At 24.3% G+C, this 72,089-nt stretch overlaps 1 protein-coding gene across 1 annotated transcript; it reads left to right on the plus strand.

Annotated features, from left to right (window-relative positions):
- Positions 1–23,446: 23,446 nt before the first annotated feature.
- LOC129608744 (ionotropic receptor 40a) lies at positions 23,447–27,606 on the plus strand. Its single transcript, XM_055520419.1, has 11 exons — positions 23,447–23,546; positions 24,461–24,805; positions 25,178–25,202; positions 25,340–25,508; positions 25,574–25,870; positions 25,939–26,368; positions 26,427–26,591; positions 26,672–26,736; positions 26,894–27,074; positions 27,135–27,231; positions 27,333–27,606. Exons 1-11 carry the CDS (start codon positions 23,447–23,449, stop codon positions 27,604–27,606), a joined length of 2,148 nt encoding a protein of 715 aa, XP_055376394.1.
- Positions 27,607–72,089: the final 44,483 nt, after the last annotated feature.

The following is a 72,089-nucleotide window of genomic DNA, read 5'->3' on the forward strand; positions in this document are numbered from 1 at the left end:
TTCGGCATAACATATTGCTGCGAATAATTATATTCTACAATCAAATTTATTAAGTCCAAGCACCGGTCGCAGCTAACAAATGAACATTTGACTGAGCTTATACGTACGGCATTCACAAATTATAAGCCAGATTTTCAGAAATTTGTAATACACACCAAGCCACATGCATCGACCAGTAAAGTATAAAAATATCATATTTTTTTCTTTAATTCTAACTCTTTTTTATTTGTAGGACTAAGACATTTTCAACCAGATATTACATAATTTATAATTTATATCATTGCGGCTCGCAAAAAATTCAAAATTTTGAGTTCTGGCTCTTACCATGACCAAGTCTGGCCATCCCTGATATATATTATGTGGGTGCGTAATATGTCAGTTGCATATTTATATGAACACCTATAGGTACATATACATACATACATATGTATGTTTTTACAAAATTTATAGTAAATTAGAATACAAAAATTGTCTTGTACAAAAATATTTTACGATTTACGATTTTTAAGGAATTAAAATTACTAAGATTTTGATTAATTTTTAATTTTAATTTTTTAATTTGAGATATTGGTACTACTAAAGGTAAGAATTGCAAGAAGAGAAGAAATTAAAAAGATTTAATTTTTTTTTTTAATATTTTTAGGTAATTTTGGTAAAATGATTTTGGAATTTTGTCTTGCAAAATTATTTTACCAAAATTTTACATAGCATCTGTCTTATATCGAAAAATTGAAAGAATTCGAAGCATAAAAGAGTCTGTTCAGCGGATTGATCCTCTCCGGTAATTGCTACTTTATGAAAATAGGATATTATATTACAGAAAATTCAAATAAGTTAAAAATGGAAGAGAATTTTAATATTTTTCATCGCATTACGATTTACGGTAGAAATGAAACGATAACTATATAGCATGTCTTAAGTTTATATATACTTTCTGATGATTTAATTTATTATTAGTTGTAGTTTATATGTTACTTTAGTGTTGCAACTCCATTGATTTGCTTTTATTTTTAATTGGTTGGGTGCATTTTTACTCAAAAATTTCATAACTCATCCCAAAGCTCATTAATTCCTTTTTGTTCCTCTTCAAAATGATGGCTGTTCTTGTGTAATGTTGCTTTGTTTGTTGGTTAATGCTTGGTCTAAGCATTATTAAATAATCTCGAATATTTTTAATAGACATATTTTGCTTATTATGTAAAAAATTATGTAGCTACAAACATTCCTGTACAGTGAGTATTACTAATTTGCCATGTTCTATTTTATCATGTTAGTAAATCAAAATTGCTCATCTTCTGTTTCTACTTTTTATGTAACATATGTACATAATTAATTTTTGATTTTGTATATCAGCAAAAAAAAATAGAAATTCGTTCACAAATTATCGTTTAAAAGCGTATAACATAAAAATAATTTTAAGTCCTTTAATTCTAAAAACTTAATAAAACACTAAATGTACACTTTTTTAAAGTTAAAGTAAGTAATAAAAAGAATCTTACAAAATCGAAAATAGTGCATTATGTATATAGTTAGAGGAAAGTGCCAGATAACAAACAAACAAATAAAGTCAAAAGTACATTTAGAATATTGAGAAGTTAAAGATGAAGATTTTTAACTCTTTTCCTTTTTATGATTTTTATATTTGGAACGTCATTGATGAAAATCTTAGTATAAAAATAAGAACACATAAGAAAACATAAAACCTCCAATCTTCTTTTAGCTTATCTAAAACAACTTTAGTAAAACCCTATTTTTATCTTGTTTAAATCCTGCAATTTAACAAATTTTTCTCTACAATTTCTCTCTTTTTTTTTTTTGTGATTTTCCATTTGCTCTGAAATAAATATTTTTTTTTTTTTTTTGCATTTTTCTTTTATATTTTCTGTAGTTTTTAAATGCCTCAAGATTTGGTTGGAATTGGTCATTTAAAGAAGATTTTTGATGTAAGATAAAACAATAAAACTTAAAAATAACAAGAAGTTAAGACAAAAAAAAAAATTAAATGTTGGAAAATAATGAAAATCAAAAAGTTGTTCGAAAGTGTATGATTGCCAATAAGGACTTAAAAAATATATGTAAAAAGAAAAATAATAAAATAAAAGGATAAAAAGAAAACACTAAGATAAGAATAAAATCTTCGGAAACTGAAAAAAGAAAATCAAAAAAAAAATAAACGAAAAATTAGAATTATCAAATGTAAAAGTCCGCACAAAATTGGTCTTTAATATCCATTCAAAGATATTATATAACTTAGTTTTTAGTGCTTATCATGTTTTTTTTTTATATTTATTCTTACATTTTTATTTTCATTTTATAAAATTCAAAGAAATAATTTTTTAGGTTCTATATATACATACATACATACATGCATTCTCATAAACTGTAGTGAATTACATGCATTTCTATAATAATATTATATGTGGTACATCGGATTCCTGCATGCTATATAAAATCAGTTGGAATTTTATGATCAAATAAAAGTGATACTCAATCTTTAAGAAAGCGCCATGGTATTATTTTTTTTCAAAAAATTTAAAAACTTTTATTATTGACCAAAAAACTATTTTGATCAAAAATTGGTTTAGTTCGATTATTAAAATTTTTCAATTTGCAATAGGTACTCCATACCGTAACTTTTTACGTATAAATATTAAGTATTTTTTAGTATAATTAAGTAATTAAATAAACATTTAATTAAGTAAATATTTAAGCAGTAAATTCTCGGAATAAGCCCCAATAAGTGTTGAAATTAAACTTGCAAATATTTCTAAAAGATTTTTAAGTAATTTTTAATAGCTATTAAGGCCAGTTATAGGTACTATTATAAAAGTTGAAAATATTTTATTAAATTATGTAGTTAATTATATAGAAATACACATGTATAACGATTTAATGAAATCATGTGTTATTAACCATGTGGCTTATGCTAACCAAATTTCTACTGAGAACTAAAATGAGGATATTCTCGAATTCTCATATTAAACGGGTCAATACCTATAATTAAATGCGATAAAGGTTTTTATTGATAATATGCAGAACAAAATATTGGTCTCTATAGTTATTTGAATACAAAGGAGTATTCAACTAGAAAAGGTGTTTGTTGAAAAATATTTAATTTAAAAGAAATAATAATACTGTGAAAGCAGTAAGCAAATATTATTATTTCTTTATGTAAATTAAAAATAAAACTAATATGTCTTGACCAAAATGCAGATCTAATGTCAATTTGACTTGTTAAGCAAAACGGTTGTAATTACTGAATAAGTCAATTTAACTTTAGATGTGCATAAGAGCAGACGGCCAATATTACACCCTACAGTAATTTGGAAAGTATAACATTTTCAAAATAAATTGAATTTATTGAAGTTTTTAATCGTTAATCTATTAAGTCATTTGCATTTTACTTCATTCATTGCAGTGCAAAGAGGATGGTGTCACAAAGAAATCTCAAATAAAATCTTCTGTAAGGAATGAATTTCGTGTTTTTAAAAAAAGTATCGTAGATGAATATTTCCTGTTATCATGAAAGTTGAATTAATATTGAGGACCACTGGGAATAACTAAGTATATTTAAAGAAAACAAATAATAACATCAATAAAAACAAGAAAAAAAACCCCGATAAGCTTTTGAAAGCACAAAGAAAAATAAAAATATAAAACGTTTTCTGGGTGTAAAAGCATCACTTATATACAAACTAACTATGCTAGATGCAATCTTGAAAAGTTGAACTAGATTTTATTTTTCTTTTATCCTTGAATAGAAAAATTAAAGAAAAAATTGAAATTGAAACTTTAAATTTTTATAAAGTTTTCATTACAATTAAATAAACTTTAAAAAGTTCTCGATAATTGCCAAATACTTCTAATATGAGCACACTTGTAAATGCAATGAGTCGTGCAAAATGAAATGTGATTTTTTTTCGGATTATTAGATTTGATTTTCATTTAATGTTACTTTACATTGTAATTATAATAAGCTTATGATTTTGAAGATCTTTTGATTATTATCAATTAAATAATCCAACTAATTGCTTATAAGGCGGAAGGCTATTTCATTCATAAGGACGTATCTTTTTCATATACCTGATTCACTCAGGTTAAGAAACAAATATAGGGTACTAGATCATAATGAAATATTTGATTTTACTAAAATATTGCAATTAATAAATTAAAACGAGCGATTAAAAAGAATAAAAAGAATTAAAAGAATAAAAAATCATAAGTAAATCATAAATAAGCTTTGAAGTATTTTAATAGCTTTGTGTAGAATTGTCTGCTCATAATGTAAAGCTAATACTAGATCTATGATAAAAACTCCCTTGCGAATTTTTTAGACTCTCAAGAGAAATATTGTATTTCTTTGAATTTATGAAGCAATAAAATTTTTGATATTTTTTATTTAAATTATGAAAAATAAATATATTTAACCTTAGAGTGTATTATAGGACTCTTGAAAGTAATATATTAGGAATATATAAGGGTTAAGAAAATAAGACTAAAATATAATTTTTGTTTTATTAGCGCTTTGTGTTCCTTATTTATATGTACCAACAAATAGGTGTATATGTTATACTATGTAAATGATTAAAGTCAAAATGTTATTGATAAAAAATTTGAAAACTTACATTTCATTACCGTTACAGCTACTTAAGAAATTGAAATTTTGCAGCTTAAAATTGTAAAATTGAGGCTTGTGAATGGAAACCGTATATTTCATATTTTTATATCGTATAATTTTTTAAATTAATTTCGAAAATTTTCTCATGTAAAGTTTTATTCATTAGACACGTTCATTGATAAGAATATATTGACACTATATGCAAATAAGTGGATCACAAAGTTAGCGAGGATACGTTATGCACTGATATAAAAATTATCAAATATACGAGATTAATGCATTGTATGAAGAATTAAAGTCGTGTGAAACATTTTAGAATTATTTGTTAGTATAATGCTTATTTTGTAGTGTATGAAATTTTAAATAAATGAACAAATAAAATAGACGATCTCACAATCATTTACGTAAATATTTTATACATTTAGTTTCAATTAACACACACATTTAAATTGTTATGGTATAAAAACGGGGAAAGTTTTCATTTGCAATATTCACTCTAACAATTTTATGTATTCATATATAATTTTAAATAAGTGCTACTAATATTTGAATTGAAATCGAACTTGAAAGAGCTTCAATATTCATTACAATTTTACAAGTATACCTTGTATTATTATTTATATCGTATATCTTTTATATAACATATTCAGCTAGATTAAAGTTGAATTGAATTAACGAGCATATTGAAAATCTTAAGATTATTTTACTTTTCCTTTTTCATATGTATAGCTTATGAGTTTATGGTTAATATTTATAGATTTTTTTAAAAAACTATTTGCAATTTACATTAATTCGTTGATATACAATAATTTCTTGGTAAATCTTAATATCAATACAAAAAAAAAAAAATATGATACAAAGGACAATTTTCTATTTTGTGTATAATACTTATGTACATAGTGCAGATAACCATATATACAAATATAATATAATAAAATTATATACATATATACAATCAGGATAATGGTGGGAAGTCTATTACTTACTTTTGTATACATTTTTTTTTATTAAATAATATTAAAAAAAAAAAACCAAACAAAAATTGTACAATCAATTGATTGGCAATAAATCAAAATCAATTGTAAAGCCTTATTAGTACCTTTATTGTTATATAAAATACATTTTGATTTTATTTATCTATATAATATGTATTTTGTGTACATAAAACTAAACACATAAATATTGCATATACATGCGATATAAAATGTTTATTTGATAAATCTTTTAGATTAAATTTATGTTATATAAATTGCAAATATATTGGGGAGGAAGAAGAAGCTTTATAATAAAAACATGGTACTTTTATTGTCAAAAGAAATAAAAAAAAAACAAAAACAAGAGTAATTTGAAGATTAGCTTTTATTGACATATTGAATCCCCTAATAACACTCTCTAGTATTATTGCACCATCATCATTACCATCCAACTATTAAAATCATGACTATTATAATCATCATCATCATAATCAATGTGTACAAAAATAATAATAAAGACAAGAAAGAAAGAAAAAAATATTTAAAAAAAAAAAAATCAAGAATTGAACGCAAAAATTTATATATTAAGTTCTCACCCAACATGTTAAACTTATTATATAGAGAAAAACAAAATTGTTGAGACAAATCTTTATACTATACTTATGAGTATATCGTCATCTTAAATCATAACTATTATATGTCCAATTTTCTGCAAAATATGATTTTTTGCTTAACAAAAATTGTAATACTCTCTTTATGGCTGCTGTGGAAAAAATTGATTCCTTTAACGTTTTTTTTTTTTGTGGAATCTTCTGCTCATCTATTCTCTAAGGGCTTAGAATAAAAATGATATAATATATAGATAAACATTTAATTTTTAAATAGTTTTTTTTCGCTTTCCCGCAAAATTCTTAAAATATGACTTAGAATACTTCTGATTCAAGATGACGATATAAGTATAACAAAAAAAATAATAATAATAATATTATACTACTTACATATTAATATTGTTTCTACATATATATATATATATAGTGTTAGAAGGACATCAACCAATCAACCCCACACTGATTTAACTACCCAATGGGACAATAAAGTATGATGTTATCTTAAATAGAAATCATTGTCCTTTCCCATATATACTCGTATATTCTTTCAATATATCTTTTTATTCTTATTTATACGAATTCTCATTTAAAATTATTTGTACGAATGTCATGTATATTTTATAAATCTTTATATGTGTGTTTCTGTATTGTATACCTTTACAATTACACTCATTTAAACTTATTTAGGAACACAATAACGCGTATACATATAGTGTATTTGATTGTTCATTTCTATTTTAAAAAGAGTAGAAAAAATATAAATAATATGTATTTCAGGGTTATTTGGTTAATGCTTGCGTTCTATTTGAAAGTAAATAGTAAATTTTATTGTAACTAATATAGTTGTCGTATTTTTATTCCGGTACATGGCATTTTATTTTAAACTTTCACGAAAAATTAATTTTCTCCATTTTAATTTTAAAAAATCTCACAGTTTATCTAACAAGAATAGAGTAATTTCTGTTATTTTCCGTCAGTTGCCAACCAAAGTCTGATGTTAAACAATGCCTTTACATACACAACTTTCTTTAGACTCAGATTGAATCTTAGATTTTATAGTATTTGTAAAAAGTACCTAAGGGTGACAGTCTCATTTACTAGGTCCTCATATTAAGACTATAATGCTTTCGTAATTATTCGTATTTATTCGTAAATTACATTTCTATAGTAACTTCTATTTCCGCTAAGTCATTGCAAACTGTTACCAAAAAATATGTACTTATATTGTTGTAAATGCTTGTGAACATTTCTTCATCAATATGAATACATGCACATATATATATGAATGGTGTAATAATGTATATATAAGTGTACGTCTCTACGCATATGGGTCTAATAATACACAAATTGAACATATCTATAGAGAGAGGATAGTTTTTTCTTTTTTTTGTTGATATTCTTCCTTATGTCTACTCAATATTCTTCTTTATATCTACTCAATATTTATCGTATAAAATGATTAGGTATATTACGTATGTATGCACGATATGTATATTATATTCTTATAATATAGGCATTTTATACCATATTTGATTTCCTATATATTGTACTCGTATAATAGACATTAATGTATGGGAAATTTTTACTTTTTGGGAGGCGGAAGGGATTCTAGATAAGTAAAATGTCCACACATGTTTATCTTATACAATATATTTTGTGAGTATATAATTTCGTATATCTGTAGTTTTGTATATCTTTTCTATTTAACTGCGTGCATTCTATAATACGCATAGTAAAACTCAGACGTTGGGTAGACCATATCTATAATATAATCATATATGATGAACATATGTATATGCATATATATTTTATGTATATACGCACATACATATATATATATATATATATATATACATATATACATACATTAGGTGACCAGGTTGTTTTTATTTTTTTTCTTTTGTAATTTTCTTCTTTTATTTAGTTTTTCTTTTTCAAATATTTTGTTTTTCTAATTTTTGTTTCTTATCCTAAGGATTTCAAATTATATTTTATATTGAAGGGTGCCAAAGAGGGGATCTAAAAATTTTATTTCTACTTTGTTTTGTTTTTCCTAATTTTTGATTTTTGCTATTTGTTGGATTGTTGGATTTAGATGAATTTGTTTACTTTAAGATACAATTGTATTATTATAGCTCGTGGTAAGTTAAGTCCATAAAAATAAAAAAAAAAAAAAATAAAATAAAATTATTTTGCTCGCATTATCTAAATATGAAGTTGATGAAAAGAGCAAATAAAAAGCAAAAAAAAAATTCATAATAATTTTTGGACTATTTGCAAAGGATATTATTTTGAAAAATTTCATTTTCTTTACATAGACAATATAAATATGTACATATATATATATATATAATATATGGCCATACAAATAGTGTAATACTCGCTTATGCACACTTATGTTTATATGTTCTACATATAAAAATTTCTATTATATAAATTGACTTTAGTTTATGGTATTGAATTAAAGGTCCTGTTTGTTTATATTTTTCTTTCCATTCTTTTCATTTTGATTGTTATAGTGTCCTTTATAGTTTGCTTTCTTTACTTTCAATATATTTGTTTTTTGAATATTTATTTAATTTACTTCTATATGTACATAATATATTATGTTTTATAAGTGTATTGTATAATTTAATATTTTTTATAAAAGAACGCGTTCAAATTTTATGATTTAATTTTTGACACGAAGGCATTATTTTTTTTTTATTTATTATTGTTATTTAAATAGTTTATTTAAGTCAAAATATAATATTTATTAAAGTATATTATGTATGTTTACATAATATACAAATATATTTTATTTATACATAATTATTGTTGAAGATGTTAATTGTATTAATATTATGATAGCATTATGTGTTTTACAGTGATGGGGTCAGTTGATTACGTAATAAAATGACATAAATGGATGGTATGTGTGATTTGATTTTAAATGAAATTTCTATATAATGAATTTTAATGAAAAATTAATGATTTAAAATAGAAAATTATCAGATTTTTACTGAAAGGGACGTGTTATTCCTTCAATTTACGATGAATCGATAGTTCTTTGAATGTTGCATATATTCTAAATTTTCATTATCACAATTATTAAAATTATGTTATTCTCTAAAGTAAATACACATTTTTTTGGTATCTTGATATTTTGTTACAACACTTAAAAATTCAATTAATATTTTAATGAATTCACTATAAAAAATAAGAAATTCAGCCTCATTCTATAATTGACGCGTCCCATATGAAAATTTGTGACTTGACAGATTTGCTATATCATACTAGATGCATGTCTCACTATTTGTCACAAAAACTGTTTATAATTTTTGAAAATTGTAACATTTTTTTGTCACATTTATGAAAATAAAAAGTAATATTTAATGAAAATGGAGAAAATGTAAGTATAATTAAATATTTTAATTACAATATTGAGTAATTTTATTAATTCCAGTGTAAATGTAACCAATCGGTAGCAATTTCAAAGTTTAATCGAGTTCATAAACAGAAAATTCATTTTCTTAATTTGTTTTTCATCACTTTTACCTTCATACTTTTGCTTTATTACTATTTTACTATTACTTTATTTACTATTTTTTATTTATACTTTCTTTTGTCACCAATTTATTTAAAAACAATTGGCAATTGCGACGTAGAACAAAAATGTGACCGTTATAAAAGTGATGCGTCTATTAGATAATAAGGTTAATTATTAATAAATGAGCAATATCTACGACAGATTTGTTTAAGTAAATTTTGTAGAGTATATTCCTTAGAGTTATTTAATTATGAATCTATATACATACATATTATGATGCTCCATTGAAATATATGCATATATACTGATATAAGTTTTAGATCTCGTTCAACACTTATTCATTTTGCAAGTTCTATTTTAAGTAATACAACTGTTTTTAATTAAATATTCTCTTTCTCTTTCATTGAACCTTCTTTTTCACCACTGAAAGGCTTTCTTACGTTATAGACTTTGCTTTATTCATGAATAAAATGAGACAAGATAAAAATTAATTATAAATTATTTCAATGGCTAATTAACAATTATATTTAGCTTTTAAATTAATTAAATTTTGTATTTTGTTTGTTTTTTGCAATTAAATATAATTTGGACACTCCCGTTTCTATGTCATCATATTCTTCCAAATATACGTATAGATAATATGTACGTACTCCCATAGAATGCATTTGTATATACAAAAAATTTTATTTTGTTCATTAAAATTTTTCAATTTTTCTTTTTCTATTTAATAATACCATTCCTAAAAATGAAAATATTTCTTTAAAACTAATTAATTTTAATTAATTACTTACTTTTTTTTTAATTACTAAAACAAGAAGGATAACAACAGAACAAAAACGATTTAAACAAAAATAAAAAAAAAAAGGAGAAAAATAAAATTTTAAATTCACCAACATGAAACATAACTTTTTTTAATTTTTATCCTCTTCTAAGAATTTGAATGAAAATATGCACTAAATACAAAAAAAAAAAACAAAAAATCAGATGAAAAACAAGAAAAGAGGAAAAACAAAAATGAGGAATTCAGAATTTGCTTTTACATGAATATTTAGTACCTTTTAACAAAATATCATTAGCTTACGAGAAAAAAAAAAAAACAATACAAACAAAATAACTTGTGGGTATATATAAAACCTTGTATCTGCATTTATACAGTCGAACATGCTTAAATGCAACACGCATATATAAAGACAATTTTTTTTATGTGCATAAAATATTTATGCTTACATGAAATTTCTCTAATTGTTAGTACTATTTGCAACTCATTTAACAGTAAAATACTTAATACTTAAAAATGACAATTTGCTCTTTATTTGTTACAAATGGTTTTACTTATAAACACCAATTATTGTATTACTTTTAAAGCACAAAGATTTTCGATGAAAAGCACAAAATTTTATTTGACATATTGTGAGTCATCTGGCGTAAGATGTAGAAAATATAAATTAATGTTTAATATTATAACACAAAAATTATATATATGAGGAAAAATTGTGAACAAAAGGCATATAAGCGCGTTCGACTGTGCACACAATTTTTAAATTTCATACAAAAACTATAAATAAAATTATATATAATTAAGTCCTATGGTTATGTATGTAAAGATAAAATAATGAAATATTTGTGCGAACATGTATAATAGTAAGTAAGTTTATAATATTATATTTTGTGTATATAAAAATATAATAACAGTTGAGTTGAAAATTATGCTTCTCAAGAGTACTTGAATTAATTAATTATCTCTCTGTTTTATTTATATGGAAACTTTTTTTTTTCTTTATTTTTTCTTTTTATACTATTTACTTTAAAACATATTCTATTTGTATGTGCATACATACATATATATAAAAACAAAGAAAATTAATTAGAGAGGCAATTAAAATTTTTAACTATATGCATACATACATATATGTATATATGTATAAGAATGTATATAAATATTTGTTAATATTTTCATTATATATTTTAAAATATTATAAATTAAATTATATGAATAGGATTGTATAATAAATAAATTGTATATATGTTAGAATGGATGCTAATATACATTAATTCATGTATCATAGTATGTTAACATTTATTACAAAAATTTATTCCAGTAGTGTACCTATATAAAATATATTATATTGAAATGTTGCAAAATTATCCAATTATTACACCATATTATAAATTTTTTATCTCCTAATTACAATGCACATTTATACACATTATATTTATGTCCAATAAAGAGGTTGACTGCTTCTCGATTATTTGTTAGTATCATAGTAATAAAATAAATTTAAATCAAACCATCAAAAAGAAATAAGGAACATTTTTCTTAAGAGTAATGGGGCCATAAATCACAATGAAATATCAATAGACCTTTCAAATAAACTGTTATATTTAATTAGTTTTTCTTAAATTTTTCAAAATAATTAAAATTTTGAAATAAAATAAATTTTCTTGTTGCAACTCAGAATATTTTCAAATTTTAAGAATGTTATGGGTACTATGTTGAATAATAATAATATTACGTTAGAACAAAATTTAGTTCTATTCCAAAATTATTGTATTCACCAAATTTTGCAAAACACTGTCAATTTTTTACTACTTATGTCTTCAACATTAAGCTTAAAAGCAAGAATGTAACACTAACTTCTAAAAATATATTTCTTCTGGCCTTAAATGAATTTTTAAACAATTTTATTAAATATTTTTTATTTAACGTCCTTTTAAATAAAGTTGGATCAAACCAATTGTCCGTAAAATAGAGCTTTTCTCTTGAGCATGTGAGCAAAACAGTTTTTAAAATCAAACAATAATTATTTAAATTGAATTTACATATATACCAAATAATTCATATACTAAATTCATATACCAAAATATATCAATTTATTGCATAGATTTAGGGCAAGCAAAAAAAATTGAGAGCGGTTTTAAGTATTATGGTCGAATTAAAGGGCTAATTACGCTAGTTAACAAAAAAAAATAATTATATATTTTGATGGCATGGCATTTACCACCAAGGTTTTTTTGAGGTGAAAACTTGGAAGTTGGAGGTGAAAAAAATTTTATATTGTTATAAGAAAATCATAATATACTAGTAGCATATAGTTTTTTTTAGCCAGACTTAAGGTTATGTAAATCATGCATTTGGAAATCATTATTACGGGACGCTCAAATCTAAAACTTTATTTTACTTTACAAAACATTAATTTGAAATGTCAAGGGCTTTAAAGTCTCGGTTGACCTTAAACAAATTTGTTGACAAAAGAAAATTTTCATCAAATGAATTTTTTAATATTTTATAATTTTATTAGAATATGTTCGAATTTTGAACTTTTAGAAGTATGTCATTTATTTTGTGGCCGCATAGAGGTGAATTTATTAAATAAAAATTCTGAGAGTGCAATGAGTGAGAGTGTAATCGCAACGATCAGCATTAATAGAATTAATGTCTTGTCCCTATAAAATTTTATTGTGTGTGTATAAACTCTTAATAGAATTCAAAAACAAAAAAATTTTAATTGAATTTTAAAAAACAAAAAAATTTTAATTGAAATTAGTGTTATTTTATTGAGATTGTCATCATGTGGTTTAAAAATTATTTTATCTTGTAAAAATTTTTAAAAATTAAACAAAAACAAAAATTAATTTAATATTAAAAAATAATTTAACGTTGCGTAAGATTTTTATTTTATTTTTTACAAATAGTACGCTTGACTAATTTCAATTCAAATTCTAATTTAAAAAAAAAATTTCTTTTACAATTATTTAATATTTTTTTTTTTGTGTTATACATTGCAATATATATGTAATGCATAAATGGAAAAAAGGACCAGAAAAAAAAATCTTTAAAATAAAAATTTATTTAAATATTTTAAAATAGAGAAAAAAAAAGTATGTAGGGAAAAAAATATTTGTAATATCCTTATTGAGATTTGCTTTGTACCTATACATTTTTTTTTTTGCAAATTTTTTATTGTTTTTGTTATATTTTAAAATGCTTGACAATTCCACATATGTATGTAAAATAATATCAAATTTTCACAAAATGTCCACAAAAGATTCAATTAAAATATCAATTAAAAAGAATCAAAAATGATTGAATTCTTGAATAAACTAATCTAGAAAGTACAATACAAAAATCAATTAATTTGCAACAAGAATTTTTTTTTTTTTGGTTTTATTTTATTGGTTCTTTTATATGTAAATGTATATCTATTATATTACGAGCATATACCCATATACATGTGTGATATATATGTGATATATTACAATTTCCGAATGTACACATATATGTTCATATAATAGCACTTTAGGCATCAAGTCCTTCAACACTCTATTATAGAATAATTTATCCATATATATCCATATGAGTGTATGTACGTGCGTATACCATTTTAACTTTAATAGAATATACACAAATTTTACAAGATATATGTACATATTTATTTATCTATATATATACGATAAATTCAATATATTTTGTACGTTGTTGTATAATAATATAAATGTAAAATTTTACAAAATTTCAATTTGAATATTTCAATAAATATTCAAATTTATATATCAATATATATATACACATATTATGTAAATACATAATATCCGTATTTGTAGTTTTACACGTGGTATATATAAATATATATGTGTATATATACATAATATCTATATATAATAATCATTTATGTACATATTATTCTATATATATATGTATGTATATGTATTTATGACCAATTTACCAACATCATTTACCTATGATGTGGTATGGTAACTCCATTACCATTATTTGCAAAAAGGAAAGAAGCAAAACAAAAAAAAAAAAAGAATTACAAAAAGAAACCAAAAAACCTAAGGTACTTACAATCATATATAAAAAATTTATAATAATGGTAGGTACCATATTAATTGTTTTATTTTAACAGGGTGTATAAATATTAGAACGCATAATGTTTTATAACGCATGTACAGTCCTTATAAATTATATTTAATAATTTGACCTGGTGATGAAAATGGTTTTCGTTAAATTTATTTTTAACATCTTTACTTTAAACAAATTTCTGAGCTTTAAATTTCATAATGTTATAATCCAAAACCATTAAATATTTTCTAAATTTGTCCAGAATAATAAGGCAATATTACTAAATTCGTTTGTGTAAAATTTCAGTATTATACAATGACCTTTAATCAAATAGAGTTTTCGGATTAACTATTATTAGAAAATTTCGAAAACTAAGTGAACTTACTACGATTAGTTTTTGAGTTATCACTGGTACGAGGTGGAGTGTTAAATTTAAAACACTATTCAAACTTAGACTGTCTATATATATTGGTATAAAAATGAAGTATAGCGTATCAAACAACTTAGATTTCCAGATGACGAGCTGTATTAGACGGCTTATAACTCCGCTAATTCAAGTTTATAAATGAGACATAAAAGGGGAAAATTTTCAGAAATAGGTCTGTTATAACAATTTACAAATTTCGAATTTGGGCTGAAATGAAATATTTTTACGGAAAATTTCAACACTTAACTTAAAAAACTTAAAATGGGTCTAATGTGGATTTAAAATTTTTTTAATCTGAAAGGTTATAATTATTTCTACTTTAAAAACTTTAGTAATTTCATTTAATTTAAGAAACAGGAAGCTTCTATATAGAGAATTTGTATTTTCAATAGTGTTGAATTAACTCATATAAGTTATTGTCATGATAGTGTTTCCACTTAAAATCACTGAAGCCGTTTTTATTATATAAGAAAAATAGTGAAAGTTTCAAAAAAAATTTTTCGAAATTGCATTTGATCGGAAAATTATTCGAAAAGCATCCTATCTCTTCGCATAAATTAATTGTGAATTTTTGTATCATTTCTAGGATAAAAAAAAAAGTTTTCTGATTTTCTTTTTTCATTTTTATAGTTTTGTTTTGTATGCACATTTAAGCATGTTTAAATTTATCACATATGACGATACAGAAATTTTTGTACCCAAAAATTTTTCTTTTGTCTTATTTTTTTTTTTTTAATAGTTTCCCGATACACTATTTCTGTACACACAATTCTCAAATATACATACATCAGTATGAATAACTGTTTAACTATTATAAAAATTGTATATAATTGTACATACATTCATACATAAATACATTTGCATAATATTGTATACATATATATGTACATGACTGGGTATAGAATTTTATAGGTATACGTATATTTGTGTTTATATATATTTTATCAAGGATAAGTAATTTGACGGCTTTGTAGCTCACTCCTGGCCAACATTTATTTTTAATTTAAAATCCAATTAACGAGAACAACTCTCTGGTCCCTCTATTATGTACCCTCCTTAAATGAAAAATAACATATTCGAAAGAAGAAAGAAAGCAAAACAAAACAAAACAAGATACACTCAGAAAAACTAAAAAAAAAAACGAATATAGTAAAAGAAGAAACAATTTAGACTGCAATAGCAGTTTCAATAATTGAAATAAAAAAAAAAATGAAAAAACAAAACAAAAAAGTATCCTTTTTTTTCATTTCTTGTTTCTTTCATTCAATCTATTTTTGTATATGTTTTTGCACATTTGCGAGGCAAAAAGTGCTCTAAAATAGGAAAATTGTTTTTACCTTAATTTGGGTCCCAAAAAAAATTTGTTCTCTTTTTTTTTTATATCAATTTTTTTTTTTTTGGGATTGTATACATATTTTATGTATTTACATATGTACATATTATAATGTCCATGGTTATTAATGTGTTTGTATATATACAAATGTATATACATGTGTATAAGAGGTATTATGGTGATATATTCATAAATATATGTTTAACTATTGTATCAAACAGGTAGGTGAGATAATTGCAATTTTGTAACAAGCTATAAACATAAAAAATATACTTGTAGTATACTCGTATATGAGTGTGTGTGTTATCACTTTAATGAATAGGTGCTTATGTGAATATAAATTCTTTATGCATATATGTATGTATATATATGTTATAAAAGTAACTTGGGGGAATTTAATAAAGAATTAATTTTTTATTTCAATTTTCACAGAATATAATGTTTTTGTTTTTTCTTTTTCGTATTTCTGTAATTATTTATGGGTTTTATTAATTTGAATATTTCATAAATTTTTCGGTTTTTTAAATGGTGCATATTGAGTTTTTGATAATGGAATTATTATATATTTTTTGCTTTATCTGTTTCTTATATACTCCGGAATAGATTAATGAAATTGATTATAATTGTATATACAAAATTCAGGGCACACATATACATATATGTCCAATGAATATGATAATCTGTTCCTTAAGGATATAAAATCAGGAAAATATGTAATTTAATTTTTTTTATTTTTTTTTTTGGTTTTTATAATGGAATAGAAAATTATTATTAGGTATGAAGTTTTGTTTTCTAATTGTTTTGTAATGTTGTTGATAACTTGTGTATGCAATTGTCAAATATATGAGGTGGTATGATATGAAGAAATTTTATATGTATATTTATATGCATGTGGTGAATTGTAGGAATACAGGAAGTAAATTCAGGTATCTTTGTATTTTTGGAATATGCAAGTATGTTTTGCATAAAATGTGTGAATTATTTGCATGAATAAAAAATAATTTTTCATAATTTATTTTATATACAGTAGGACCTCTATAATACGAGTTAGCATTTCGCAAAAAAATTAGTTGGTGTTAAAAAGAAATTAACGTTAATCGGTATGCAAAAATTTTATTAATTTTGTGTTATAGAGGCAATTGTCAACAAAATTTCGTTAGAATTATTCCTGTTATAGAGGTTTTATGTTAAGGGTTCACAAATCCAAAAAAAAAATACGTATTAGGAAACACAGTTTGTGTTAACTTTTTGAGTGCACATTTATTTTTTAGGGACATTGAGTGCACACATGTACAGTTTTGTCTCTTGTCCTTAAATTTGCCAAAAAAGAGCTTAAATTTTTTATTTTTTAATATCTCTGTGTAATAAAAAAACTTACAGCTTCTTATATTTTCAAATTTTTTCTATTCGCTTTTGAGAGTTGAACGTAAACTAATTAGATAATTTACAAACGGTCTCATTTTTAATATATTGCTAGACAAAAGTGTAGTATATGTGCGCTCAAATGGTTAAGAAGGATTTTATTTAACGAGAGGTCGTGCTATAGGTGATTGTAGTTTGATTTCATACGCACCTAGTTTATAATAGATTATTAATATCCTGTTTTTTTTTTTAACCTGCCAATAAAAGAAAGATTTAATTCCGGAAAAAATTGATTAAAATTTTATTCAATCATGACATAAAATTTGGTTGACACCTAGAATATCTTATCAGTCTATTCTTTTAGTGGAAATGGAAACCAATAAATGTTAATAATTTTGTGACAAAGCTATAGAATTTTCAAAATCTCAATTTTTTAGGATGACGTTTTGAGTGTGATTCTTCAATTTCTTTAAAACTTTTTGAAGCCATAAAAATTTGATAGTTTTTAATATATAATTAATTTCAAATGGAGCCAAAATTAGATTATTAGATTTTACAGAATAACCCCAGAAATATGTAGATCATTTTAAAACTTATAGGTAATTGGAATTACAATTACAAATATGCAAACTTTCACGCAATTGAAAAAAAAATGTTCTTAAATCATTTTTTTCATAAAAATACAAAAAAAATGCGGCATATTAAAATTTAAAAACAGTAAAAACTTTGTTATTACCTTTACAGATATGTCTATGTATATATTATTTAAACATTCATATATACATGTACATATATATAATAAGGCAATATAATTAAAAATATAAAAGTAAATCCTTGTTCCAATTAAACCTGTAGTGATAATTAATTATTAATTAAATATAAAATTAAAAGATATTTTTTTTTTTTACTATTTTATTACCGAGAGAGTAATTGAGCTTTCGTTTAATCTTATACATTCACCATATTACAATGTAATAATATACAGATACAATACCTATGTGTATGTATAACAGTATATTATATGAATATTATATATTGATAACAGTGGTTATGAATGTTATTATTATTGCTCTACATTGTAATAAAAATAATATTAAATATTTTATTACAAAATATTTAATACATATACATATATACATAAATATGTACATTTATATTCGTATACACAATAAAAGTCAAAGGAGTAAAAAGGGGAAGGATTAAAATGTAGAAAAAGGAACAAAACACAATATAACAATAATGAAAGAAATTTTTTAAAAGATAAAGTGAAAAAATTTAACTTATTACTTTATAAGTACAGTGTGAGTGCTTACATACGTATATCCGGAATATTATACGAACATATAAACATCTGTTGTATAAATATATATATATATATAAGATATGTGCATATAAATAAAGAGAATGTTAATATAAGTATTCATTTAATTATTTTTACCCTATTATATTCTGATTTATAGCAATTTGTATCATATTTTAAACGTGAATCTTTAATAAAAAAAAATAACAATAGCAGATTCGGAAAATAGAATGAAATTTATTTGATCGAAAACAATATTCTTCAATTGAAAAAATGTCCGTACATTGCTTTATTCGAACAATTAAATTAAATTATTTTAAGAATCTCTCAATCTTCAGGGGCAGAAAATTATTCCATTTCCATTTAGATTTAGACAAAAATTTCGAACAATGCCTAAAAGAACGCCCTTATAAGAAATTCAAAATACTGGGTGAAAATTACAAGTAAAATTTTTTTCTAAGTCATATTTAAATATAAATAAAACTCGGGTGCAGTTCGGGTGCAGGGGTAAATGTAAATTTTTTACTTCTTTCATCAGAGTTTCGGAACAATACCTGTCGAACAATCGATTCAAATGAACGCCATAAAAAATACATAATTTTTAAAATAGAATTTTTAATTTTTCATTACTTAGACATTATTTCGTTTTGAGATGGCCCACAAGTCAGTCGGTGTTACCTATACGATATTTCACAAGTGATTTTAGGCACCTTGTTTACAAGAATCTACAAGTTGTTTGTTGCATCTTACTTTCTTTTTTACTTATTCATCAAAGTAATTATTTTTTATAAAAAATAGATAATTTATTGTATTTAATATTTCAAGCTTATGTTGAATGGTTATGCAATAAATTTAAAAATAAATAATTGGCAATTTTTATAATTAACATTTTCTAATATAACAAAAATATTTTTCTAAAATTTTATTCATTTTCTCTTCAATTTTCTTCTCATTATTATTTTAATACGAACATACAATTTTTTTTTGCATCATCCACCCACAATATTAATTTCCTCTATTATACCTATATGTATAGAACAATTTGATGAATGGATGTATGTATACCTAAATAATAAACGAGTAAAAAAAGTATTTTATATTAAATTATATTGGATATTTATCAAATGAAAACATTGGGAGTATTTTTAATTAGTTTACTAAATAATTTTTGAAATACAGAAAGCTAATTAAATTTTAAATCGCAATAGGTTTAATAATAATTAACAGTGAGGACAAAAAACAATTTATTTTAATTCCAATGGTAATTTTTATGTACGTATACAATTGTATGTGTTTGTATATACATATGTATGATAAAATTTATTATTTCTAAAATATACATACGCACAAATTCGTATACATAAATAAATTACAATTGATATTAAAATTCGTTTGGTTTTTTTTTTCATATTTATATTTTAAGATTCTTGTTAATAAAATTTTTATAAATATTTTTCGAAATATTTACATTGTATTTTTGTATTATTAAATTGAATATCACCTGCTTTTTAATATTAGTTTAAGAATTTTCAACATTAATTTGTTTATTAAATTCGAAAATGATGATAAAATCATGATAAAATTGATTATGAATTCAAAATATGAAAATGTTGTTAAATTTTTTTTTGGTAAATATGAGGCATATGAATTCAATTTATTTTTGATATCTTGTGAACTTTATAATTATCTCAAAATTTATTGTATTTTTTTTTTAATTGTCTTTATAGATTCTGATTTTTATACCCGTACGAGGGTATGTTCGAAGGACATAATAAATTTGCCTTACCATTTGTAACGCTTAGAAATAAAGGTCTAAGATATAGACAGAAGTCTATGCTTTTGATCTGAGTCGAATTCTGAGTCGATTTAAACATCTTTGTCCATCTTCCCATCTGCCCATCCGTCACAACAATAACTCAAAAATTAATTGAGGTAAGTTCACTAAATTTTCACAAAGAATTTATTATAATAAATTACGAACTCTATTTATCAATTAGATATGATGGTAGCGGATATCTGTCCCCCAACCTTAAAAGCCATCTGGCTATATCTCAGAAGCTATTTAAACTAGAACATTAAATTTTCGGATAAACAAATATATTAATAGGGCTGTTATGTGCGATAGAAGTTATTGAAATTTTTTGACTCCTTGTGATAGCTACCATAAAAAAGCAAATATTTTATAAGGGCTCCTATGTATATTTGATAAGACTTGTTGGTAACTGCTATAAAACTTTGAAAGTCATTTGATCGTATATTATGGAAACTATTGAAATTGCAACTGCTGTAATTTTGCATAAACAAATAATAAACCATGGGTACCTATGGGATAGTGTGGCAATTGACACACAGCACTTTAAATCATTCACTCATACGGGTTTCACAGAGTTGTTATGAACCACAAAATAACTCATAAAAACCTCAGAGTCTGTTTCACTTTGAATCAACTGTTCTCTATAAAATTTGCTGGAGAGAAAGTTAGAAGTAAATATACTCAAATTAAAATGATTACAGAAGAGAAGAAACGAAAAAACATACTGCTTAGTAGAATTTATATTACATTATGCTTATATTGTACCCTTTTATATTGTTGTTGTTAAAACTATACCAAAATTAATTTTCAAAGTTATAAATTTCTTTATTTCAACATACAATCTAATCTCTGAGAACATTTAAGAAAAAAAAACTATTTTTTAATAATTCAACTATAATTTTCTTTGCGAGATCTTTAATTACCTTCATACAAAACCAAAATTTTGTTATATGTATAAGAATCCTCAATGCAATAAAGAAAAATAAAATCAAAACCAAAAATCTTAAAAATTCTACCAAGGTAAAAATTTAAATGTTACCTTAAAAAACAAAAATAATAATTCTAATATACTTTCTTTTTATTTCTAATGGTAATTAAACTCAATTATAACCGTAAATAAATACGTGCAAAAGTATTATGAAAATTAACTTTTAATTAATCCTTTTAAAAACGCAAACACTCAAAAATTATTATGTATACACCCCGTAGACTCATATAAACTATATAAGAATCGCGCGAAGAATAAAAACACGAAAAGAAAAACAAAAATCTTAAGAAAATTATTTAGGAAAAAAGTCCTTAAATTTTTGTTTGTGTATATAACATACACAACACATGTACGAGTATGCATTTGTGTATGCATTTACATATATGAAGAAATTTCAAGCAAAATATGTAGTAAATAATGAGTTGTACTTAGAAAATGTTATTTAGAAAATTATAAAGGAAAATACAACAAAAAAGTTTTTTTTTTTAATAAGCAGAATTGCTCTGAAGAACAAACAAAACAAAAAATAAAAATATGAAAATTTGCATTCTTAAATTTCACTAAAAAAAAAAAGTTAAAATAGAAATAAGAAGGTGTAATGAAAAATTCCCCACACAATGTACAAATATTGTGTGTATGTGAAAGAAAATAAAAAATACCATAAGAAAATAAATAATGGTATTTAAGAAAATATATAAGCAATTAAATAAAATAATGAATGCAGAAAATTAAAGAGACGTCTTGTATATAATTAAAATCAACAATATTAGAAATTAGTTGTTAAAGAAGTTTTTTAGTTTTCGGTTTTTGATTTTAAAATTTTTTTATTTCAATTCAAATAATTTTTCATTTCCTTTGTTCTTTTAGAAAGTAGCAATTTCTGTAAATATTATGTAAACGTATATAAGTGTGTGTAGAAATTTTCCCGTATAAGTGTGTATAGAAATTTTCTTTTTAAATGTGAATTGTTTTCTTTTTTATTAACTCAAATTTAATATTCAGAAAAATAAGCATTTAATTTATACAAAGGGAATTTTTAAAATTCCATTAAAAATTAAAAGCTAAAATATATTTTATGATACTCTTATCAAATTAATATACACACAATCATCTCTGGATAAATGTGCCGCTTGATTTTTTAAAAAAAACTTTAATGCAATTAAACGGGAAATACATTTATGAAAACCTCGCTTAAGTGAATAGAATAGAATTTTATTAGGACAACTTTTTTAGTTCATCAAATAACCGGGAAAATTTGCATGCATTTTTAGTTGAGAGTACTAAAATTTTGGACGCAATAAAGTGAAAGTTTCAAATGGGACGCATTTAAATGCAAAGTCTTTAGTATATTTTCTAAAAATAAATTTGCATTTTGTTGCGAATACAATTGAGGAGGATTGTAATCAGAGTTGCCATTTAATTAGCCAAATTTTTAAATAAAGGGCCAAATTTAAGCAATACTAGATGTAAAATACATATTCGTAGTACAATCTCAAATTTACTTCAAATTTTAGCTTTTTATTTAAAATTTAACATTATAGATTACGGAGTTGGTGTACTGTATAAAATTTGGAAAATTTTCACGATATGAGCCAAATACGACTAATTATGTCGTGGAGTCAAAATGATTTTAGGCAAAAAAAAAACAATAATGGACTGTAGGGCTAAAATTATTTTGAACAAAAAAAATGAGCCATGCTTGAACCATTTGGGTCAAAGTGGCAACACTGAGTGCAATTATTTAGAACAACGTATATTTCTTTTCCATCAATATATAGGAAAATAATTTTATAATTTTAAGATTTCATCTAACGAGTGTTCGCGATCTAATAATATTTTCGAAACAGAACAACAGAATGAATAGAAAATTTTCGAAAAACTACACTCGGAATGTTAAATTAAAACAAGCTCGCTATAAAAACATATGATTACCCTATTTCTTCTGCCCCATTTTGCAAAACAAAATTAAAAATTTTGTTTTTATTAAAAACCGTGTTATTTCAACAATATTGTGTTATTTCAATAATCTGAGATTATTTAAGTGTATTCAGCTGATTTATGCACTGATCAGGCTCAGTTAACAAATTTTGATTAATAATTTAATTCCTTAAATAAAATTTTCAACTTACAATATAATTTATATGAGGCATAGTATTTAAAAAATTTAATTGGAATCCAATTATTACTAATTCACATTTATTTTTCAAGAACCAAATTGTAATTCAATTAAAATCAAAAATACTTTTAAAAATAATTGAATTTTAATTGCTACACTTTCTAAGGTTATTGGCATATAAATTGCTGACAAGTTATTCATGCTGTCATAGACCTCAATTTTTATAATAATTTTGAATTTTTAATACAAAGAGTGCGTGCTTTCATTATAATATTTTTTGATTCCTAAACAATTTTTTTGATACTATATTCGATTAGTCCTTTTTACGATTTCATAAGGAAAGGATTTTAACAAATTTATTGAAAAAAAATGATTTTAATTTTAAAATTCTCTTTCATATTTATATTTTGCCATTGCATAATTGCAATTCAAAAGTTTACTTTGCAAAACGAAGTTTCTGTTGTAGCTCTTGGTACCTATACATTATAAAATACTGATATTTTTTTAATTTATTAATTAAAAATAAAACTACTTTGTAACTATTTTAAGGACTTTCCGAAATAATAAATGGTTTGAATCCAAAATATTTAGTAATATTTTGTCAAAATTATTCACAAAATGAAGATGTTAATGATTTAATTTATGAGATACATAAAATGAATTATCAATCATGTATTTTTTATAATATTACAAAATATTTTCAATTTATTGGTACAACAATTAAATCATCAGTTGAAAGTACAAGTATAATATTTTTAAATCCTGATGGTTTTGTTGAGCTACTACATGAAAATAATTTAGCACATCGTCTTAGTTTATTTGTATTTTATTGGGGTGCTAAAAGTCCACCAAGTGCAAAATATGCAAGATTTGAAGAGCCATTAAGAGTTGTAAGTAAGTAGAAATCAATCAAAAAATTGAAATTATTACCATATTGGTGAAATAAGTAAAATTGTTCAAATTGTTCTGTGGTTACAAGAAACAACTACCTAAATAAGAAGCTATGTGCATAAACCAAAAATTAAACATAATTTACAAAGCCGTAATCGGCTGTTTTTCAAAAATATTTTTTGTTTGTATTTTCTATGAAAATTTCAAAATCCTGAACTTAATCGTAACTTAAGTAAAACTTCAAAAATAGAAAATTAATCAGGATTGAAGCGTGTATATTTGTTTTTCTTTTCTAATTCTAAATATGCACGCTACATATTCCTTATTCTACCGTAAATCTGTTTTTGATTGCTTTTCCAATTTGTTCTATTTCAGTTATAACAAGGCCACGTGAGAAAGCGTAAGTATTTTTAAGTTTAAAATTCGCCAAATAATTTTTAAATTCTTGGCGTTAATAATCAAATTTAATTTTTATTTTTAATTTTATTCACTTAATTCAATACTCGTAATGTACCGAAATATTTTAAATTTTTACAGTTTTCGAGTATTTTACAATCAAGCAGTACCAAGTGGTGTAAGTAGCTTACGTTTAGTTAATTGGTATGATGGTGAAAGTTTAGGTTTAATTAAAACACCACTTTTACCAAGCACATCTTCGGTTTATTCCAAATTTGATGGACGAATATTTAAAATACCAGTAATTCATGTAAATTTCAAAAATATTTTCGATCTTACATACCAAATTATGTTCTTATATCGAATGTATTATAGGCTCCACCATGGTTTTTCATTGATTATAAAACAAATTCTAGTCAAATACCACATTTTACATATCCATCAGAAGATAATAAATTTTGTGCTAATAAAGAACCAGAAATTGTTGAACAAAGTAATATATGTGTTATAGGTGGACGTGATCATAATTTACTTTTGAATTTAGCAAGGAAAATGGATTTTAAAATTCAATATATTGATCCACCTGAAAGAACTCAAGGATCTCCAATTTCACCAGATGAAACAGATATAAGTTTTAATTTTTCAGGTGGCATTGGAATGTTACAGAATAGAGTAGAGTTTTAAAAAAAAATCTGTAAAGAAAAATATGAAATTATTTAAAAAAAAAAAAATATTTTCAGTCTGGCGATATCTTTTTGGGTGATATAAGTCTTAATTGGGAAAGAGGAAAAGCAGTAGAATTTTCATTTTTTACTTTAGCAGATTCAGTAGCTTTTGCTACTCATGCACCAAGACGATTAAATGAAGCACTTGCTATATTAAGACCATTCAAACTTGATGTATGGCCATATTTAATTTTAACAATTATTTTTTCAGGACCAATTTTTTATTGTATTATAAAAATACCGTACTTATGGCAATTCAATAAGAAACCGAAAATATTTAATAAAAAATCTTTTATTCCAATCTACCCGGATTATATTAATGAGATTTCTTATGGAAGAAGGAAAATGAAACGATCAACAATTAAAGAAAAGAAAAGAAATTTACCAAATACCAATTTATTTGGTCATTGTATTTGGTTTACTTTACAACTTTTCTTAAAACAATGTAATTTAGTTTAATAATAATTTAATATTTAAAATTTTTGTTTAATAATTTTATTTAGCATGTTCTGAGCCTCATAATTGCCGTCGCGTGAAATTCTTAACAATTGTTTATTGGATTGCAGCAACATATGTTTTAGCTGATGTTTATTCAGCTCAATTAACATCTCAATTTGCAAGACCTGCACGTGAACCTCCAATTAATACATTAGAGAAATTGGAATATGGTAATTATATTATAATGTTGATTATAGTTTTTATTAGTAAACGATTCCGAATTCTTTTATTGTATTGGTATATCAAACAGCTATGAAATTCGGAGGTTATCAATTGTTTGTTGAAAAAGAAAGTTCAGCGTTGCAATTACTTGAGGTTAGTACAATATTATATTTATGTTTATATAGTAAAAACTATGTAGTCCAGATATAGATGGAAAATTTCTTTTAATTAAGTTAATCGTTTCAATAGAGAAACAATTTGTAATTTTGTAATTCCATTTTTCGATATGAATCACTTCTTTTTATTATAGAATGGAACAGAATTATTTCAAAGGCTTTATAAGTTAATGAAGGGACAACAGGATTCGAGAGGTGATCGAACAGAATTTTTAGTAGATTCGGTTGAAAAAGGAATAGAAAAAATTGTTGATGGTTCACAAAAAGTTATTTTAGGTGGTCGTGAAACATTGTATTTTAATATGAAAAGATATGGTAAAGTTGCATCAAACTTTAATGTTTTTAATTCAAAAAAATATTTTACATTCTTAAAAGGATCAAAAAAATTTCAATTAAGTCAGAAATTATTTACTCGTTATTCGGCAGTTGCTGTACAAAATGGTTGTCCTTATTTAGATAGCATTAATGAAGTGTAAGTGATACTCTGCTTTAGTTAAAATTCATAAAATATAAAATTTTCTTGCAAATTCATTAAAATTAACAAAAAAAAAAAAATCAATTTTTTATTTTTAGATTAATTCATCTTTTTGAAGGTGGTGTTCTCGATAAATTGACTGACATTGAATATGAGGCAATGTCAAAATTATTATCAAAGAATCAAAGTTCTGATCAGATCATAAATGATGAGAACAAAAATGAAAAAAATGATGAATCTTCAATATCATCTGAAGGTGAAAAATCATTTAATATGTTAGATGAAGATGATGTTATTCAACCAATAAATTTAAGAATGTTACAGGGTGCTTTTATTGTTCTAATAATTGGTCATATTTCTGCAGGTAATTAAAAGAAGTTGCAAGTTCTTATTCACTTTAATAGCATTTTTAATATTTTGATATTTTTCAGGTTTTTTATTTATTTTGGAAATTTTAAGTAATACTAATCGTTTCAAATACAATAAGCGGAAATGGAAAAAGAAAATTCGAATATTAATTAAAAGTTTTTTAAAAATTTATTATTCTTTTATAAGAATAATGAGAAAAAAATTACTTAAGATAATGGAAGAATTTTTGTAATTATATGAAAAGAATTTGAAAAGTCATTTTGTTTTTAGAAAACTTAAATTATAATGTAGAATATTTTCGCGGGCAGTGAACAATTACCTGTTAAATTCTAGTTATTTTGTGAAAGGCAGAGAGCTGATTATAAAAGCGATATTTTATTGAATAATCGGCGGAAATTTATTTTTTATACGGGTATTGAATAGTTTAAGTCGATCATATTGACCTCATACAGGAAATAATTAAGTGAATGTTCAAATTCTTCTTTAAATAAGTTGATGTACCGTTTCTCAGCTGAAACTGCACTTTCTCCGGTTTAATATACTCGTATCATCTATATTTTAAGATAAGCAATTATTATTAATTGCGAATTAATTTCGATTAACGTAACGATGCAGCCTCATGTTTTTGAAGGAGCACGATTAGTAGTAATACTGTAATAAGTTTCTGAATTATAAGAATCAGCGGCTAATTTTCATATTGATATAATGTGATTTTCCAAAGTTTATCGATTTCAAATGTCAAGTTAACATAGTAATAGTTGAACTATTTTTGAATTATACCTCTATAAGCTAAAAAAAATCACCCTATATATATTTTCATTTTATCAGCTCCTTATTGTATATAGTGTTATTAAGAGCTGTCTTATTTTATTTTAAACATAAATTGCTTTAATTCGAAATCAAAAATAATGTTGTGCATGTATGGGAATTTTAAAATAAATTATTTATACTCTTGACGTTTGTACATATAAGTATATATGTATATATATATATATATATATATATATATATATATCATGTATGTTAACATTCACTAATTGAAATTGAAATTTTATTTTGAAATACTTTTTTAATTTAAAATAATTTCTATATTTAATTAATTATATTCTAATTTATTTATTTCAAAACTTTTAATTATAAATCACAATTCGTATGTATATACATTTTGTATTTGTATATATATATTTTAAAATATGTACATACATTTTAGTAAATTAAAATAATTTTCAAAAAATAATAAAAAAACAAAAAAAAATTCCATTATAGAATTTAAACTCTTGGAACACTGAATAGCGTTAACAGAGGCAAATACTTATATAACGTGATTCTATGTATACACTATTGTTGTTAAGTATATACATACATATGTATATAATAATATGAATGACAGGTGATAAATATAAAACTATGTTAGTTCGTTTTTTTGTTAACTGTGTCTCTAATTAAAATTCCAAATAAAAAAAAAAAAATTATAAAAATAAAAGGAAAAACTCTTGTTTTTGAGTAATGAAAACCTAATTAGAAAATTTCTTTCAATCCCTCTTCAACATAACGTTTTTGACTGTTTACACGTGCAGAAACTCATACACGTATACGTTATACAATGCATAAATATACGACTTTATTTTTATATAAGACAATATTTCATTTTGGGAATTTTTTTTATTATACAGATGGGTTTAGGAATAATTTCAATATTGTACCATATAAATCTTTATTTTTTGTACATATACGCTGGGGCAAATAGTAAAAATTTGTTTTACAACTATAGAAATTGTTGATTTTTAAAAAGCAAATGACTTAAATAAATATACACGAAAAAGATTATTACTCCGTGATTATGCAGAACTACTGGATTGTCGGATTCAAGCAGATTTAATATAAATTTTCCTGCTTCTGCCTAATAAGAATTGAGTTTTAAAGAAATTTAAGATTCTCTATATACCCCATACTGATATATACTATCAAATATATTATATGTATGCCTAATCATTTCTATAGTTCAGTTTAAAAGAAAGAAATAACAATCATTAAGCTACACGCTATAGAGCTTCGTGGTAGCTATGTCCACAATCATTGTAATATAATAATAAAAATATTGGTCCCTGTCAAAAAATGAAAGAAAAAAATGAATGAATGGGAGTAAGACAAAAACTATCTTTCACCAAAGAAAAAGTAAGGCAATGATAAACAGCTATATATCATGAATTTTTTTTTCATATAAAATTATAATGCACAATGTCAACTACTTTTGACTATTTTTGATGCCAGTATAGTGCTTAGCAAGAAGAAAATAAAAATTTTCAAAAGATTCTTGACGAGGTATATTAAGTCTGTTTAAGAGTCATCCCAAGCGGATGTTTAATCGAGAGGAAAATTTTGCGTTTTATTAAGTCGGATCAAATACTTTGTTCAGTGGTATTAAACATTAGACAACAAAAGAAGGAAGTTTAAAAGCAATTATGCCTTTGCACCATAGAGTAAATGGAAGACAAAAGATTGAAATGTACCACAAATGGAGCACTGTTTCAATATTTTCTCTCTCTTTCACTCTGTGTATGCTGCGTAAAATACTCATATACGTTATTGTAAATATAATAATTAAAATAATTACAATTATGTAGTTAATATATATAGATAAATAAGTTAATGTAGGTACAGAGGGCACTTAAAATTAACGAAAATGATGGGAAAAATTCTTATTGTAAATTTATACATAAATGAATATATGTATATTAACATGTTTGTACCTTTATGTACAAAAGTTTGCATATACAGGGTATAAGAAGAAGGGAATACAATTCTCATATATTGTTCTTTTCCTATAATGATGCCAAAATATAAAGTATATATATAAAATATATTCATAACATATACATAATATACATATGTCAAATATAATTAGACCTTTTTTCCTATGATTGATGATATTTTCAATTTAATTTCATGTTAAGTAATTAGCTGGGTGGCATAAAATTGAAATTAGTTTGAACGTTTTCATATTTCATTATTGTCAAAAGAACAAAAAAAAAATTACATATATACGAGTACAATAATATGAATAGATAATTGTATGCCATGTTCTTGACATTGTTATAATAATTGTTATAATTCAAAAATTTATTAATAACATAAGTATGAATTATATATGTATTCATGATAAGGTTAATGTATAATATATACATTCACGTAATTATGTACATATTTATGTATTAATTAATTATATAATTATTGTTAAATTTAATAAAATAGGTTCTTGATGATATAGGTTCGCTTTTGAAGAATATGAAATGACTGAAGGGTATTTGAATTTAATAATTTTATTTTTGAATCTTTTATATGAGTAAGAATTATATTATATAGAAATTTTGTGTACTATAAGTATGAATATATATATATAATATAGATTGAATATCAAAATACGTGAATGTTAAATTTCAACTGCTCGTGTCAATTGAATTGAAAATCTTTCATTAATATTTTCTTACTGACGTAATTATTTAAAACCTAAAATATTTTAATAAAGTTTAAATCATGATATCCAAATAAATTATCGTGGTTTGTATAAGAAATTTAAAAAAAACTATGTGATATAAGTGAAACAGTTTTTATAATAGCAATCCAGAACGTTTCAGTAGATTTTAACCAACTGAACTGTACCCTGTCTACACCATGACAACATAATTTTAAAACTAGTTTTTGAAATATTTAAAAAAATCCTTTTGAGTTGCATAACAGCTACCCATACTCGTTATTGTAGTTGGTTTAATTGCAATAGTAGCCGTCGTCTGTTGAAAAGAAACAGTTTCTAAAGGTTTTCTGATACTTACATTCTTCGTTTTTGAGTGTAGTCGGACCGATGGACGGACATGTCTAAATCAACGCAGAATTTTACGATGAGCAAATATATATTATATCTGGATCGTCTCTTAACAATATGTCGGGATAGTTCGAGATAAACATGGTTTGGATGACTGAACATTGTGGGGTTCCGAGGAACTAGCACAGCCGATGAGCTTGCCAGTCATTGAGTGACTCTCGAGATTCTGTTCTGTTTTTGTGTCTCTAAAATCAAAATACAATACGTCAAAAAGGTTGTGGACAAAGCTATTTTTGCATCACACAAACGATCTCATAATTGTGTAATAAAACTTCTGTAATGAGATTCTCTAATAGGAATTTGAACATGAAACAAACATAGTTTGACTGGCGAATATGTAAGAGAGGAATACGTAAGCCGTCCTACAATTTATCTCTTTGGAATGCTAAAGATTTTGAAATCCGAATTTTAAAAAGTAAAGAAATTATGGTCCCACCCTAGAATTTTTTTTTTACAAAATTTTGCAAAGTTTTCGATTTGAATATTTTAGTGTTTTAGGAAAATGCTTAACTATTGTTTTATTCACTGAATGTTATGTATGTACACATTTCGTATAATTATTGTAAATTATAATAAAATGTTTTACATAATGCCTTAACGAAATTTACATATTACATTTATATATTTTACTCCATTTTGTTTTAAATAATTTTTGTGATTTTTATGAAAAATTTCTGTAGAAATACAATAATGTAGAGAAGAATTATTTATGATTATGATTATTTTATGCTTGAAAATTTATAATTGGACAATGCCCTTTAGCTCCATAACATTTACATATTTATGCTTAAATATTCCGCATTCATATTGACTTCTAATTTAAATATTAGGTATTATAAAATAGAAATCTGTATTTGTAATGTGATAAAAAAATTTGATTTTGAAATAAAAGAAAAAAGACTATGAAACCGGTTTTAACTATAACTCGTATGGCACATTTCAAACTAACACAGGGTGTTATTTATAATTGCAACAAATTTTAATGAAATTACTCTTTACAGTTTACTTTTGTATGCACAAAGAAAAATATTAAAAAAAAAATTATTTTGCGATTTCTGATCACTTAAGGGTTTTTAATTCGGTGCCTAAATGCATGCAAGAATAAAAAATTTCCACATATTTGCTCATATTTAATTAATTTTATTAATTATTTGTTCTTTTACCTAAATTACGTCAATATAAATTATGTATTTGTTCAATTTTATTTTGATATTTGTAATATCCTAGCGTGGTCTCTGCATAATTGTAATTTTCTCGTCGTATTTCAATATTTAATAATTTTCCGTACTGTGTTTAATTTATTGTTCAAAAATTTTTGCCTTTTTTAATATTTTTTAAAATGAAAAAAATATTATAATTGATTCAATCATTGAAATTTCTCTAAAATATAATGCATATGGCTGTATTAATATTTATAGGTTTGCAATATAAAAGAGTGAGACGCTTAAGGACAACTTTCTATATTGTTTAAAATGCCGTTAAATGCTATTCTGCATATATATGTAAAATATACAAATGTTCCTTTTATTGTTTATTAATTCGCTGTGTTACCTGAAACTATTTTAAAATAGAGAATTCGTTTTTAATTGTTCAAAGGTCTATTAAAATTTAAATATGAAATGTATTATAAATAAATAATTTTTCTAAAAAGTTTTATCGAAATATTAATGAATTTTTAATTATAGTTGAATTTAAAGGTAATTTCTTATACATATATGTAATGTTATGAATTTATATTTAAGGTGCATATTTGATTATAAACGGATATTTATATTATTCTTCATATATTCGTGTACATATTAGAAAACGTTTAGAAAATATCGATTAATGAATTTCAATATCGTAATTATATTAACTATGTATAAGATACGAATATTATGCTCATAACATGTTTGGTTCTTACATCAAAAATATTATAAATTAAAGCGAATTTCTATAAAAATTTTTAAATCTTAAAAAGTAGTCACTTTATCTAACACTAGTTAAGTATAACTTTTGATATTTTACGATATTTCTGAAGTTTTAAGACTATAAGAAAAATGACTGTTTTTGATAATATTCGTTTTAAAACTTTTCGTTTTTCTCCTTGGGGGTAAACTGTAAAAGCAATATATTTAATTCGTGCATTAATTTTTGTTCGGTTTTTGTTATACTCCCATAAGTATGCAAAATTTCCACATTCTATTATATTAACCAAGAGAATAATTGGGCTTATTCTGATTATTGAATTACTTAGTAATAGTGATATTTATCGTAAAAGTTTTCAAAATATTATTATAGACGTGAGTCATTTGCATGAATTGGTTTATGTTTACAATAATAATATCGAAGTTTTTTCAATAATTATTACTATCACTTGGTGATTCGATCCTCAGAATAAGCCGCACATAGGATAATTATTATTAATTATCCATTTACTTTTGCTTGCATATACTCTTTCAAAATCTGATTGCGTATAATAGTTTACTTCTGGGGCAAGTTATACATATATCAAAATCTAAAAGTTAATTTGAAATTCAAATATTTTTCTATATTCACATATTTCATAAAGGTTTATTTCAGTTAGAACGTTTTATACTTGATAGAGAAGATTTTCAAAATCTTTTAAATTCTGTAAATATTTTAACATTTTTGTGTTTAGATATTAAATATATGTATGCATGTGTATACCATGTATAAAAATTACAACTTTCGCAGATTTATTGTTATATAAAAAATAAATTTAAAATTAAATTAAAATCAAAATTATTTCTTATTCTTTTATTTACCATTAAATAACTTAAAAATTACTTTTATTATAATCATCACCATTTTATTTTAGTATTCTAAAATATCTACTAACAATATCTTGCTTATAAAATTTATAATATAATTTTTATACACCATTTATTGCTGAGTTTTGTTGTCGTTTTTTTTTATACTGACATTTGTGGTATCATTAAATTACTTTTAAAATTTTTGTTAGAATTGTAAAGTAGAATTGTTGCTGAAGTTAAATTTATTTTATAGGAACGCAAAAACCGTGCCATAGAAGCTCATCTCATAGTTATATAGCTATATTTTGGTTTTCTAAAGATAATTTTAATATTATGCAGAGTTACTATTCATGTGAGTAAATTTAAAATATACAATTTTAATGTAGGTACTGTGATTTTAGCTGCCTTTTGTTGAAAAATTAGAAGTATATTGAAAGGCCTAACGTCTCTTTGAATTTTTTTTTTAATTTTCAGTTTGGTTTTTTTTATTCTCATTATTTTAATTTTATAACATAGTACATATATATTATTTGTATTTGAATATATGCATTTGGAATTGAAATACAAAGTATACATTTTTAATTTTATAAATTTCAAATATTTTTTATGTGAATTTAAAAGAGAATATAAAGGCTGGGTTGAAAATTTTCGGTTTTTATTAAGATTTTTATTGATTTTATCATTGCGTTTTAGTACTTAGTACGTTTTAATATTTATTTGTATATAACAAGATTTCTTTGGAGCAGACAGCAAGCAAATCTTTTGGATTTTGAAATTTTTGAAAAAATAATTTATGAAATTTCATTAAATTATTATAATTTTGTTATAACAAAGACAATATAAATTCTATTGTTTTTTATTACGATCAGTGACAGAATTATTTGCATGTTTCCTATTCTGTGCGTATATAAGGTTTATAATTTTAATAGAAATTTGGTCATCGCAGTTATTTCTGTTTGCGAGCTGAAGAGATTTTATAATTAACCTGAGTTTACTATTTCGATCAATATATTTATTAATATTTCAATAATTAATTTTTTTTAACTCCCAGAAAATCACTAATTAATTTTTTGCTTTCTAATTCCAACCGAAATTGGTGACTATATTTAGCCCTTTATAGACTTTCAATTAAAAATATTAAAATTTGATAAAATTTAATTTAAAGAAATATTATTCCAGATTTTATTAACCAGCCAAAATTAAATATTACTGAAGAAATAGATTTATATACCTACCTACATATAATTTTATGTACACATAATTATTATATGTAGATGAAGAACATTTTTATTGCACGTAATATACTACATGTATACATTCATTAACATACGTACACATTAGGCATACACAAGAACATATATATAAACATAAATTTTATATATATATATATATATATATATATATATAATATATAATTTTAGTTTTACCTCAATTTGCGCACTTTTGTGGAACGTGGTCCATATATATTTACTTATCATCATGTGCACCAAAAATCATATACATATTATTATATAATATAAATATTTTCAATATTTATACACATTTATATACATTATATTTCAGCATAAATTTGTTATATAAGAAGTAAAATATGTATGAAGGTATATATATGTACGTACAAATTAGTTAGTAAGAGTTTATTCTGATAAAAATGTTGATGATAATTTTGAATAGTAAGATTTCTATATCACACGTTTATTTACGTTAACATACTTATATAATATGTATATATATGGTAGTGTATGTCTATTATGATATATTTATATTGAAGGTGATAGATGAGAAGAGGTAAAAAATATAAAAAAAGAGACAAAAAAAAACGTTTCAATTTTTTTTTTTTTGTACAATCAGGGACTATAATTTGTCGATTCAAAGCTCGTTACCAGTATTTCACGTAAAAATGACAACAACGATAACAACGTCAATGACGAGAGCTACCTATAATATATATATATGATAATAATGATTGTAGAGTGATAATAATGATAATGATGATAATGATGACAATGATGATGATGACAACAAACGAATACTATAGTAGACGAAGGTAATATAATGTTAAATGATAATAGAACTAGATGACGACAAAAACGTTTTGCTATACGTCTTTGGTATTCTATAGAGATATTGAATATACTATGTGTATAATGTATGCATATAGATATACACATAAATAAGCAAATATAGTTTTTGAAACAGATGATGATGAGGCATTTGTTTTGATTTTTATATTCTGATAATTTTCATTTTTTTTTTCCGCTTTCTCTATATAAATAATATTTTCTTGTTGATTTGCTCAATATTCTACATACGAGTATACCCATTAATTTTGTATACTTTTCCATACATATGCACATAACATAATCTACAATATTTTCAAGACATAATAATATATTTTTATATACAAACATGTACACTTATATATATATATATATATAGATAATGTGATAGAAGAATCGAGTTGTAATGCGGTTAATTAGGAAAATATTGTTCTGGGCACATTTTCAGAATAACAAAAAATGAAAATTACTAAAAGCCGTATATAGAAAAAATAATATAAGGATTAAAGAATAACAAAATGAAAGAAAAATTGAAAATTCATATACTATGATAAAATACGGGTTGAATATTGTTAATAATACATTTTAGATAAATATAGCAATTGAAACTAACAAAGAATGAATGGTTAAAAATGAAGAAATAAAATGTATTTGTATGTATGTGTGTGTATAGAGAGGGAAAAGTTTAAAGCAATCATAAGGAAAAATTATGAATTATCCTTTTTTGTCCTTTGGTCTTTACTTTATAAGAAGATTTCTTTAAGTAAAATTACCCTTTTATATTTTTAATGGAAATTCGCCGAGATTTGTAGTTCATTTTGTTTTTTATTATTAGTTTAGGAAAAAAAAATATTGAAGAACAAATTAAAAATAAAATACAAAATTATTTAAAAATTTTTTCTCTTCTTTCTTCGTTTAAATGGAAAATTTATTAACGAGTTATAATTTTTTATAGTTATACTAATTGTATTATTCTTAATCGTATATAGGAACAGGATATTGGGGACAAATTGATTTCAACATTAAAATTTAAGAATTTTTTAGAAATTGAATCTAGCATTTTAATTTTTAAACTCAAATATTTTGAAATTTTAATTATTATTTTCTATGATTAAGTTATAGGTCACAAATTTTATGAAAAAAGTGTTTGTCCTTTTTAATTCCCGTTTGTTATAATTTAATTTTAAATAAATGTACCATAGTGTAAAGAAACAATAACAACGTGTAGTCGTTTTTATTTTTTTGTAAATTAAATGAAATTATCTTGAGTAAATCTAGAAAAATTAAAACAGTTTTTATTTTCGAACTAGGTTCGAGTCAGTAATCTACTACTTTCTAGGTGGGTAATTTAGCTCAGTCGTGCATCTGCTCTGCAGTTGTATGAAAATTTTTTCTTTGTTATGCTGATGTAGTTCTTTTTCTTCAGCATAACATTTCCTATATTAGGCACATTTTTTTCAATTTCAAATTAAATTTTTAAGCTTTAGGAATATCAGGCATTGGTATCGGGGATTTGGACAGATTCTTGACTCTCTGATACTCAATGACGATGTCGTGGTCACGAGTAGTACAATGGAACTTTTACTACCCGTGATTGCTTCTAATTAAGGTGCGGTGGATCTGCTACACCAACCATGTCAACCAACCAGCCAATCATATCCAAGGTTCGATGCTGAAAAATCTTTCGGGGGAAATCGGGATCCAGAAAGTTAACTAATATGAATAATAACGAAATTTACATATTTGGAATAAAATAAATTAGAAGGTTACTAATTTTCTCAAAATTTTAAATAAAATTACATTTGAACGAAACTTCATATATTCGTTGTGGATAATAACCACATTGGAGTTTCAATTTATTAAGAAATCCTATTGAAACAGTTCTTCTCTAAAAAGTAATAGGATTAATTCGGACCTTAATTAAGTTTTAATATTATTATTTTAATATATGACACCAATATTAGTACAGTACTTCTTCGTAAATTTGCACAGTTTGCAATTCGTTTGTAGGATTCCTGATTCTATTTTATTACAATCAGATTTTCAAACTATTTTAATTGGCATACTTTTATTATAGAAATTATTTTTGGAATTTTGATATTGTACTTGTATGTTTACTCAATTGTTTCTTCTTTATAAAAATAATTATAGTTCTTGTAGTTCTTTATATAGAAGTTTTCTTTTTAAATCTGATTATGATTTGTTTAATTTCTACTTGAAATTTTTGATAGCTTCTTGATCTTTTTTTCTTGTTATTCACAAATATATATGTATATGTGCGTATATTTCAATTATGATGTGTGTCAGTCAGTTTATTTAAAAAAAAAAATTTAATATAAATCTTATTTCTTTGAACATTATAATTATACTAAGTAATTAATTAAATTTTATGTATAATCAAAGAAAATTCTTAAATTTTCTCTTTTGTTTTTCAAAAAAAAAAAAAAATTATATCCTTTTCATTGAAAATAATTACTTTGTATAAATTATTCAATTGAAATTTTTTAAATTTTTTTCTTTTTTTAATTTTCTATAACAATAATTGTTATACTGTAGTGAAATTATTTAAAAGGGAAATTTTTAATAATGGTAATTGAATTTTTGCAAAAATAATTTTGAATATATATATATATATATATATATATATATTATATGCAAATGTCAATTATATATGTATGTATATGTGTGTGAATACATATCTACTTTAGGTAAATTACTTTATTAGAAAATGAAATATTATATACGTATATATATGTATATAAAAATAATTATGAATTTATGTGATTAATTTTACCCTTAAGGTTATTTTTTTTTTAAAAATTAGAATAATTTCAATTCAATAATAGAAATGAAAAGAATCTTTGTTTTAAATTAATTACCTTGTGTAATGGATCGCAATCTCTTAGAATCACCTTTGGCTAACAATATACGATTTTATTATTCTCAAACCAAATAATATAAAAATAATAACAGTTGAAAAGTTGAAACCATACAAAAAAAAAAATAATAAAAACAATTTAGTAAAATAAATTTACAGTCCTCAACAATTTTTTAGGGATATTAATTGTTTAAATCTAGTAATTTACGGTGCCATTTGGTTATTTGTAGTTCTCGACAAACATTGTGTTATATGTGTTATATATAGAATAACAGAGAGACATATGAGCTCTACTTAAAAACTGCCATATAAACTTATATTTCGGTATAAAAAATTTTGTCGATTAAAAATCATTAAAAACAAAAATTACAGATATTCAAGATTTTCTATCCCCTGAAAGTATGCAATTGTAAAATAATTACAATTGCATACTTATGGGAGCGCATAGTTTTCTTTATGACTGTTCAGCTTTTACTAATGTTATATGAGGAAGTTGCCTTATATAGTCTGGTGTTATGGTGGTGTGTTCTAAAGAGAACGCTAAGTTGCTTACAAATTTTGAATATAATATTTATTTAATATTTATTTAAGTATAAATTTTAATAAGCAACAATGTCCATAACTTTTTGAATTTGATTATTTTCACATAATAAAATATTTGCATTTATTATGTTTATAAATAAGCTCAGTCTAAGTATATAAGGTAGCTCAGTTTATATATAAATAATATTTATATAAATTATTATAAATTAAAATAAAAATACAATTTATAATATAATTAAAGAAAAATACAAAATTATTCTCTTAATCATAATTATGTTGCTTAGGGTCATTTTTGCTCAAAATTTAAATTTTATAAGTCAATAAGAACCAACAAAAAAAAACAAAAAAACAAAGCTGTCATAAACATATTATAGAACAAAGGCGAATATAAAATATTTAAAAGACATAATAACAATAGGCATATTTTTCTCAATATTTTATGGGAGAATAAACAGAGAAAGATATATGCATATTTTAAGTATTGGATGAAAGAGATGGAAAATATACAAATTACCAGAAGGTTGTTTATCTTTATAGCTGTATACCTTACATAATTATGTAAGTATTATTTTTTAACTATATGTTTAACTGAATTTCAACACAAATTTTTATAAATAATGTATAAACGAAATATATTTAAATATTGTATTGAAAAATATATATATATTTTATTAATTATATGTTTTTCAATATTAGCCTGGTTTCCAGATTGTGAAAAATTCTGTTTTTAAACCGTGTGTTTAAGAAATCCTTAAAATTTTACTCAAATGTCGTAGCATAAAAAGTTTGCAGAGGATTGTGTTTATATTATGGAATTTGAAATTGAAACTGTCAAAATTGCATATAATGACATTTTCATATGATTTTTACATTTGACAATTTGTGTTAAAACTTACTAACTCAATTACATCATAAATATTCGCAGAAAATAACAAGAAAGCTAAAAAACTAATGGTATATGAAGTTGAAAAATATTAAATAAGTCAAAAGCACCACAAACTCGTAACATTTTGAAATTCTGAAACTTCATGATATTCTGCAAATTTGCATTTTGAAAGTTTCTTAAAAGCGTTGCGGTTCCTGTCAAGGCGCTTTTGCTTTTCCTGCATATTCAAAATTTTTTTTTTATCAATATGAAATTGAAAACCTTGTCAACATTTTTACAGAAACAATAAATAGAAGAAACTTCACCTAAATCAAGGCAGTATATGCATAATATGGAAGTCATCAATACTACATGAAACGTAAACAATGCTTGTGATATACTAATATTTGTACCTTTAAATGTGTATTATGCTTACTTTTATATATTTTGTAATTATTTAGCCTAAATAAGATAATAATTAATAAGGTAATAATAAAAACAAATTCATATATATATTTATTATATGTATGTGTATATTCGGGGTATAGTGTATATATATATATAAATATTATCATTAGCAAATTATATACATTATATACTTCTTTTTTTCAGTTAAATGAGGTATAACAAATTTGGACTTGTTATTATTTTGAAGTTCAAAGGCCTTTATACTTGAACTGAATAACAAAAATTTTCATAAGTGTGCACAAATAAAATATATATGTATACAGGTATATGTATGGATATGTACAAAATATAAAAGTAAAAATTATACATTATTTTTGTTAGCGGTTAATTAAGTTTTGTTTTGTTTTTGATATTAAATACCCTTAAAATATGTTGACTTTTGGTTCATATGATTTCTTATTAGAGTTCAAAGAGAACTTTTTGGAAAAAAAAGCAGAAAAAAATTAATTTTGTTTACTGCTTTTTCTCTTTTATTTTTAATCTTTGTTTAATTACATGTTTATTTTTACCTGGATTTTTTGTTTTTGAACGAAAATTATAAATTAATTGAGTGTTCAGTATATTTTGTATATTTGCATACTTTAAGGAATATGTTATAAATATTTTTTTTTTTTTCCTTTGTTCACTCCTAGGAGGAGCATAGGGCTAGTGCATGATTTCTCATGCACTAGTTTCATAGCGTCATAGGGTTTAACTAGGTAGGTGACTAGCCTGCCGTAGTTTTTATTTATATATTAATTATTTGAGGTTATTAATATTTACTGTTTATTTTTCTTAGTTTTTTTTTTAATATCGAATATTAGGAATATTTGAAAATTACTTGTATAATATTTTTATTAGTATTGTATATTAAGTTATAATAATATTGAATATAATTTTTATAGTGACCTGACCGGGGTTTGAACCCGAGACCCTTCGGTTAAAGGACCGGTGCCATAACCACTGCACCAATGGTCAGATATGTTATAAATAATAATTGTTATAAATTCGAATCAAATCAAATGTTTGTGAAATAGCAATTTTCACTTGAAAAAATGAAAATTGGAAAACAAACAGTTGTCTATTTAAGTTACATCCATTAAGATACGAAAGTATACAAAGTTATTGCATACGTTCAGGATGAACAAAAAAAAATTGAAGGAAACGTTTATATAATGGTCGAGCTCGATGATTAATTGCGTCAAGACAAATAATTATATTTTTTTTTGATGGCATTGCATTTACCATTATAGATTTCCGCTTTTATAGAAATTTCGAAAACTTTGGAGTTCAGAAAATTCAGGGTCCCTAAAATTGAAATTTTATTAACTTCGAATGGCAATAGCTTGGAATGAGAGGGAGATGGAAAAAAATTTCTTCTAACAAAGTAAATTATTTATTAGTTTTCTTTTCATCTAAGAGATGCTAAAATTTAAAACTCCTCCAGCTTACTGTCTAGGAGAAAAACGATATCAAATCTTAGTAAACTAAAAGAAAAAATGGGCTTTAGATAAAGTTTAATTTTTACAATAATTTTTTTTATTGTAATATTTAATTGTACTCTTACAGAATCATTACGTTTGCTTCTTATTGTGAGATGGGTTAAAAGGCATGTCAAAGTTTTGTAAACAGACACGGGGACAGACGAAAATAGTGTAACTAAAAAGGACATTTTTTAATTTTGTTGAAGAAAATTCAAAATTTTTCGGAAGTCTATGTACTAAAAAACCGAAAATTATGCTTCGTTTTGCAAATGAGGCTTTTGCAATACAATATCTCATAATGTACGAAATAAAACAAAAAACTAAAATGAAAATATTGATTGGTTTTCAAAATACTCATTTTATATTTAACATTACAGAAAAATCTGTTGAACAGAGGAATTATAGTACTGTGTCGTAAATATTTTGTTAAAAAAATTAAATTATTACGAAATTTATCAAAAATGGTGTAAGCAAGAAAATCATTTAACTATGTTCCAATCTAAATGTGATTAGTGAGGGTCAAAAATTAATAATAATTTTTTTTTTTGTAAATTACTTATGGAAATTCATCAGATTGTTTAAATCTTTTATTAAAAATTTCAACATTTTATTTTAGAGCGAAAACATTTTAATGCAATTTTTTTTAAAGAAATTTTAAAATTGTTTCCTTCTAATTGGTCTGTGATTAAAGTTTCCATCCTTAATTCACTCCTAATATTGCTATTATTTAGAAGTTCGTATACACATTGTTTCTCCTAAATTTTTTTATTTTAGTAAATTACTTCCTTTTAAAGTCGCGTCATATAAATTTCATTCTTTTTTATTCATTAAAAATAAAACAAAATATAAAGACAAAGGATCAGTATTAAAAACGCACCTCTTTATATCACCTACACATTTATTTGAATATACGCATACGACATCTAGATTCACATTAAAAAAAAACAAGAAATTATGATTCCAGAATATGAAAAAGCTCTTTATGCATTAGTGTAATTGGACATTAGTTAAAATGAAAAATCTGTTTTTCATGTCTACTTGGTAAGCGTTGTTAGTGTTAAAGCATATATGTACAAATGTTTCAGTAAAAATTTCACACATTTACATTAAAAAATCAGAATAGCATGAAAGATCAAGCAAATTTTTGATGTAGTGATTTTAATATAAAAAAAAAATTCTTAATATTAAAAAAAGAGAAGATACAAATTTTTTCTTCGTTCCTACAAACTTCTAAGAATATATTAATATGGTTTTACAAGGTTAACATTTAGAGGTCTTATTACATAAGACTAATAGAATTTATAACAAATTTTATAAATGAATGTCACACTGAAAAGAAGAGGTTTAATGAAGGATAAGAATGTATTACATAAATTAACAGAAATACAAACCGTATGTAAATGGGTTAGTAAAAAAATTTCGAAATACATTTTGCATAAATTTCATTTGTATCCAATTGTCATATATTTTTATGAAGGCAAGGGTTATGACTAACAAATTTTGAAAGGAAGAAAATTGTGTATTTAGACATTTTCTTCAACAAATTATTATAATAGTATTGAATTTTGTGATTCCTTCTTAATATACTGACTAATCTCGAGAGGCCGAATTCGCCAATTCTATTATTGTATTCTTTGTGAAGACCCACATTAACTTTAAGGTTTTATTGGACAGGTTATTGAGTGATGATTTATTACAGGTTTAGCGGAATCATTAGGAAGCTCTGTGATTTTATAAATTTTAAAACTATTCTACTTCTGTATCAGTTCTCTAATGATTCTGACATCATTTATAATTGGTTCGCCGCAAATTTATGATTTTTTTCCTTAGTTAACAATTTTCTTTTGATGAAGTTTTTTTCTAAAATTTTGATACGAGTTGGAATCCAATAATCCAAAAATTTTTTTCAAAAGTTTTAAATTTTCAATTTCAATTTTCGATGTTGTAGACACTTCAAAAATAAAAAACCTTACGCAATCTTTCAAATTTCTATTTTTTTTTTCTACTTTACAAAAAAAAAAATTTTTCTATTACCATTCATACACAACTTTTAAATTTTCGTAACAGTTCAAATGAAAATGATGGTATGAAAATGTTACAAGAAAAACGAGTTAAAACTTTCCCTCATACTTTTGCCATTATAGATATTGCAAGTGGTAGTAAAAAAAAAATGAAAACACAAAAGTATATTTATACACGACTTGAGTGCTATTTGAGGTTAGGTAATTAAACATTCACTCAAAGAATAAAGTATGTGTTATTTGTAAATTATCCCTACACATTACATTCTTTATATGGTGACGATATCAATAACATAGTACGAGTATATAACTCTTCATCGCATATCTATCTATGTAAGTGCAATATTCATGAAGAACAAAAAAAAAAAGGGATGAAAGTTGTATAGGTTCTATGGAAAAAAAAAAGTTTCTCTAAGATAAGTGAAATGAAAAGAGAAAAATAATAGAGAAAAGAAAGTCATGTAGTCGAAACGAACAGTGTTTCAAATGTTTTCTCTTAAATTTCTGAATGAACTGAAGTTTTAGTTTCTGAATAACATCAGAAGAGGAAAATAATTACCAATTAAATGAAATGTCAACTCTTAAGCATTCGTATATTAAGGTGGGTATTTTTTTGAAAGAAATTAACCCTACAGTGCATGATTAAAGTGCATAGTAAGAATAAGAATTATTAGAGCTGTTTAATAATTGTAGAACATTTATAAGAATTTTTCTTGAGTTCCAACTGCTTCAAACAGTGAATGGATAATTATTTTGTTTATTAATTCATTTAATATTTTTTTTATCACATTTCTGTCCTTTCGTCCGCTCAAATGATAACTCATAAACAAAAAGAACAAACACCATTAAACTTTCAGAATATGTTTTTTTGTTGGCAGGAACAGCTGTAATTGTAATAGGATCATATTCTAGATTGCTGATTCCAATTACGATAACTTCATTGAATTTGTTAAAAAAGTGCCGAATTATAGCTTATATACGCCTCGGATTATATTTCGTACAGTTTTTTTCCAGCTGACTCACAAATTGTTCTAGTGTAGGATATAATTCATTCGGCTAAGATCGACTGAAACATTTTGATTAAATTTTAATTATAATATTTATTAATAATAAATCTAGTTTTAACTCCCTAAATCACAAGAGCCTACACATTGCGTGTAGGTGTATGAAATTTAAATTTAAAAAATATTTAATTTGTCTTTCAAAATATTTTTCCAAATATAACAAATTTATAACAATTTGTATATAAATTAAGAATACAAAATAAATAAATAAATTTATAGTTTTTTTTTTGTTTCATTTAATGTTCTAACAAATTTCGCAGTCATCATCATCTTTGATTCTTTCTTTAAACACACATATGAGAGTCATTCCAAACCCGGAACAGATCTTTGTATTTTCTTCTATATAATGACGAGTTTTCTATATATGCGAATATAATTTAGAAGAATAACAATCAGTATTATATATTTAACAAAACTAGAAAAAGGCGGTTCACTATTCAAATCTACCCAATTTTAATATTATTTCATTTCATCTGTTATAGTGGTTTATTCTAAATTTTTTTTCATTATTATTATTTTTATTCTTTTGTAGTACACAAAATACAATGTGTTCAGCAAAGACGATTTGTAATGGATGATGTTTTATTCTTTTGATTTTTCATATTTTTTCATAATTTTAAAACATTTCCTGCGAGATTTGTAAAAGAGTTGTCAATGTTGAAGTGAATCAGAATGATTCTGTGAATCATATTCTCATGAAAAGCCAACAGAAAAATACTTTTAAATTTTTACTGTTCAAAAAAATGTAATTAAAATTGCATTTTACCTGTGCAGGAGCTGTTGTGACGAGTAAGAGACGGTGGCTCATTTTTTGTGCTCATGTACAGCTTTGACACGAGGAAAGAGGGGAATTTTCTTGGGTGACATTTTTTTTTTTGAGAATTACGGACCAGGCGAATGTAAATACCAGAAACCCAAACTGGTTTATAAAGAATTTGAGATGGTTCACGTGAGTATGGGGACATGGGGATATAGCGGCATCACAACGGGTCCAAGTGGCCTAAGTGTATCCTCGGATGGCCGCGTCAACCTAAATCTAACTTTAATATAAAATTGCATTTAGTGAATAAATAATTTCAATTTTATAATATGGCAATTGGTAGTCGAAATGATATGATTTGATGTTTCGAATTTTTTTTTTTTCGGGAGCATATGAAAACTGAAACAAGTCAATTACGTCTGACTAACGCTCTTTTATCCAAATTATGGGAAAAAAACGGTTTAAAATTAAAACTTTTCGGTTGGAGCACTTAAAATGTAATTGTGGACGGAATTTATATGAAATTTTATTTAACATTCACAAGAGTGACAACTATTAGTTTCCCAGTTAAAATTAAAGTAAAATCAAAATTTTAATTTTCAAACACCAAAAAAAAACACCCATTATTTATATGTGTGCCTATACGCATTCGTTTACAATATGTGTATGCAGATGTTTATGAACATTTGCATATAAACATTTTTTGAAAGTTTTCCATTTGGATTGATTGATGAAAAATGTGAAATTTTTTTTTTATTTTTTTAATTTTTTCTTTTTGTTTTTGCTTGTTTTTCTTCTATATGGTGTAATCAATAAATTTTCTGTTGATTTCTGAAAAGTTCTGCGGAAAATTTAATCAAAACAAGCATATGATGTACAGAATTATATTTCGATTTTATATAAACATACATTCATATACATACATACATATATACACACTTGTTCTATAAATACACATATTTTGTACATAAACACATGTACGTCATATTTAAGAAAAAAAAAATTCGTATGTCTGTTTGTGAAAACAATGAGGCATTTTGCATATTTTATACATTTTATGTATAAATATGGTTAGTGAATGTGCTATATATGTATGTATAGAGAAGTGAACATTAAAGTGGAGCATCCTCCCGATTGATGATTGTATCAAGTTTATGTTGATATTTTTATTTTTGTTGTTTTATTTTTTATATGTGTATATAGGATATTTTTGATCTGAAATGTTTTAAAGAAACAAAAAACAAAATCATTTGTTTTGTGACTATTTTTAATAGTTCATCCTTTTTGATTCAATATAAAAAATATTTTCAATCAAAAATAAATGTTGTCTTGCTGTTAAATTAAATGGTGCTGAATTAAGGTGCTGAAATAGCATTCTTTAAGAATTGATATGGCTAGACGGCATTTGTAAGATGAAATTTACATTAAAATGAAAAATGATGTATAGCGTACTGTGTACTACATATTCATCTGCAAAGTTGACGCTGACATTATATAACTCTAGTCATTTGACTTTTGAAATTAATCATACTTGCAAAAAGTAATTTTTAAATTTAAATGTGATTAAAACCTACAAAAATCGCATTACGTAATATTTTTGTATATCCATAAAGAAATAATCAACACTTACTCAGCTTCATCTGCATCAGATTCGGTATTTTCACTTAAATTTCGATCTTCTTCCGCTTTACTCATTTTCGCAATTACTTTTTTAACGATGCATAAATGACACAATTATAGTTTGCAATTTTGTCATATTTGAAATTTTTAAAAGGGCTACCAATATCAATTGAAAAATTAAAATTATGGCGTTTGTCTAACTTACAGAGTAAAGTTTTTATAATGATGACAGATATCGCCATGTTACATTCACCATGTCACCCTGTGATTATGTGATATTTTTAAAAAGGACCAGTTCTAACTTATTTTTTTGAATTGAAATCTAGTTTGAAAATTAAGATGTTCTAATTGATTTGTAGTTTAATTAAATTTAATTTGAAGTTGGTCGGTTTACATTCCTTACTCGTATTTCTTTTAAAAATTTTTTTAACAACCATTCTGATTTTAACATCAAATTTTAGATTCACCAAAAACGTGCTTCACAGATCTTCTATCACCTTCAGTTCAATGCCTCATTCAGATCAGGAATAAATTTTAATGTTATCAATTCCAAAACTCTTATACTTTCAATATTAAATTATTGTTATACAACACTAAATTAAATTTTTCAAAATCCTTGAAAAAAATGTTTTCACATAAAATGAAGGCAATTGCTAATATTAAAATAAAATTTCTCCTAAAGATTTGTATTTCGTGGTTTTGCTGAATAGTAAATTAAATTTGTTAAACTAAATTAATTTTTTTTTCTTCTTTTTGTTTTTTTTTTTAAACATTGTAAAATTCTATTGGATTGTTAATAGATTTAAAGAATTGTAATATTTATTTTAAAAAATCAGGAAAAATTTTTAAAGAAAACGAATAGCTTATTTTAAAACGTTGAATTAAATTTAACTGGGTAAAAAACAAGGAAGAATTAAAAATTGTTAATTGAATTTTCGAGTGTTATTAAAATTAATTGAATTTAAATAAAAACAATTTTTGTATGTATATATAGCAACATTAAAAGCAAAATGTTGGAATTTATTTTATTTTTTTATTTTAAAAACGAATTCTTGGTGATAATCAAAAATTTGGGATAAAAATGAAAATTTAAAACTAACAAAGCAAGGTGTCTTTGATTTCATGAAAAGGTAGAAATTAATGTTCTATGTGACAGAATGGGAAACTTGTTTGTTTTGTAAATAGAGTAATCTAATTTAGATTTGTGCTTAAATTGCGTTCAGCAATTCATATATGATTTAATTGGATTTAAGATCATATTCTATTATTAAATTATGCAAATGAAGCCATTAGAAAATCTTGCATATGGCCAATGTCAAAATTACAAAGACTTCAGCTTAAATAAAATACAAATATGTTATTTCACAATCTTAAAATTCATATAAATTTAAGTATAATTAAAAATAATTGAATTTTCTACAAAGTTGGATTAAAGTGAATTTTTCTACTTCAATTGTTTTCTATTCATACCAAAAAACACAAAAAAAAAAAATCAATTTTCAAATTGAAAGATTGCAAAATTTTTTAAGTATAATTTTAAAATTGTGCGGTCTAATATGTTATACGGTTATATAAATTTTTTTTATATTCGTTCTTTGAAAATTAGAAGATCTACCACAAACATTTCGAGAAATAGATATAAAATTGTTATGTAGTTTTTTTACACTACAAATATTTTATATTTTTTTGTCTCGATTTTTTTTTTTCTATTTTCTATTTTAATTTATTTTAATTTTATATAACCCGAATTTAAATAATTGATTACAGAATTTCTCAAACTTTATTGTATAAGAATAGAATGAGAGTAGAAAAGGAGAGTCTTTAAAAAAATTTCAAAAAGAAAATTAAAAATTTCTTTAACAATTTATTTTGTCTATTTCCGTTTTAATCGTATTTTAATATCGTAATTAATTAATTTCTTTCCGCGCATATGAATTGATTGATTCAATTGATTGAATTGATTGATTCAATTCTATTTCTATAACAATTTGCTTTAAAATAATTCATTTAATTCTCCTAAATTTATGCAACAAGACAACTAAGCAATATTAAGCTGTTATAAAAACAGAATCAAGCAAATTACATAAAGAAATTTTAATTTGAAATTTTTTAAAATCGAAAATATAAGTAGTAGTTGGTCGTAATTTCCAGAATTTTTATCGTTTTTACAACTTTTTACATGAATTTATAATTTTACCTGAAAACCTGGATCCAAATTTATTATTTACTAAGAGAGAATTACTCGCAATCCTGAAAGTATGCAAAATTATTTATTTGATCAAATTGCATTCGCTTCTCTTTCTTAAAGTTTAAGTAACTGTGTTTTAATTATTTTCGTACAACTGATGAAATTGTTAGTCATTTAAATCTCTTTTGTAATTACCTTATCATTTGTTCATTTTACCGAAATAGAATTTTATTTAATATTTTTCATTTTATATATTATTATTATTTTTTCCTCTTTATATTTTATATAATACTCGTATGTGTGTGGATTACCTATTTAAGTATAACAAAATTATAAAATGAAATGTACACATTGAAGTGTTTTAATTCTTGTTAAACATTGAAATTTTGTCAAGCTATAAAACATTTTTGCGAAAAATACTCTGTTCACCCACAGAAGGAGAAGAAAAAAGAAGAAGGAAATAAAAAAAAATAAAATACCTATGTAATTTCCTTCTCAAATGTTAAGATTTTGGTTTTCGTATTTTTTTTTTTCTTTGATGTTTTAATTTTTTTTCGATATATTTTTGTCTTGTTCCTTTGAAGAGATTTTGATCCTTATGACAAATAACATCTCATTTTAGGTTTTGTTTTTTATTTTTTTCATGAAATGGGAATTATTTTTAAGTTTTGTTTCAAAAGAATACTTTGAAACCCAACCAACCGAAATCAAGCTTAAAAACACTTTAAATATAAAATGTGAATGGAAATAGTTTTAGTGCATGTAATCGGTCCTGTTTCTGATTATTTTCTTTTATTTTAATTTTAATTCAAAATTGTGGTGTACAATGCTTATATTTTAATTTTTTTGTTTGGTATGATTCGGTTTGAATTTTTGTTCTTTAGATATTAAAGCAGAAAATTTCAGTAAAAATTGTTTTATTTCGCTTATTGGAATTCTATTGCATTGCTTTTAATCAAATTTTTAATAAAATTCGTCTATTGATGAGATAAAAACAATTTGAACTAGAGCGAGTCGACCATATAGATTTGAATTTTAATTGTCATTATTCAAATTTGGTTGTCAAAATCGTATGACGTATATACGATTCTGCCAATTTCTTTTTTCAAAATATTTCTCTCAATTTAATTATGAGTTGATTATCTAATATTTTAATATTTATCAAAGATAAGTTATTCCAAATTTTACGAGATAATTCGTAGATTTCCTAGAAATTACCATCCAAATTTCGGCGATGATGACCAATGAGCGTGGGTAAGTTATCAGATCTTAAAGCTTAAGTTGAGCTTTGTATTTTATTACAATAATATAGAGTGCTAATGAAGTGTTATGAATTGCAAAGATATTTTGATATAAGTGATTGTAATCCGGGTATTGTTACATATTTTGCAAATATAATTTTTTTATGAATCAAAATATTGATGTTATTTACAAAAGGATATATGTTATTATAAAATAAAAAAGGAATTCTAGAAATTCACTCATATACAGTTATATTTTAAATGTTTTTTCTATATTTTTTTTTTCTAAAATTCAAAACTTTTAAAAACGAAATCAAAACAATTTTATTATTATATTTATTTGATGCCTATATTGTGGTTGTAATGAAATTATTCTATTATGATAAAAATCCTGTTAGAAATAATAATATTTAAGTACACACATATATATAAATTCAAATATCAAATTGTATGTATGTGTGCGGAAAATTTTCATAACTTATAAGGTGTCATTACTGAACTCTTCGATTTTATTACAGATTTTCAATAGATATTCTTTATTTTATTTTTTAAACATTTTATGGGGGTTAGGTAGGGTTAGGTATTTTTGGAAATGAGATTATTTTCAATTGTTCAAATTTCAAAATTTGTACGAGCTGAAATTCGTGTTAATGCTTTCGATGTCTACTTTGATAGTCACACAGAAAAACGCTGTTATTGTAATGTAAGTAAAGTATCGTCTATTTGGCTTTAGCAACATTAAGGCACTTTTTGTAAAAAACACCTTATATCAGAAAGACGAAATGACAGTTGTCAATCATCATTCTCGGAAATTTTCAGAATTTTTAGTCGTACACTCACAGTAGCATTGGTTTACTAAATGTTATGAAATAAAAGACAATTTTCTTAAAATTACTACTAAAAATTTTTCAAAATTAACCGCAAATGAAAATAAATTTTGTAGGAAAGTGTTAATAACACTGCATACAGTCAACTAGTGTTCCCGTTTTTATCCTATAAATATTTTAAATGAAATTACACATCGTAAGTACACATGTGAGTAAACGTTAACTGATTCATTAGTGTTCACTCAGTTTATTATTATTATGTGGTAAGAAAAGACTGAAAACATTTTTTGGGACAACCATCCTTACTGAATAAATACAGAAATCTAACGGCTAATATCAGTATACAGGGCGAATAAAATGGTATTATACCGATAGTTTTACATTTTAAGCATCCTGTATGAATAATGTATGTATATATATATGCATCATTTTTATAAAAAAATTACATAATGTATGTACATATCCAATTATTTTCTTTAATATGTGCAAAATATTCGGATATATGTACATATGTAGGCACAAAATGTTGATGCAATAAATTCAGTTTTGCCTATTACAATTACAAATGTAAGTGTGTTTTATAGAAATTTATATTTACGTACGTACGTAAGAAAAATTGGAAAAAAAAATGTGACGATATCAAAAATATTTTTAATAATTTTTTTGTTTAATTTTTTTATTTTCTCTATACCATATACATATCAGCTATAAATTGTAATTAAATAGAGAAAGAAAAATCTGATGAGGTCACTACATAACCGACCGAAATGTGTATTGTCTAGTTAATTCGGTCCCCAGTTCGGTTTCCGAGTCTTTTAAAAAGTTTAAATATACGTTCCAAAATTGTTGTTTCAAATTTATGGGTTGATTGTTTTAACACTCCGAATGTAAATATTAAATTTCAATGAAATTGGTTGATTATTTCGCTTTATATGCCCAAAAATTTAAAATCGGCCCCGAAAAAGTTCACTTCTCAAGGCCTGATATGTCACACATTGATAAAAATAATCAATTTGTGACATAGTCAAAATAAATTCTCTAAAAGTAGTTTATTTTGGCTTCCCTACTATAGAGTAGTGCATTCCCACCGAAAACCCGATTAGCAAAATTTGGTGCCATCACATCACCTCTCTTATTGTATGCAATGCATTAGGTAAAAATATTATGTTTAGAAAAATTTGATTAGAAAGAAATTTTTTTTTTCATTTTTATTGGATATTTGATTCCTTTTTTTTTCATCGTTTAGTCTTTTAAAATTTTCGTTTGACAATAATATTTAATATAAAAATTTCTGAAAAAGAAAAAAACCAAAATTTACAAAATAAATAGAAATTTAAATATTTTTTATAAAAATATATTATGAAATTAGAAATCGAATCAAAAAATTGGAAAATAATATGAGAATGACACAATATTTGGAAATTATTTGGGAAAATTAAAATTAACCATACAAAATAAGGCCAAAAAATACAAAATATGTCCAGAACAATGGAAAATTTTTTCAATTTGAATAAATAAAAAATTAATTGAATTGTTAGTTTTCCATTTGATATTTTCTAATTCAAATAGAAAACTAAAATTTAGATTAATTTTTTTTTTTATAAAATAATTGAATAGAAAAGTTTTAAAAAATTTTATTTGTAAGAAATTTTTTTTATCTTTTTTATAATTTTATAAATTTTTTAGGTCCAGAAAATACGAAAAATGAGTTGACGATGATACAAAGATGAAGCCGGAATCTGCTGTAAAAGAAATTTTAATGAATATAAGTGAATGCATGTGTGTAAAATGAAGCTAAGAAATTTGGAAAAAATCAGTACAATAAAAAGGTAGGAAATAATTTTAATTTAATTTTCTTATCAGAAATCAAAAACAAAATTAGTGAAGATATAATAAGTGCTCATGTATAATTAAACAATATTTTCTATTAATTCTGTGGTAGTATTGGAAAAACAGCTTAAGCTAAGCATAAAGTCGCCGTCTAACAATATTAGAATTATTCGTATAATTAAATTTTTTAATTCAATAAAATTTTGATTTCATTCGAATGATTGTAAGGTAGCAAAAGCGACTTTTAAAAAAAATTGACGAAAATTATTTTTAATGAAATACAATATTGTACTTAATAATGACATAATTAACATATAGTACATATGATTAACATATAGTACATACTATAAAAAAAATACAAATAAATAAACAATATACAAATGTAGAAAAAATATGGAAAAAAGTATTGCTTGACATTTCAATGACAAGCAGAGAAAGCTTTTTTTTTATATATACCTTCTTATGTAATAATAAGAATAGTAAAAGTACGATAACAGATATAGGGACCAAAAAATTATGAGTACATATTTGTATAAAATTATTAGCCATAAGCAGAGTCCTGCAAAGGAATTAGAGCAAATCAGAGCACAGAGAGCAACATCTCAATCCTTAGCAAATTGGTTTCAAAAGTTGTTACTTTTAAGTTTTTGTTGCCCGTATGTTTCAAAAATTTATACGATACTAATACGAAATACAAAACAAAAAAGTATTAGGTCAAACATATTACCACTTTTTTTGACTTTCTTTTAGAAAATTTCATTTTTTCTGACTTTTTGTTAAAAATGAAATGTTTTTTAAAATTAACCTAGCTAAAAATCTAAGTTTTAAAACCTGTACTTAAATTCCATATTACGGCAACATAATATATAAGTTCTAGCCTTGGAACTTCTTGAACTTTCTTCAACATTCTTAAATATTTTAAAAATTATTTAAGAAATATAAAATTAGTTTTTTAATTCAGAGTAGAGTAAAATTTTTTACAAATATTCTTAAATTTTAAAAATATTTCCCAAACCAATTTTTGCCTACCAAAAGCCTTACATACGTGTTAAAATTTTAAATGCAATCAATTAAAATTAGAAAATTTCATCAATATTATTCGAAATCCATTTCGAATCATTCGAATCCATTAAATATGTATATGTATAAATATGTGCACGAGTAATTGAAAATTACAGATATAAGTAAATATAAATATTCATATAAATGGAATTAAACAACATTAGAGGAAACTTATTAATGTTTTCATTGAATAAAACATTCAAAAACAATTCATTCTCAATTTTCAAAAAACATAATTTTTCATCCTTTACAAAAAATCACAAAAAAAAAAAAAACTGTCTACACCACAAAACAACATTAATGTACATATGTATGTATGTACATATATAAGTACGTATGTGTGGTAAATTTGAAAGCATGCATATATGAACACTTTATTTGAGACGTGAAGGAAGAAAATTTTTTTATTTTTCTATTTCGTTTATTTTTATTTTTTTCTTAAATTAGGAATATGAGAAATTCGCTTACTTTTCACTTCCTCATATTATTCCTAATTTAAGCTAGGATAATAATAAAGTATAATTATAAGATATAAAGAAAGAAACATATACATATATATATATACATACATATTTATAATATTATAAAGAGGAAAGGATAGCTTATATGCACATAAAAAATTATTTTATACTTTATAAAACAAAAAAAAAAAAACAAAAACAAGAAAAAAATGAAAATTTTTATTTTGCATTTTATTCGTCTTGTTGTTATTGTTTGTTTGTTTTTTTTAATTTTTTTATTATTGTTTGTTACCGTTGTATATATCATAGAAACATTCATTAGAACTCACTAATTACTCCCAACTTTAATGAATAAGCTCTAATGAACCACTTTCCGTTAATTAAAAGTGGAGTTAAGTGGTCTAGCGTCTTCCCATCATCATTACCATCATAATCATTGCATAATAGTATATATGTATATAGGAAATCAGATGAGAATCAACATCATCGTCATCATTAGGATCAGAATGAAGAACATCTGTAGGTCGTATGCTTTTATATAGAGAGCATATTATAATTCATTTGTATATACATATATATGTATATGGGAGAAAAAGAAAAAAAAATATTTTCGTTTTTTTTTTGCACTCTCTTTTTAGAGAGGATTCTTTTTTGTTTTAATTTTTTTTTTCTATTTCTCTTGTGATTGTTGTTTATTGTGATTAAATTTGAGTAAAATTTGAATGATTTGAAATGTTCGGCATTTTATATTTTGTTATTAGTTTATAATGTTTTACTGATTACTTATGTATATATATATATAAAATTCTCAAATTAATATGGGTATTAGACGATATATCAACGATTATCCTCTATAGGATAGGAACGATAGAATTATAATTATTTTTTAGTAGTGTGACCTTAATACGGGAATTTGCAGTATTTCTTATAGTAAAAGTGTAAATCTCATTTGATAATTTATATCCTATAATTTCAGCATTTTTTGATTGTCTAATTTTTGTTTTTTAAATGAAAACTAATATAATCCTCAGCTCGAAGATCTCTTAGTATTTTAAATGAACAAAAACAGAAAAGATATGTATATATATATATGAGACAATTGTAAAATAAAAAATGTCACAAAAAAATTAATGGGAACCATGAGATTATCCATGCATTATAAGATTAATATATGATTACATTTTATTCAGAAATATTTGCGTGTATACTGTATGTACATTTTGGATTTTAAACAATTTCGCTTAGCCGTTCTTTACAATTTAAAAAGTTTCCTGGCTAAATTTCTAAAATATTTTCATGTAGTATGTATTTAAAATTTTTTTTTCCTTTTTCACTCCTAGGAGGAGCATAAGGCCGGTGTATTATATCATAGACAGTATAGGTATATATATAGGTGTATTATATCATAGACAGTATAGATATTATAGTATAGGTATGTCAGTATGTGACTAGCCTGCCGTAGTTTTTTCTTTATATTAAATATTTAAGGTTATTAATATTTATTGTTTATTTTTCTTAGTTTTTAATATCGAATATTTTGAATACATGAAAATTACTTGTATATTAAACGATAATATTGAATATAATTTTTATAGTTATCTGACCGGTTTATGAACTGAGATGAGGGACCGGTATGTCATAACCACTGAACCAATGGTCAGGTTATGTATTTAAAATTAGCCCTGATTAATTTATTATTAGACCGTTTGTTTTGAAGTGCCATGATCTTAACAGTGGCGTGACACAAATTAAAATATCCGTATATTGAATATTTTATTGTTTCCCCCTATGCATTAAATAGAAATATCGAACTTTTAATTCAAAATTGGAGATCTTATAGATCTCTAATATCATTTTTTTTTGTTACGAGAATTAATAAATATTTAAAATTTAATAATAAGTGAATTTTCAGAGAAATTAATGAAAGTTGTTAATAAAACTTTTTGATTGTTTTTTTCGAAATTTATAAAACTCGCTTCAACTGCTCAGTTAATCGTAAAACAATTAGTAAAACTTTTAAGTGTATATATATTTTATTGAGACAAACTCAAATTTTCTTGATTAAATCACCTTTGATTATATTCGTGTCTCAGAATCACCTATAAATCATTAATTTCATGAGCATCGGCTGTTCCAGACCGCCTTTACGATTTTGATTGTCGTTTTTGAAATTATAGTTATTTATGTCACTTTGGTGTATCCAATTTGATACTGACCCACTCATAGATCTACATTTTTATACATAACTTAAGCAAATTTATTCTATTAATGTATAAATTATTATAAAACAAATTGAATTTATATCTTATAGTTATGGGGGAAAATTAAATTTAATCTTTGTTAATTGCAGTTGAATTTCATATTTTATTATATACTTTAATATTTATACAAAAGCAAAAAAAAAAATATTAAAAACAATAATAATAATAACCTAGTAAAATAAAAACTAAAAAGGATCGGCAATTTTATATAAAAGTGTTTATTATTATTCATTTATGTTTGTATATATACTCTTGTATCTTGTATAGCCTATAGTAGTTATAAACAGTTTTATTATATTATACATGTATATGTATATATATGTACATATATACTTATTTTTTTTTTTTAATTTATTTTTTATTTTAAGTGCAACACCATAGTTAATCCTATATATATGTATATTTTTATGAAAAAAACAGGAGTTACTTTAGAGTTCATATAGTATTTTGATGAATATGATGAAAGATGACTGGATGAATGAATGAATGAATGATAATTTATTTGTATGTATATTTAAATGTATGTACATAAACAGTTGCTGTATATGGATGTGTGTATATATGAACATATTTACAAATTATACCATTAAATCTCATGTATTTTAGTAATAATGCAGAGATGCAATGCCTTAGTGAAAATTATTCTATATACATATATATATATATATATATCAAAAATTTTTAGAACATTTTCATGATTTTTACTTAAATTACATGTAAAATTAAAAAAAAAAATAGTAAATTAAAATAAAAATGAAAAAAAATTATAATGAGAGTTGAATATTTTGAATGCTTTGTTTTTCTCGTGCAATTAAAACGTGCATATTATTTTGTGGAACAAAACAAGAAAAACAAAGAGAAAATTAAAAAAAAATTATGAGAAAAAAGATGCCGAAACCAAATCCTAAAAGGTTTTATTTTTTATTAGCCAACAAACAAGTAAAAAAAATGTATAAGAAAAAAAATTAATAAGGATGTGAAAAAAAAAATAAAAAAAAATATATAAAAAATTCAACGTCTCTAGAAACGAGAAGAGACCTTTTTTCTTTAAAATTTTTCTCCATTTTTCTTTTGAAATGCGAAGATCCTTACATAATGGATTAGTATAAAAACTTAATCTTAAATTTATTCGCTATATCAAAATATTCCTTAAGTAAAAATCGCACGAAATGGAACTTTTTCAGATAACTTAATTTATCTTAAAAATTTTAGGAGAATAATATTCTTTAATATTAATTTTCACTATATAAGGTCTTATATACAAGTATATATACTCGTATATACACATGTTACACATATACTTTAAGAGATTATTAACTATACTTACATTACTTATTTTAACATGATTTTTATATTATTTTTTCAAGAAATATCTTGTCAACATACATAATTACCTTGTTGTTAAGAATAATATGTAAAATAAATGAATATTTAGTAATTATGTAAGTGATGTGCACAAAATGTGATAGTAGAAAAAAATATTAAACATTTTATTATATGTGAATACAAGTTAATTCAATAAAGAGAATATAGATATAAGAGAGAAACATACAAATAAACTCATAGTCTCCGTTTTTAATTCATAAATTATATCACATATTTGGTATATGTATATTTTGTTCAGTATGTAACACGCTGTGTATAATACAAACTGTTCTTAATACAAAAACATTTTAGTCGTCTTGTTTGAGCTTTGATATCGGAAAAATATTGCGATGATATTTATTATAATTTTAAAAGTTAAACATTTTACATTTAAAAATAATTTAAATAATATGAAGTTCATGTAGCTAGTTAGTTAGAAAAAGGAGGCGCAGTCCCAACGCTGGCACTCAGCATACTAGGCCGACGTAAGGCTCATCGGCATCCCTCAAACACACATCCCTCCTCCTGAATCCATTGAAGTGCCTGCAAAAAGTTCAGAAGATCACCCACAGGCATCCCCAAGAGCTTCTCCAATCCGTTGAACCGATATCCTCCCAACAAACGTTCCCTCTTCCGCATTAGAGCGGGCCACTCCCATAGCACGTGATGCACATCTTCTACCAACTCGATGTCATGGCATCCCCGGCAGATATTAAATGAGGAAATGGCCAGGCTCTTAGCCATCTTTCCTAATAAACATTGTTCCGTTAAAATACCTTACACAAAATTGGGGCTCTTGTCGTTGCACAAGTCCTCCCACCATACCAAAACAAAGTTCCTCTTCTTCTAGTTTCCTCATCTATAATGTTCTTCAACTCCACTAAAAATGAAAGCACCGACCAGTCCATTGCAACAGTGTCAGCCGCAAGTAACGTTAAACAAAAAATGTGTCTATACATAAGATGCAGCAATACACAGGAAGCGGTTACCTCAAAATATCTTACGAATTTAAATCGTATAAGTTTATACATTAGAATAATATATGTGTGTAATTTAGACTAAATTTAATATTATTTGTGTTATTTATTCTGCGTTTCGTTAAAAGACTAATTAATTATAAAAAAATTTTTTGTATTAAATAATCCATTGTAATGTGTATGAGATTTTTAGCCACTATAATACAAGAGACGATCAAATCTGTGTACCTACCCACCTAGCCATTCCCTTTTTTATATACATATGTAGGTAGGTGAGGTGAAAATTTATGTACACGTAATGTTCACATTACAAATGGATAGTTTCATTCTTTCTACACACACAAACATACATAAATTTGTTATTTTTGTTAGGATTTTATTTTTATTTCCATAATTTGTTTTTGATTCGTACCATAATAATGGACAGTGCTAAAAATCCAAATTTCTTTTTGTTTTTTCATTCTAATAGGATTATAATAGATGCACAGATTCTGACAAAATTTTTACTTAAAAATTTTAAAATGTAATTTATGAAAGAAAAACTAATGTATAAAATTTTCGCTCGTATGCTCCCTAGTAAACTTAAGACATTCCCCGCGGTTATGAGCGGAATATAGAAACTCTTATAATATAGAAATTGAAACCACACAAATTGTTTGATATGTAGCACACTTCTCCCAAACAATAATTTACAACGTTTTTTTTTAATGCGCTCTATGTACTTTATTCCTCTGAAATCATGTTGTCCTTTAATGCATGCTTTTAGGAAAAATATAAATATTCAACGATCCGTTATCATATATTGGTCGAATTAGACGCGGCTAATCAAGTGTGTTGTGAGATAAAAAATTACATTTTTTGATTAGAAGACATTTAGAACAAAAATTCCACGGTTCCCGATACACGGTTCCGATAATTTTAACAGAGAGATAGATTTTCGGCAAAGACTTATTTGTGAATATTGGTCTTTTATTGAGAAAATATGGTATCTAAAACCTTTCTCTTCTTAAGAGATACACAAAGCGGCGAATGAACAGAGTAAAACTAATTAGGAAATTTTTCCAAATTTCAAAAAAATATTTTTTTTTCATAAACCAAACAGGTTTAATATGAATTTTGGTTCGTTTTACCTTATTTTTCCACATAAATTTACATACCTTCAGCATACAATTTACATACATGGGTTATAATGAATTTCAGCTCTATTATGTAAAACATTCATTAAAAAAAAAACAATAATTTTTCTGTATGTTGTACAATACATGTTATGTACATGAGAAGAGGGGGCTAAATTTAATTTTTGTTTTTTTTTTGGTATAATGTGACGGTTTTATTACACAGTCATAACTATTTATGGAACATTTCGCAAGATTGATGATCACAATAATGTAATTAAATATATTTAACGTAATTTAAAATGGGTTTATTTATACACATACATATTCACCCCACGTATAATAATTCATTTGAATACTGTATGTTTGTATGCTATTTGTAATTAGAAATGTAAATTGTATGTCATACTATATAGAAACATAATGTTTGTTCGCATATATACATATGTATGTATACATTTACAAATTTTATTACAATATACCTTTAGACCATAATATTAATGTACTTGAAATTATATTTCACAAATAATGTACAAATAATTTAGTAAATTTAATTGTTAAAAATATTTCAAGTAATTATAAATATGTGTATGAACACACAACCCATAAATATATATGTAGATGAATATATACTGAAGGTATACAAGGTACATTATACAAAATTTCATATTCATACATGTATACATATATAAGTATATGTATACACATTTTAATTATTTAATTGAGTGTATGAATGGTAATCCATGAGCTTTCTAAGGAATTCAGGGATTTTTTAATTAAAATAATTAATTAAATTTTTATTTCTTTGTTATTGTTTTTATTTTATTCTCCGTTTTATTATGATTTTTTATTTTATTTTATTTTATATTTATCATGATGCCTTACAGAAAAATGTCATTAAATAAATGGATTTACGCTGCTATACAAAATAATATGAAATTGATATATAATTGTATACATATATGTATACATATGTATATGTTGCTATATGAGAAATATAATAGGACAATGAATATACGTCAATATAATACAGTATGGGGCCATTAAATTTGTAACATTTAAAATTTATTTAAATTTATAGAAATTTCATAAAAGAAATATGCATTGAAAAATATTTAAAAATTTTATGTTTGACGTTGATTTTATCGTGATGGTAACACCGGTTTTGAATTCCTCAAATATATAATGGCTTAATTACAAATTTTCATTTTTGATTTTATTCTAGTTTTTTATATATTTATAATATATTTTTGCAAAAACGTAAAGCTTTTAAATCTGGCCGTAAGAGAAAACGTAACCATAAATATCGATCTATGAGAACATGCTTATATCGTAAATACTTTTAGGCAAAGTAAAGTGTAGTAACATTCTTGAATTATGTTATCATTCGCATTATCGCTGCGAGTCCAAATAAATAGGAACACAAATTTCTTAGATCGGCTTAAATTTTTAAAATGTAACTCAAAATTTTACGGTATAACATATTTTTACCTTTGATTATACTTAATACTAGTATTTCTACTTACATTTTTGTAAATTTTTTGAGATGGTAAATAATTCGAAATAAGGCTTAGTTTTTTATTTAAAATATGTTTTTTGAAATCTTTTTGATTACTACTACCCATGTTGCATACAATAAGGAAGGTTATGTGATGGCAGCAAATATCGCATGTCGAGTTTTCAGTACAAATGCACTTCTCCACAGTATAGGGAAGAGTAAATAAGCTATTTTCAGCGAGATGCTGGTCTGTCGGTCCGTGCTTATCACATTAGATTTTTTTTTTCTTACACTACACACGAGGCAAATGCATATGCTTATGGTGAAAAATCGAAAATTTAATAACATAAAATTGATAAAAACTTAATCTAAAAAAATAAAATTTGGTGTCTTTTAATTGATGCAAAGATAAAATCATACAATACTCTTTTGAAAATTATGAATTACAATATAAAATTTGAGCAATTTTTATTGTAATTCAGTAATTAAATGTCACAAGTATAATTGCCACTTACTGTAATATTATATTCACATATGTATATAATATTTATTGTAATAATGTATGAAATGGAAACTCTGTACAATATTGCTGATAATATTCGAATATTTATGGGTATACAATGTAGAATTCATTATGGTATACATATGTAATACATATAATTTAACGGTGTATGTACATGTACATTTTTACAATGTGTGTACAGGGTTGGTTTTGAATAAATTCAGTGAGTTTTTGCGAGATTTTTTTCTTTTCTTTGTAAAGTTTTGTTATCGTTTATTATTTTTTTTTAAATGAACTTCCAAATGTAGTGGAAAGCAGGGGTACGAATGCTTGTTATTACAAAATTAATCGTGTTATTGTGAATTTTCACAATGGTGATATTAATTAAGAAATTTTACGCACACTGTTTCCTTTCGTCGAAGGAAAGTGTATGAACATTCACAAAGTTCTAGTAAAATTTTCTCGTTTAACTATGCATTTGAGCCGACCCTGTCCTACCTGAATATTATATGTATATTTATTTACGTAATGTACGTATATTTAAAATTTATACTTATGTGTGTATATATTAAGGTTTTAATTAGTTTATGTTTTAAGGGAATAAGCTAATTTTTAGAATTAAAAATATAAAAATTATAACAAAAATGTAAAATAATAATGTAAAATAAGAACAAAAAAAAATGAATTAAGGATAATAATAATGACAGAAATATGAATCACAATTCACAATTTATTTTTGTATTTTTTTTTTTATTTTCTTCTTATATACCTAAATATATATCTTTACATGTAGGCAAATTATACTTGTAATTATTATGTATATACATATAAAATATATTGTATAAAATAATAAGGTCCTCTTATATATATATATAATGTAAAGTAATAGCGCATTTAGATAATAGTAATTAAAAATAAAATTTTAATGAGCTTAGAATAATGGTAAATTAAAAAATTGTAAACGATATGAAGTAGATAAGCATATATGTAGATATGTATGCATATACAATTTATATATATTAAATATCTCCCCAGTATAGGAATGTATATATGATACGCGAATGTATAATATTGCTAATTAGTAAAATTGTAAGCCTAATTATTGTACTCTAACATATTAAAAATGTTTATATTTATATGTGTATAGGAATGTATATCATGTATGTATCTTGTATTAAAGTACATATGGGTATGTGGCTACTACCTACAAGATATGCCTAAGAGAAATAAATTCAATTTAGATAATTAATAAAATAAACAAATTAAAAAAAAAAAAAAAATTAATTAAATAAATAGGATTTTTTTTTTGTATTGTTTTTCGCTGTTTTTTCATATTTTATATCGGTGCCTTGATGATCTGAATTGATATGTGTATGTAAAATGTACTGATTTAGTATTAGTATAGTAATTAGTATAGTAAACCAAATTATAATGCTGATACTATTATGTGCAGAACGAGAACTTTATTGTATTTGCGAATTTACATGTCTACGATATTTGCTATTCTATTTTAAGCAATACGCCTTTAATCTTTCAACAAGATTTAGATCAATGCCCATTTTTATGATTTGTTTTTCTAAACAATATTTCACTTTCGGCTTGGCTACGATTTCTAAACGTTCAATATTGTTATCTAAAACTGTATTTGATTGAAAATATTCTATAGGCGTAGGATCGAATAATTTGTCTTGTCAATTGGCATTGCATAATTTTTCCAAAAATCATATAATCTTTTCCAGTCAAGTCCAAAACGTGAAGTTGATTGGTCATCCAACATTCAATTTCAAATCGCCTTTACTGTTGCTAATAGCCAATAGAGGTGTTGTGAGTTCAAATCTTATTTCCGTTCGTCCGTCTGACCTTCCGCCCCAACGATAACTCAAAAACTATTTGACCAAATTTTTGCAAATGTGATTTATTATTGTAAAGGCCAGAACCCTTTTGTCTTTATCTTAGGAAATATTTAAAACACAATACTGAAATTTTGTATAAATTAATATGGTAATACGACAACTTAAAGTCATAGTGTGTCCCATAGTCAGCTATGACATATTTACTTGCACACAGGATAACAAATTCGTACGGGTATCACAGAGTTAACACGGTCAACTCTATTTTTTCTCATTTTATTTGCTTATTCTATTATTTTAACAAACTTCCTGATTTTGTCAAGATGTTTCCCTTGTTGCATTATACGATATAGAAATTTTATGCACGTGCAAGATTGAATCTAGCAACTTTAGTACCTCTCCCTCGGTCACGGGTGCTTTTTTAATAAATTTGTTCTCAAACGTACTAAAATTTATCAAATATTAGTTACATAAAATTTGTATATTGTGCATGGAATTATATTTAACGTGTTGTTTTTCTTAATGGCTTTGAGCTGATGACCAGTTAATCAGTTATCAACTTTTACCTTGTTGAATCAACATGTTTATTAACAAATTATTCAATTAATAATCGGGTGTTTTAAAATGTATTAGTCTACGATGTATTTTTCTACTATACGCTTTTTAAATAATGTTTAATGGAAACAAATAAAAAAAAGTATAAATCTAAGTCAAAATTTTCAGGTGAACGCATTCCATATTTTTACTAACCATATTTAATTCTCTTCACAATTAAAACTTATCTTAAATTCTTAACATAAATCTACATACATCCGCACATATATAGCTTTATTTTATACTGAAAAATGTTTTTTCAGTTCTCATACATATCCTTACAAACATTATATGGTAAGCTGCAAACGAAAAGAGACTATAACACATCTTTAAAGAACACTGCAAATTCGATGCGATTTTACTATAGCAATTGTGATGTGCGTATTTTTGTTTAACCAGTTTTTTTAGTTGTAATATTCATAATATGTCTTAACGAAAGTTACGTTATTTGAGAGCATACCTTCTATATTTCATACGAAAGTAATGCAATTCGGGATTCGACAATTTTTCGATAATGTAAAAACCAAACATTGATTCCTCAAAACTTAAATTTTGTGAAATGTGCCAATATTATTCTTCTGTTACAGGTTACGATATATGAAATAAAATAAAATTAAATGGGAAATAAAAAAAACGCAACAAAAAACAAAGAGGAAAAAAATTTTTTTTTTTAATTTTTTCTCTTTTTCTCATTGTTTTTGTTTTTTTTTTTTTGCCATACCCCAATAACGAACGCACCCTTAAGCTACCAGTATACACCACCACTAGAGATTCAACTTTTAATTAGGGAGTCAATTAAAATAATAACGTATAACTGGCATTCATATTCATAGTAAAAACAAAAAAAAAAGAAACAAAAAAATTTTTTAAGAGAATTTAGAAAAAAAAAAATATAAAATGAGAGACTAAGAGCGATGAAGTTGGAAAAGGAACAAAAGAAGAAGGAGAGTTTTAACTAAAAACAAAAACAAAAAGAGACAGAGAATACGTATGAAAACAAGAAAACAAGAGAAACAAAAAAAAAAACTAAAAACAGAAGAGAACACAAATTTTTTGTGAAAGGACATGGATGCCTATAATATTTATGTAGAATACCGGAAAAAAAAAGGATTTCAAATAGAATAATTCCTATTCATTTGATAGTAAGTAAGGTGGACAGTAGTTAGTGTATAAATATTCAGTTTGAATCCTTATTTTATTTTATTACTACTACTTTTTTTTTCTCTCTTCTTTTTTTCCCTATTTATATGAAGATTTAATTAAAATGAGAAAAAAAATTTTTTTTTTTTGTTTTGTTCTCGACTTTTATTTTAATTAATGGCCAGAATTTTTATAATATATTTTTTAATTAGTTAGAAAATGCTTTTTATTTTTTTGTTTTATTTCGGTATACCTATGGTTTACAATTTAATAAAATAAAAGATTATTATTACAAAATAAAAAAAGACAAAAACAGAAAGAGAGAGAATAAAAATTCAAACAGAAAAAATTAATGGGGGATATAAAGGGGAGCAATTTAAAAGTGGAATGGGGAAGAAGGTAAATTTTATTTAAATATAAAAAATGTGAAATTCTTTTATAATTTATTTTAAAAGGATCTCATATTTTGTTTTTTATTTTCTTATTTTATTCTCTATAATTTTCTTGTAATTATAGAGGAAATTGTTAGAAAATCTAAGAAAAAAAAAGAAACAGACTTGTTAGACACTATATTTATATAAATTAGATTTTAGAGCTCGAGAGTGCTATTTAATAATATTTTAAAATATTATGTAAATATATTTTTAAATTTAAATTATGTATGCATTTAAAAATGTTGTAGTCAATTAAGGCAACATGTCAATAACAAGGATAATTTATAAAGTTATAAAGTTTTTATAAATTTAATATGTAAAGTGCTTAGATTATAAAGTTTTCATGGGTTTAGTTTAATATGTACATGGATAATGGAGAAATTTTAGAACCGTGCCACCAACCAAAAAAATTTCTTTTGCCGGAAATCGCAAACAATAGTGACCATGCAAAAATTTAGTGATATAATGTCACAGTATAGGAAAACCATTAAAAAAAACCATTGAAATGAATAATTTAATCTTCGTCAGCTCAGATAAAGACATAAGATAAAATTGGAGTCCTCAGGCTACCTTAGATACAACATGATTCATATAATCATTCCAGAGTTGAACCTGTTATTGAAAGCCCCGGTCAAGATCCTTACCTTTGAGCAAAAGGACATGGGTATGCCTTTAAATATTAGACTGGGGAAGCTAGGAGTATCAAGATATAACAGATATCAGAAATATAAGCAATGAGTGTGTTTTAGCAGCATGTAGCCTATTCTCTATGTAGCTGACTTACATATAGACAGAATGAAGATTCTCGTTCATTAGGCGAATTTTAAGAAACATATTCTTGATTAAACTGTAGCATTTATTTCTGACATAATTAACTATAAAGATTTCCTATAATTCAGTTTAATTTGAGATTTTCTCTAATAAATCATTTCGTTTATCACTATACTGACGATTTTGTAAGTTTAGCTTTTTATTATATAAAATTTAAAAATTAATTACATACAATAAAATTAAAAAAACAAAAGCAACAATCTTAATTTTATAACAATTGCTTCTGAAATTGACGAGCGCAAAATAATTTCTGCATAGCAATGATTTTTTCTTAAAGCGAGAATTTCTTTAATTTCTTATTTATAAGTCTATATATGCATTTATGTATATAAGTTGATTTTAAATAAAAAAATTTATTTATTCTTAATTGTGTTCCCAATTATTCCAACTTATTTCCCGGATATATGAATGCAATTTATACATACAATAAAACAAAAGCGGAGAAAAATTTTTTAACTTTGATTTATAATATTTATAGGGTATTGTTGTAATAATATGTGCATACTAATACATTTTATGATAGTTAATATTACGTGTGTATGTACATGTGTGATAATTGTATTAAATGCTTCGAGCGAAACAACACTCTTTACGCTCTAAGAACTTTTATAGTAGATAATATAATGATAAATTGTATCCGCATATTGTATTTATTTTATCATACTTAGTCTACACATTCATCAAATTGTACTCTGTATTAAAAGAAACTTCAGAAATTTAAAGTATATGTACAAAACAAAGAAAACGAATTAAGACGCGAGTTTAACTATAAAAAACGGAGGGTCTTTTGTACAAATTTTTTTTAAGAAATTCAAAAAAAGAAGATTATCTACTAAAATATACTGTGGAGAACACATATTTAAAATTCATCTACATGTGTGTATTCCGCATTTTGTTTTTTAAGAATTCAACTAATTAAAATTCTGATTAATTGTTATGAATGCAAAGTTAAGGTTCAGATATGGTAGAAAATAAATTTATATGTAAAATCTAGACATAATTTCGAAATAATTTTAATTTTATCTTTAGTATATGTTATAGCAGTATCAGTTTAATCAGTTAATTAAGTTAAATATAGGTTAAATTGAAAATAAATTAGTTGACCTGGTAAGATGCACTCATTCACAAAATTATACTGCACAAAATTGTATTTTAAAAGTTATAATTTTTTGTGTTCTTTTTTTATTAACTCACATATTAACTTTGAAATTGTTAGATATATTACTAACTATGTAAATGTGCGTCTAATTTAGTGGAATCCATACTGCTGAGGCAATGATTTGATTGCCTTTATGTTCTGGGAAGGTATAACAAAATAACTTTAATGTTGGTGACGGGACGTTACGACATAGACGGAAATGAAAGAGTGCTGATGGTCTCGTCCAGACGGAGATTGTAATTGCTTTCATTAGGCCAGAGCCATGCTTTGATATGCCGAGTTAAGTGGTCTAGTGCGCCCTTAATTATTGGCAGGAACGGACCAGGGTCGACCATTGGGACGATTTTCCGGGCTTATCTCACTCCAACAAATTTATATCTTCTTAGGCGTCTAGATTTGAAGCTATTGTTGGGTATACTCACTACACCTCGATTTACCATCTGAAGAGGATAGGTAAGACGGAGAGCGAGATCTGTCTTCTCTGCCTAGAGAAGACGAAACGATGGAACATTTATTGTATGAATGCGAGGCGGTGGTTCTCTTACGGCTGAGATGCTTTGGAAGAGCCCTTGTGACCCCGATGGATGTCTGGCGGCTTGAGATTCCTGTTATGCTACAATATGTCAGGAGCCTAGGTATATAATTTACAGGAAATTATATAATTTACATTTCAGCAAAAATGAGTATTGTGAAACAATAATCAAGAATAATTTGACACTCACATTTTTGGAGCTTGGCAGATTCAATTCCTATATAGTTGAACCGAATTTTTTTCATCTCAGCGTCAACTGCGTTTTAAGATATTTCTTGCTTAACTTATTATTTGAGTGTGGTTACTTGTGTATAATTTTATTAAAGCAGTTGAGACAGTTTTGATCACATAATTGTTTGATTTATTGTCAAATATATTTCTTGAACGAGCAGTTTTGAAGAAGAAAATCATATATAAATATTTGGGCTATGCCCATTAAATTTTGAAAAATTTTCCGATATTCGCCATTTTCAGTTGTTTAAATTTCGTAATAATGTAATAATTATTTGATTAAGTTATATAAAATATCATACAGTATGCCATATATGTATATGTATACAGACAAGTTATATTGTATTAATCAAACTTACTTTAACTAACTAAGCAAATAAATCAGTCAACATAATTTTTCAAACAAAAATTCAACAATAATTAACAAAATTCAACAATATTATCATTATTTATCAATTCAAAAATGTTAAATTTAAACCTATAAGAAAAAACCATTATGCTATAAATACAAAGTCGAACATTCATACAAATATATATGAATGTATGAATATAAGTGGATTTTAAATCCAACCAAGCGAACATATCAGTTTTTTTCCCCCGTATACATTATTTCTATAGAGTAGACGTATATGTATGTAAAGTATGTAAGTCTATATTCATATATTATCTTTACGGATTCATTTACATTTGGTTTTCTCTACTAATTAGCTTAATTAATTGTGTATAACATTCGGTTTAATTAGCCATTGTTTATCATACATATATTGTATATGCAACATATTTAATACAATATGTATGAAAATATAGGTATACGTTTACATGCCAAACGTTTTACATTCAATTTGCGAAAAACAAGAGAAAAACAAAATAAAATAAAAATTAAAAGAAAAAGAAAATCAAGCGAATAAACAGAGAAGAAAAGAATAGGAGAACAAAAACAGGAACAGAAACGAAAAAAAAAAAAAACAGATCATAGAAGTAGAAAATACAGAGAATCAAAAAATCAAAAAATTTTAAAAGCAAAGAAAAATTAATCAGAAAAATTCAATGATGGGAGAAGGAAAAATACGAGCCCAAAATAATAATCTAGCAAATGGAAAGATGTTGCTTGTTATTCAATATAGCTTTGCAAAAACAATATTAAAAGCATCTAGTTGTAGATCTGTTACACGTGTTCAAATACTTTTTTATTTTAAAACAAACATAATGGGTATATTCGGTAACACTCAAATGTGTGTTGGTAAATTAATATAGATTAAAATTTTTGTAATCAGTCTATTTTACTGGAGGAGATAGAGTTATTGTAAATTTTGTTATATTTTTCTGCTACCTGTATTATTTGCCTGAGTTTAGTATTTCATACATGTATCATCAAATATTGCAAATACATACATATATAAATTTATGAGAATGATTTCCATATACACACGTGTACGAATAATATTATACAAGAGCAGTTAAATAAATAATATAAATAACATTTAATAGTCGTATTGTACTCTTTTTCTCTCAGTATGTTGAGCATATCATTTGTTTTTTAAATGGCATATTAAATTATTCGTTGATTTGATTGTGTATGCTGCAAACAGTTAATTATATATGCCTCTAATTATGTATAAATAAGTACGAGGATTGCTGTAAAAGTTCTTGGTACACAAAAATGAAACACAACAAAAATGTGATATGTGAAATCAGCCTTTTCTTCCATAAAATCAGTAAAGATTTTGTATGTTGCGTACATTAAGTTTATGAATTTTTTTTTGCGTACCACCAGCATGGCAACGTTTTTGAATTGAATATTTGCCAACCTTTATGTATCAGTGAAACTACTACAATAAATTTTTGCTGTTTTTAATTCTTACATTTATAGATTTGTAGATTTGTACAATAGGGGCAACAATTCTTACACTTGCTTCGTACCGAAAGCCTATTTATGTGAAAGATGATCGATAAATCGGCATTTTGTTTATGAATCGCGTATCTTTATCACAATCATCAAAACAAGTAGAG

Source organism: Condylostylus longicornis, unplaced genomic scaffold (assembly GCF_029603195.1).
Source record: "Condylostylus longicornis isolate FDR11 unplaced genomic scaffold, ASM2960319v2 ptg000034l, whole genome shotgun sequence".
NCBI lineage: Eukaryota > Metazoa > Arthropoda > Insecta > Diptera > Dolichopodidae > Condylostylus > Condylostylus longicornis.

Bases quoted from the DNA above. Each gene is read 5' to 3' on its own strand.
- LOC129608744 (XM_055520419.1), top strand. From the start codon at position 23,447: ATGGACTGTAGGGCTAAAATTATTTTGAACAAAAAAAATGAGCCATGC. The intron at 24,806-25,177 runs GTAAGTAGAAAT...GTTCTATTTCAG, and splicing joins AGAGCCATTAAGAGTTGTAA to TTATAACAAGGCCACGTGAG. The intron at 25,203-25,339 runs GTAAGTATTTTT...AAATTTTTACAG, and splicing joins ACAAGGCCACGTGAGAAAGC to TTTTCGAGTATTTTACAATC.